Here is a 72089-nt window from a genome sequence, read left to right on the forward strand (position 1 = left end):
TAGGGACGGTGGGGTGGTAGCACGTCGGCTACCTTTTTCTCAAACACATCTGCAAAGTCCGTATACACTGAGGGAAGGTTTGAAGGAGTCTGTATACTAGCTACTGGGATACGGAGTAGAGTAGTGACTTTAGCAAGGCAGGAATGGAAACAGGAGGTACCCCAGGAGGCCAGTTGTCCTTCAGCCCAGTCGAACTGTGCATTGTGTATACAAAGCCAAGGATGACAGGCTGTGCTGGGGAATGAATGACCTCGAACTGCAGCTGTTCAGTATGAAGGACTCCCACAGTCAGTGTCAGGGGTGCTGACTCAAAATGTATCAACCCTGGACCAAGAGGGGGGGTGTCATCCAGAGTATTTATTTTGAGACAATGTCTTTTCTGCAGAAGAGGCAATCCAACTTGAATCATAAATTGGTAATCCAGAAAGTTTCCAGCTGCCTGAAGGCTTGAGTGTGGACAGTATTCTGAAGGAAGTTAAGGGTTACAGGTACCAGAATCCGAGTGGATTGAGGGGATTTAGTAGTGATCACGCTTAGAGGTACCCCAGTGTTATCCCCTAAGCATTGGCTTTTCCCAGCCGAATGTCACAATTCTTTAGTTGGTGGGTTTTAGAACCACAATAAAAGCATAGTCTCAATCTCCTTCTTGTCTGTTTTTCAGACTCTGAGGGTTTGAAGGAGGAGAGATACATGGGTTCCTCCACTTGGGGTAACTGGAGCTGTTGAAGGGGTAGAGGATACTGCCGAACCCGGACGAATAGGAGGACAGGAAGGAAGGACCCTCCTAGTTCTGTCTCTTTCGGATTGTCTCTCCTGTAAGCGAGAGTCCAGACTGATACAAAGCGTTATAAAGTCATCCAAAGAAGAAGGAACATCACGATAAGTAAGCCAAGGTGCGAAACTCGATGGCGAATTGTGCCACAGTTTTATTGCCCTTGCGGAGGTCCAGGAGAGAAAATTCTGCAGCAGAGGTACGGACAGAAGTCCCAAAGACAGAAGATAATGTAGAAATAAAAGCATCAGCATCATGCAGGAGTGGAGCGTTCTGTTCCAAAAGGGGAGAGACCCAGGCTAGGGCCTTGTATTTCAGTAAGGAAATGATAAAGGTGACCCTTGATTGGTGAGACTGAAAGGTGTGAGGATCATTGCGGAAGAGTAGCCTGCATTGGTTAAGAAAACCCCTGCAATCAGTAGTACCTTCATACTTGTCAGGCAATGGTATCCGGGGTATACTTCCAGAAGCAGAGGAAGAAGCCACACTACTAGGAGCAGAGACGGGCAGTACAACAACAGGGGTGGTATTCCTTGCTGTAACTAGTAAAGAGAGTTGAGCGGTTATAGCCTCTAGCTTGGAATCCATATTCTGCAACTGTGTGGTATGGGTACCCAACATCTGTCACTGAAGATAAACTGCTTGTGCCACCTCATCTGGCTCCATGGCCCAAGTATAATATAATGCTCGTGGGATACTCCACTATCAGACAGAACTCGGCCAATAGTCTTGTTTTCCGGCGTTGAGCCGGAATGATAAGGAACATCCCAGAGCAGAGTAGGTTTGATGATGAGATAAATGGCACTCACCACAGGCAGGACAGTCCTTGGTGGCAACAGGCAGGAAACCAGAGACAAACCACTAGGGTGGTCAGGCAGGCAGGGTTCGGCAACAGTAAGGCAGTTCAGGGGTAAACCACTAGGTTGGCCAGGCAGGCAAGGTTTGGCAACAGCAAGGTAATCCAGGGCAGATAGGGGTTAACAGGTAGAGTGCTCAGACTGGCAGAGTTCAGCAACAATATCAATCCAGTAGTTAAGGGTTAAAGAGGCAGAGTGGTCAGACAAGCAGAGTTCAGCAGCAGTATCAATCCAGCAGTTAAGGGTTAAAGAAGCAGAGTGGTCAGACAAGCAGAGTTCAGCAGCAGTATATCAGTCCAGCAGTTAAGGGTTCAGGAGGCAGAGTGCTTAGATAAGCAGGGGTCAGCAACAAAATAACAATCCAGCATGCAAATCAATAATACCCAGGGGAACAGTAATTAACACCTATACTTGGGCATTGATAGGTAGGACTGAAGTTACTTACATAGGCATAGGATTCGCGCCACAGGAGATCCAGACCGGCTTCTGAAGGAGGAAGTGTGCGGCGATGACGTCACCCCCGCATGCAGAGAGGAGCCTACTCCCCCCCTAGGCAACGAGCAGACAGCAGGTTCCGCGTCCCTAGCAACAGCTAGAGTGTAGCGGCGCAACATCGCATTTCCGAATTACCCTAGCAACGAAACGAAACTAATCCGAATGCAATTGTTACGAATAAATCCAAATTAGTTTGGATTTATTTGTTACATTCGAATGGCCATGGACTAATCATAATTCAGTATAAAAATTAAATTTAGTGAGATTTAGTGAGATAGAACAGTGAAATAATGCCGTTTGTGTAACTTGGAACCATCTGAATCAACATAACACATACCGAACTTCCAGAATTACGAATCGAATCCAAAATCAATACATCCAAATTTATTTGAATCCGAATGAATCCGAAACGAATACATTCAAATGTATCCGAATTCGAATCGATCCGAAACAAATTTGAAAAAATCAGAATCGGTCCGAAACTAAACACATTTTTCCACTGTGCACGTCTAGTATTGTCAACTATCAGGGTCTAGACTACTCTAGCTAGTAACTACGTATAAAAACAGGCATGGCATTCATAAAATTGACCTGTCTTCTACCTCGTCTGAAGGCAGAGACTCTCAGCAAGAGCCAGGTACTCTGGTAAAACAGTTTCCAGCCAAAATTGCTCAAATATCTCTAAATAAATATCCAGGTAATCTCTACAATTTTAGAATAATTAATCTTTAATGCTTTAAAAATTAATGTTATCAGCATTTTCAACATAAAACACTGGTATAGCTATAATAAGAATTGTATTTTTTTTTTTATTTATTTATTTATTTATAATTTTTTTATTAGAGGATTGTTAAAAGGCATACATGCAATTCATAACAAAAAAAATTGAATATACATGAGACAGATACATCATAGTACCACATATTTTTGAACATAAAATTACAAAATCCAGGTAAGAGGTACAAGGACGCTTTACACTTTTAGTATGCCTAATTATCATTATGCCTCCTTAGTAACATACAGGAGGTCACTTTTGGGCCTCAGTAAGAAAAGTCCACATTGCTGGAGGCCTACTGTATTGGAGGAGACCATTTCTGATCTCAAATGACAAACCTCATTTTTCAAGTAATAGGATAGCTTATATACTTTTTGTCACAAAACCCCCTCAGGATATTCAGGAACATGGAGGAAGCATACCTCAAATGACGAGTTTTGGCCCTTGAAGGTCCTTTTAAATATAGAGATATACTCTCTTGTATTATATGTAAGACATTCAGGAACTATAATCTTGAAGACATGCTTTGTCATAAGAAGTCTTATGGGGTATGAGATAATATTTTGTGACAGATATCCTGGGCAACCCCTACAACCATTAAATAACACATATTATATATTTAACTCCTATTATAAACATTATGTTAACAAGATACTCTGCATAGTATTAAACAACATGTTTAGTACAGTAGAAATGCTGAACAGTGTTCACGACACATGTATACATGCACTTGCGCACACACACATATATCGTCACAATTATATAACCTAGCATACAAAGCAACAAGCAGAGGCATTTATATAACTAACATCATTTGCAAAACTAAACACATGTGCAGGGTAAATAAATAATAATTAAAACTGGAGCGGATATAGGTTCCATTCAAATCATTATATATAACTGAGGCCAGCATTCTGGGTACTGTGTCTGATAGGAACAGGATCCCCATATCTCTGAAGATATATGTGCATGCAATAGGGAATACACTGGACTATGGCCCACTGGGCGCAATATTGTCTATATAATAAACATGAAAATAAATCTTGAACCTATATATGTCCATAATGAACAATGTGCAGAGAACTAGACGTTATGTATCTAGGAGACATGAAATAATACTGTCCCCACTCTAAGGGTACCATGTTAATAAAGACTGCTGTCACTGCAGGCAATGGATTATATAATCAGTTCTGGAACAAAATACCGTATAGCAATACATTCAAAATTCTAAAACGTCTAATTTTTGTCACCTATCAGGGCTAGTAATCCCAACACAGCAAGTACTAGTTGTGGAGCCATGTATAAGCTAACATAACATTATAAGACACATTGTGGAAAAATAATATACATAGAAGTAAGTAAAGCACTAATATATATCTGTACCTTACACCATTATTCTGCTCTAAGTAGGTAACATCAAGATCATACAGCTTACTGTACTCAAATCAAATCGTTATCCTGGTCTGTGCACACATTTTTAAATTTACCATACGCAAGGAGCATATATAGAAGAAACCAATATATATGTAAGTGCGTCTCTTATGTTCGTACAGTATATAAACTGACCAGGCAAGCAATTAAATATAAGTACTACGTGTCGGCAATGTTCACAGTAATGTGCTTATTCTTGAGTTCAGCAGCAGAGGAAATAGATCATCTCCGCTAACCGATACCGGTTCTCAAGAGACTGGTAAGTCCCAGGCCATATGGGAAAGAAATTCCAGCCGAGTCTAGCCTCCCTCTCAAGACTTTAAGCTGAGTTTGTCTATGTTGAGCCGAGCCGGTCTGAAAACCAATCTTTCTGAAGAGGAACTGCAGAGTAAGTCCAACTTGAGTAGCCATGGTAACTCCCCACCTTTGTAAGCCTGTAGATCTTTCAGTGGGTATATCTAGTGTCCCAAACTCCCAGAGTGTGTCCAGTAAACTCACGGCACTGTGCTCTGTGGCATTCTGTATCTCAAATCCCTCGCAGGTAATCACCTCCTGTGGACTATTAGGCCCCATATGCTGCACAGAAGGACCGGCCACTGCCTCCCGTGCCAGGGGTATAAGAATGTGATGTTCTTGGAGATCAATCCGTGCTCTTCTGAGATTGCGGGTAACACGACACACAGATGCCCTGACACTGGGCTGTAGATCTCACTGTCGCCACTACTTCAGGTTCAACTGGGTTCTTTTTTTTTTTATTTTTTTTTTTTTTTTATTTTATAAACAAATACAATACAAAAAAAGGCAAATCAACATTCAAAAAATTCGCTTAATATTAATACAAAAAGAAAATCTTGAAAAAGCTGAGATTGAACCTGTGTATGGACCCATGCATAAACCACTTGGTCCACTAGTATCTAATGGCAAATCTTCCTATCAGAATAACACTTGCTTACAACAGCCAATAACCATTCACCCAACGTTGACAGTAAAAAAAAGGAAGAGAAAGAAGAGAGGAGAGGGAAGGAAAAAAAAAGAGGGAAGGAGAAAAAAAAAAAAAAAAAAAAAAAGGGGGAGGAGGGATTACCTAGAAAATTTTCCTGTCCCCTCCGCTCCGGCCCCCCCCCCCACCCCTCCAAGAAGTCCCCCTCCATCCTAGCACATTAAATTTGATTTATTTGTTTAAATTCCTCCCATTGGAAACGCATCAGCTGGAAAACCTCTTCTCTGCTCGCTCTTAAATATGTATATTCTTCCAACAACAATAACTCATTAATTCTATCAATTAGCATTCCCTCCCCTGGGACATTTGGTTTTTTCCAATTTCTGGCCAATAAGGATTTAAATGCATTTAATACATACATTATTAATTTGGCTCTTATTTTACCTATGCCTTTAATAGGTTTATTTAATAGTGCTATGTATATATCCAACTCTAAATCCTCCTTCCCACTCAGCTGTTGAATATATCCTGTAATTAGTTCCCACATACTTTTAACCCTGGGGCAATCCCACCATATATGTTGCATGTTACCTACTCCACCACAACCTCTCCAGCAAAACTTGGAGGCATTAGGATATATGCTATGCAGCCTAGCTGGCGTCAGATACCATCTAGTAAGTATCTTATAATTTAATTCCTGGATGTTAGAGGAAGAGGATGATCTAGCTACATTAATGCATATAGACCGCCAGTCTGAGTCTTCTATTTGTCGTCCGGTCTCTATCTCCCATTTTTGCATATAATTCAGTTTTAAAAACTCTGATGAATTGTTAAGAAGTTTATAACTGAATGAAACAGTTCTCCTAATTGGAGTTTCAGTATGACAAATTTTTTCAAAATTGGTCAGTTGTCTGACCAACTTTTCTTTCTCTAAATGGCATGCTACAAAATTTTGTAATTGCAGATACTTTAACCAAATGCCAAAAGTGCCATTGGTTAAATTTGACAGCTCCTGTTGGGGTTTGAGTTTCCCATTATCTAAAAATTGGCATAACGGTGTAGATTGCGTTAGATTTAGAGGGCTAGAATAACAAGCTATATGCCCGCCCTGAAACTCCACATTATTCGTAATCGGGAGGAGAGGTGAAGGTGTAGTTGAAATATGGGGATGCTCTGATGTAATTTTCCCCCAGGTTACAAAGATGTGCTTGATCATCGGGAATTGCATAATTTTTAGTGGTCTACTTTTGCTTGATGACCATATTAGTTTATTCATTGGTTGAGACGTTATGATATTATTTTCTAACTGTACCCACGCTTTATTCCTATAATTTATATGCCAATCTAGAATCCTTTGTAGAGTAATTGCTCTATGGTAATTTCTAATATTTGGCACACCTAGCCCTCCTTCTGATCTTGTCTTATACAGTATACTAGCTTTGATTCTTGGTTTAGTTTGGTTCCAAATAAAAGAGTTTATAATTTTCTGAAGTTTAGTACAATAGGTATAGGGAATATTAATAGGGATGGTCTGGAAAAGATATAGGATGCGTGGGAGGATATTCATTTTAACAGTATGTATGCGCCCTAGCCACGATATCATTTTAGATCTCCATAAATTCAGATCTAACTGAATTTTAGCGGCTAGCACAGAATAGTTTTCTGAAAAAAGGCGTGTATCATCAGCTGATAATTGAACCCCTAGATATTTCAGGGAAGAGTCTTTCCAGACATATGTATTGCTCGCCTTACATTCACGATAATCCCTAGATGACATTACAAGTTTAAGTGCTTCCGATTTAGTTTTATTAATAAGGAAATTCGAATAACTTCCGAATTCCTGCAATATCTGATCTAATTTTTTAATAGATCTGACCGGGTCTGATATTGTGAGTAACACGTCATCCGCGTATAAAGATATCTTAAATTCTTGGGACCCTATTTTTATGCCAGAAATATTTTCATCCGAGCGAATTTTTGCAGCTAGTATCTCCATGGAAAGGACAAATAATATCGGGGATAGGGTCAACTGGGTTCTTATTTTCCACCACATGTTCCATTAGGGACTGCAAGTGATCAAAACGGCCCAGCACATTTCTTTTCAACTCCCTAAAAAGGGCTTGTATGAAAATATAAGAATCTTCCATAGTTGCAGATTGTGAATATAGCTATATTGCAGAGATACTCAATTTACTCTGCTTACCCGGTTTCCTGGGGAGGGTGCTGAGATCTCTCTCCACAAGAGCCGCCCAAAGACCTCAACGGTCCGGTCTGAGAAGTCCTGATCCGTTTAAAAATGAGAAAATCCAGTTTGGCACAATATTCTAAATATCATAAAGTATAATTAGGCACTGGATGGCTATTGGATGTCCAAATTAAAAGACGGATTGCAAATTGGCTTTACAGAGCTTTCAGTTTAGCGACCATCTTGGGTCCTTGCCCGGACACGCCCCCCAGAATTGTATTTTTTATTAGCGCTGCGGAATCTGTTGGCACTTTACAAATAACCTATAATAATAATAATATATTGTTAAAGTTATTTTTATTGTTTATCTTTTATTCTTTTGAATACACTTTTTCAATTGTACTTTAAATTATTTTACCTTTTTATAAATCTGTATATAGGCTTTGTTATTTTATTAGTCTTTTCAGGTTTTGTACCTTGTCTTGGTGTGCAAGAAAAAGAAAATTTTCTGTTTTCATTTCAGACAAACTACAATATTGCTCTTGCTCTTTCACTACCTCGCAACCTACAAATTAGCGAGATTAAAAACAGTGAAGATTACATGAGCCACTTTTCATGAATATATGAGAACTTTGAATATACAGTATATGGGCGTTTTAAAATGCTTATGGAGATTAATACCAGTATATGGCATTACCAGATAACTTATTTGCATATATTAAAGACTTGCAAATGATCATGAGTCAATTTGTTCGCACATATGAAAAGTTGCGACTTTATTGGCGCATAACCCTTTATAAATATGGTGATATCATTTATGAACTTTTCTGATGACAAATGTGAGAATTTTCTTATTTTCACTTTGATAAATTTTGTCCTAAGTATATGCAGACTAGAGACATGAAAAGGACTTAATATGGTAAGAAAACACAGTTTATAAACACATAAGGACAGCCCATGAACCTTGTTTAGTTCCCTGAAATTTATATAGTAGATAAAATTGAATTTAATTAAACTTATTGCATTAGGAAAAAGATGTTTACCAATTATACCATTTGTAGAATCTATACTACTTAGTTTCCTTTTAGGTTTTTTTTTTTAATTTCTGGAATTTTATTGAATTTTAATAAGTAGTAACAGCAGAACAACACTCATCCACGAGTGAAAGCTAAGCCAAATAGTAATACAATATCAATACAGAAAGAAAAAAACACTATGGCCTAGATTTGGAGTTTGGCGTTAGCCGTGAAAACCAGCGTTAGAGGCTCCTAACGCTGGTTTTAGGCTAACTCTGGTATTTGGAGTCAGTCAAAAAAGGGTCTAACGCTCACTTTTCAGCCGCGACTTTTCCATACCGCAGATCCCCTTACGTAAATTGCGTATCCTATCTTTTCAATGGGATTTTTCTAACTCCGGTATTTAGAGTCGTGGCTGAAGTGAGCGTTAGAACTCTAACGACAAAACTCCAGCCGCAGGAAAAAAGTCAGTAGTTAAGAGCTTTCTGGGCTAACGCCGGTTCATAAAGCTCTTAACTACTGTACTCTAAAGTACACTAACACCCATAAACTATCTATGTACCCCTAAACCGAGGTCCCCCCACATCGCCGCCACTCGATTAAATTTTTTTAACCCCTAATCTGCCGACCGCCAACTACGTTATCCTTATGTACCCCTAATCTGCTGCCCCTAACACCGCCGACCCCTATATTATATTTAGTAACCCCTAACCTGCCCCCCACAACGTCGCCGCCAGCTACCTACACTTATTAACCCCTAATCTGCCGACCGCAAAGCGCCGCCACCTACGTTATCCTTATGTACCCCTAATCTGCTGCCCCTAACACCGCCGACCCCTATATTATATTTATTAACCCCTAATCTGCCCCCCACAACGTCGACTCCACCTGCCTACACTTATTAACCCCTAATCTGCCGAGCGGACCTGAGCGCTACTATAATAAAGTTATTAACCCCTAATCCGCCTCACTAACCCTATAATATATAGTATTAACCCCTAATCTGCCCTCCCTAACATCGCCGACACCTAACTTCAATTATTAACCCCTAATCTGCTGACCGGAGCTCACCGCTATTCTAATAAATGTATTAACCCCTAAAGCTAAGTCTAACCCTAACACTAACACCCCCCTAAGTTAAATATAATTTACATCTAACGAAATTAATTAACTCTTATTAAATAAATGATTCCTATTTAAAGCTAAATACTTACCTGTAAAATAAATCCTAATATAGCTACAATATAAATTATAATTACATTGTAGCTATTTTAGGATTAATATTTATTTTACAGGCAACTTTGTAATTATTTTAACCAGGTACAATAGCTATTAAATAGTTAAGAACTATTTAATAGTTACCTAGTTAAAATAATTACAAAATTACCTGTCAAATAAATCCTAACCTAAGTTACAATTAAACCTAACACTATACTATCATTAAATGAATTAAATAAAATACCTACAATTACCTACAATTAAACCTAACACTACACTATCAATACATTAATTAAATACAATACCTACAAATAACTACAATGAAATAAACTAACTAAAGTACAAAAAATAAAAAAGAACTAAGTTACAAAAAATAAAAAAATATCTACAAACATAAGAAAAATATTACAACAATTTTAAACTAATTACACCTACTCTAAGCCCCCTAATAAAACAACAAAGCCCCCCAAAATAAAAAATGCCATACCCTATTCTAAATTACTAAAGTTAAAAGCTCTTTTACCTTACCAGCCCTGAACAGGGCCCTTTGCGGGGCATGCCCCAAGAAGTTCAACTCTTTTGCCTGTAAAAAAAACATACAATACCCCCCCCAACATTACAACCCACCACCCACATACCCCTAATCTAACCCAAACCCCCCTTAAATAAACCTAACACTAAGCCCCTGAAGATCTTCCTACCTTGTCTTCACCATACCAGGTTCACCGATCGGTCCTGAAGAGCTCCTCCAATGTCCTGATCCAAGCCCAAGCGGGGGGCTGAAGATGTCCATGATCCGGTAGAAGTCTACATCCAAGCGGGGCAGAAGAGGTCTTCCATCCGATTGAAGTCTTCATCCAAGCGGGGCAGAAGAGGTCTTCCATCCGATTGAAGTCTTCATCCAGGCGGCATCTTCTATCGACATCCATCTGGAACGGAGCGGCAGCATCCTGAAGACCTCCGACGCGGAACATCCATCCTGGCCGACGACTGAACGACGAATGACGGTTCCTTTAAATGACGTCATCCAAGATGGCGTCCCTCGAATTCCAATTGGCTGATAGGATTCTATCAGCCAATCGGAATTAAGGTAGGAATATTCTGATTGGCTGATGGAATCAGCCAATCAGATTTAGCTCGCATTCTATTGGCTGATCGGAACAGCCGATAGAATGCGAGCTCAATCTGATTGGCTGATTGGATCAGCCAATCGGATTGAACTTGATTCTGATTGGCTGATGGAATCAGCCAATCAGAATATTCCTACCTTAATTCCGATTGGCTGATAGAATCCTATCAGCCAATCGGAATTCGAGGGACGCCATCTTGGATGACGTCATTTAAAGGAACTGTCATTCGTCGTTCAGTCGTCGGCCAGGATGGATGTTCCGCGTCGGAGGTCTTCAGGATGTTGCCGCTCCGTTCCAGATGGATGTCGATAGAAGATGCCGCCTGGATGAAGACTTCAATCGGATGGAAGACCTCTTCTGCCCCGCTTGGATGAAGACTTCTACCGGATCATGGACATCTTCAGCCCCCCGCTTGGGCTTGGATCAGGACATCGGAGGAGCTCTTCAGGACCAATCGGTGAACCTGGTATGGTGAAGACAAGGTAGGAAGATCTTCAGGGGCTTAGTGTTAGGTTTATTTAAGGGGGGTTTGGGTTAGATTAGGGGTATGTGGGTGGTGGGTTGTAATGTGGGGGGGTATTGTATGTTTTTTTTACAGGCAAAAGAGCTGAACTTCTTGGGGCATGCCCCGCAAAGGGCCCTGTTCAGGGCTGGTAAGGTAAAAGAGCTTTTAACTTTAGTAATTTAGAATAGGGTAGGACAGTTTTTATTTTGGGGGGCTTTGTTGTTTTATTAGGGGGCTTAGAGTAGGTGTAATTAGTTTAAAATTGTTGTAATATTTTTCTTATGTTTGTAGATATTTTTTTATTTTTTGTAACTTAGTTCTTTTTTATTTTTTGTACTTTAGTTAGTTTATTTCATTGTAGTTATTTGTAGGTATTGTATTTAATTAATGTATTGATAGTGTAGTGTTAGGTTTAATTGTAGGTAATTGTAGGTATTTTATTTAATTCATTTAATGATAGTATAGTGTTAGGTTTAATTGTAACTTAGGTTAGGATTTATTTGACAGGTAATTTTGTAATTATTTTAACTAGGTAACTATTAAATAGTTCTTAACTATTTAATAGCTATTGTACCTGGTTAAAATAATTACAAAGTTGCCTGTAAAATAAATATTAATCCTAAAATAGCTACAATGTAATTATAATTTATATTGTAGCTATATTAGGATTTATTTTACAGGTAAGTATTTAGCTTTAAATAGGAATCATTTATTTAATAAGAGTTAATTAATTTCGTTAGATGTAAATTATATTTAACTTAGGGGGGTGTTAGTGTTAGGGTTAGACTTAGCTTTAGGGGTTAATACATTTATTAGAATAGCAGTGAGCTCTGGTCGGCAGATTAGAGGTTAATAATTGAAGTTAGGTGTCGGCGATGTTAGGGAGGGCAGATTAGGGGTTAATACTATTTATTATAGGGTTAGTGAGGCGGATTAGGGGTTAATAACTTTATTATAGTAGCGCTCAGGTCCGCTTGGCAGATTAGGGGTTAATAAGTGTAGGCAGGTGGAGGCGACGTTGTGGGGGGCAGATTAGGGGTTAATAAATATAATATAGGGGTCGGCGATGTTAGGGCAGCAGATTAGGGGTACATAGGGATAATGTAAGTAGCGACGGGGTCCGGAGCGGTAGATTAGGGGTTAATAATAATATGCAGGGGTCAGCGATAGCGGGGGCGGCAGAATAGGGGTTAATAAGTGTAAGCTTAGGGGTGTTTAGACTCGGGGTACATGTTAGAGTGTTAGGTGCAGACGTAGGAAGTGTTTACACATAGCAAACAATGGGGCTGCGTTAGGAGCTGAACGCGGCTTTTTTGCAGGTGTTAGGTTTTTTTTCAGCTCAAACAGCCCCATTGTTTCCTATGGGGGAATCTTGCACGAGCACGTTTTTAAGGCTGGCTGCTTGCATAAGCAACTCTGGTATCGAGAGTTGAAGCTGCGTTAAATATGCTCTACGCACCTTTTTTGGAGCCTAACGCAGCCTTTATGTGGACTCTCGGCGTTAGCTACGCGGGTTCTTACCGACAAAACTCTAAATCTAGGCCTAAGAAAATAAACATATATAAAAAGAGCAATTTATTATATACAAAGTCCAAAAACCACATGAGTTAACAGAGGATAAAGTGTATTTTGATAAAGTTCCAGAATGATTCTATAATTACAATAAAATAAAACGAAACAAAGGAACCTGGATATTTAAAAAGTGTGGGGGCTTAGATACATAAAAGGAAAAGAAAACCTGTGGATACCGATATATGTCAGAGGAGGTCACTCACCCTCCAACTCTCCTCAACACCGGAGGGTGACATTCCCAAAACAACACATTTAAGAAAAAAAAAAATCAAAACATCATTTTTTATTTAATGGCATACTATTTAGTTTTAAAACAAACTTGCCTGCAAACACTTGATAAAGGCAGATCATGGTATTACATTTTATCTTCCCACGCAGTCTATATCAAGGAACATATTTTTAGGCACAATTCTAAACACAAGGCTTCAAGACAGAAAAGACAGGAATACAGAAATATTTATGAGAAAAGAAAAAACACAAGGGGGCTGTTCCAATTCTTTAGAAAACGTATTAACTATCTACAAAAATTCCCATATACTTTAATGGTGAGAAATACCTTTTCTGATGGAATTCTGTAGGCTACACATCCTGAACAACCTAACAGAAGATCTGAGGACTCCATCTGTGGTACAGGGAAAAGACTTCAGCCATAGTCACTCAGGCAGGACTGGATACAAACACCTTTAGTCATGGATGACTTACAGATTTTCACTAGACTTTAACTAGTTTTAACAGTTTTTGTTATCTCTCACTTTCTGCTGCAGGCACCGGAGTCCTCCTGATGTCACTGCAGAAATATATGCAAGCTCTTTCAGGATCCTTACTATCAATTCTTATTCAGGGAAAATTGCTGCAAAGAGAGGATTCTCCTCAGTAATCACTAGGGATGCCTCTGAACCAGCCTCAGTCCGATCAAGTATACAGAATGTCTCCCAAGCACCAGATGAGCCCAACATCTGGAATATAAAACTGCAAAACCAAAGGTGGGAAGTTCCAGTCTCTACTGGTATGCAGTGCAAAAAAGGAAAATTAGCTTTGATGATTGTCCCTTCATGCCTAGCTTTCAAAATGAACCATGCCTTCATGTCCTGGATTTCAAACAGTAACACGCCTTCATTACAGGACCTTCAAAAGGAAAGGCACTTCCTTTATGACCAGGATTTTAAACGGGATGGCGTCTTTATAACTACAAATACAAAACCCATTTACAACTGTGGTTTCCAGTTTTTACAGCTACATAATTAAAATCCTGTAACAAAAGCACAATCCTATTTGAAATCCTGGTCATGAAGATGCTGTTCCTTTTGAAATCCTAGTCACGAAAGCACAATCCCGTTTGAAAGCCTGGCCATGAAGGCACAGGGGTAGATTTATCATAGTGCGAGCAGACATGATACGTTGTAGCGTATCATGTCCGTTGCACATCGATAAATGTCGACAGCATACACTGTCGGCATTTATCATTGCACAAGCAGTTCTTGTGAACTGCTGGTGCAATGCCGCCCCCTGCAGATTCACAGCCAATCGGCCGCTAGCAGGGGGTGTCAATCAACCAGATCGTATTCGATCGGGTTGATTTCTGTCCGCAGACTCAGAGCAGGCGGACAAGTTATGGAGCAGTGGTCTTAAGACAATAAGGGACATCAAGCTCCATAAGGTGCTTGATAAATTGGCCCCACAATCTCATTTAAAAACACAAAAATTTTGCAGCTTCATTATTGCAATAAAATGATTTCCCAGTTTACAGTGTGACAACTTTTTAAGAAGATGAGATAAGTTTAAGCCACTTTCTTCTAATAGAAACCTGTAGAGTTCTTTTTGATTTCAGATGTATATCTTGACATACCTTAACTTAAAGGAATAGTTTAGTCAAAATTAAACTTTCACGATTCAGATAGAGCATGCAATTTTAAGCAACTTAATAATTTACTCCTATTATCAATTTTACTTCATTTTCTTGGTATCTTTATTTGAAAAAGCAAGAATGTAAGCATAGGAGCCAGCCCATTTTAAGATCAGAACCTGGGTAGCACTTTCTAAATGTAGCCACCAATCAGTAAGCGCTACCCATGTTCTGAACCAAAAATGCGCCAACTTCTAAGCTTACATTCAAACAAAGTACTAATACTAAGAGAACAAATACAAATTTATAATAGGAGTAAATTAGAAAGTTGCTTAAAATTGCATGGTCTATCTGAGTAAAAGTTTAATTTTGACTAGACTATTCCTTTAAAACAGTGCTTTCCCAGTCAATAATTGGAACCACTGTAAAAAAAAACAACAACAATATTTTTAAAATATTAAGGGCTAGATTATAAATTGAGCGCAAAATATCATTTTTGCGAAAGCAATATTTGCACTTAACTTAGTAATACTAGTGCATGTGAATTTCATGGAAGCATTGTGCTCACAAGAGTGCGCTTCCATAGGCTCCAATGGGAGTCTCGTTCTAATGCTTTGAGGCACAGCATGAGAACTAGTACAGCGAAGGGGTTAAGTCGTTCAGCAATGGGCAGCAAATATAAATATATATGTATATGAATATATACATGTATATTTATGTGTTAATATGTGTATATGCACATATTAAAACATAAATATAGATGTATATAAGCATATACATATATATTTACTGGGAACACACAGTCCCCATAGACTGCAATGTAAAGGCACTTTTCAGTTCTGTTTTTTTTCTAACACCCCACACCCGCCAAATTTAACCCCCAAAAAACTGCTTAGTGCAATGCTTTAAATTATTTTCATTTTTCACTTTTAGAAAATTAGTCAGAGATCTGATCTTGTAATGGCTGGTTATTTTTTGTGTGCACATAAATGGGCGTATTTGCCCATTTACGGTCATGCAATAAATTAGCGCTTCACTTGTAGCCCTAAATGTGTCACTGAGCAAACATGAGCAAACATGCCCAGTATACCTATCATTATTATTTACAAATGGTATTCATATTTTCTGCTAGTGATCAGGATGAATTTAGAATACAATAGGTTAATCTCACACATGTAAATGAGTATTTCCCTTACAGACTGTACGATTCCCAGTTTTGATCTCAATTACAAGTACTTAACAACCAAAAACATATTTTTGGGAAATTTTCTATTAAAAAATAATTTGTGGCTGTGGGCTTTCAGCAGCCAAAACATTTTGGGTTGTAATCATTTTAAAAACATGCTTCCCATATCAGCCAGTATCGAAACTGAGTTATCAGGAGCCAATATTGGAAAGATTGGAATCTACCCTATTTTCTTTCTAATGAAAGTGGCACAATATATCTGCCTATCCATATATCTATCTGTGTATGCATCCATCTATCTATCTATCTATCTGTCTGTCTGTCTGTCTGTCTGTCTAAATAGTAAAATCTCTTGTAAGACATCACAAGAGATTTAAATTAATTATATAATCAAATGAAAATGGTTTTGAGACCTTGTTTTTGAACTTTGCAAATGGAAATGAGATAGACGGGAACTGAATCAATTGCCTCTTTAAAGCAAAGTACATGCTGTTCTTCCAGCTGCCTGTTTCCCTCTGTAATCATATGTGTGTTTGCTGCATCTTTACACTGCTAGTAATTTTATTGGCCTCTGTTAAATTGAGAATGACTGCCATGACCTTCTCTGTAGCAACCTCTTTTACCATCTGCACAGAGATATATATAGCCTAGGGCGGTGGATACACACATTTAAAAGGTAACGTAAATGTCCCTGGCATAAAATAAGTATATTCTCTAAACAAGTTGGCTGGCCCAATATGAAGGCAATTTCCCAGTAAGCATAGTTTTTTTTATCAAGGTATAATAAATACAAGACACATTTATATTGTTTTAAAGGCATATTCTAATGCACAAACTGCATTCTCATATTTATTAGAGCATGTAATGTTTGCAATACTGGTCCTAGAGCTCACAACTGCATATTGCTGGATTGTCATAGTTCTAGAACTCTGCCTGCTTCCACCTGTAACTATCCCTTACTTAGAAATGCCCAATTTCCAAACTGAAAACACACCTAAAAATATGTTTAGCACAGAGGTAAAAAAAATAATATAATAAACTAAATGGAAGGGGGTTACTATTTTATCTGGTCACAACTACAGAACATTATACATGTTGTTAGTAGTCTGCCTCTCAGGAGAGCAGATTTGTGAGAGAAAAAGAGCAGTGACCCAGCTCAAAAGGAAGATGAGATGGTTGATTAACCTGACTGCTTGATTAGCTGAGCAGCCAGTGCCTCAGGATACAATTAAGGGCAATGGCAATTAGCAGAAAAAAGGATCCTAAACATGCTTTAAAATGGCAAATGCTTTTTTTTTATTCTTAATGTTTTGCTAATGCCCATAAATATGAGCTCTAAATCCATATTTGTACTCCTAAATCTTTAGACATTCTGGTATGTTCAATGAAAAGTGAGATAACTCAAGCTTTAAAAGTTACAGCTTAATATGTGTTTGCAAGCTTTAATTAATTATTCGTATCTATGTCAATGGTATCTTTAAATGATTACAGAGCACGCAGAGAAACAAAGAAAGCGCATCCTAAACTTGCAATGTATGGAAAGCGTGTAAATGTTGATTCTAACTATAAATGCAAAATTATATGGTATTCTATTATAGGAGGTCAGAACCAAACCTATGAAATGACAGTTATGTAGTGAAACGTTAAGCACAAAAATAAAATCAGCCATAAAAATGTTTAATAATGCATAAGAAACACAGCATTACATTGTTCTTCAGTTATTTATATTGCCTGCTTTTCCTGTAACTTTATGTTAGCAAATTAAATTAATTAACAGGCAAGGAAGTCTATAGGTCTGTTTCCTAATTAAAAGGACACGAAACCTTAATTTTCTTTCATGATTTAGAACATACAATTTTAAACACGTTTCCGATTTACTTCTATTATCTAATTTGCTTCATTATTATTATTATTATTATTATTATTATTATTATTATTATCGGTTATTTGTAGAGCGCCAACAGATTCCGCAGTGCTATAAACAAAGGGGGAGTACAACAAAATAATTATAGGGATCAAATGGGTAGAGGGCCCTGCCAAGAGTTGCACTGTTGTAGTCAGCTCTTAAGAAGGTGATCTATGGTTGTATGCAACCCTGAACTGTAGAGTCTTTAGGGAGCGCTTGAAGCTTTCAAAACTAGAGGAGAGTCTTGTGGGGTGAGGCAGAGAGTTCCACAAGATGGGAGCCAGTCTGCAGAAGTCCTGTAAACGGGAGTGCGATGAGGTAACCAGAGAGGAGGAGAGTAGGAGGTCATGAGCAGAGTGAAGGAGATTGGAAGGAGAGTATCTGGAGACAAGGTCTGAGATATAGGGGGGAGCAGTGCAGTTGAGGGCTTTGTATGTCAGAGTAAGAATTTTGTGTTTGATCCTAGAGGCAAGAGGAAGCCAGTGAAGGGATTGGCAGAGAGGAGCATCATATGAAGAGCGACGTGTAAGGAAGATGAGTCTGGCAGAGGCATTCATTATGGATTGTAAAGGAGCTAGGTGGCAGGTGGGGAGACCAGAAACTACAGAGTTGCAGTAATCGAGGCGGGGAAGAATGAGAGAGTGGATTAAAATCTTAGTTGTGTCTTGTGTAAGGAAGTGTCTAATTTTAGAGATGTTTTTAAGGTAGAAGCGGCAGGCTTTAGCCAAGGACTGAATGTGAGGAGTGAAAGAAAGATCTGAGTCAAATGTGACCCCGAGACATCGGGCATGCGGGGTAGGGGTAATGATGGAGTGGTCGACAGTTATAGAGAGATTGGGGGTGGAGATTTTTGAAGAAGGGGGGAAAATGAGGATCTCAGTTTTGGAGAGATTTAGCTTGAGGTAGTTAGAGGACATCCAGGAAGAGATGTGAGAAAGACAGTTAGTGACACGGGTTAGCAAGGAAGGAGATAGCTCTGGTGTAGAGAAGTAGATTTGGGTGTCGTCTGCATTCTCTTGGTATCCTTTGTTAAAGGAGCAATAATGCACTACCGGGAGCTAGTTGAAAGCCAATGACAAGAGAATATGCGTGCAGCCACCAATCCACCAATCAGCAGCTTCTGAGCCTACCTAGGTATACTTTTTTTAACAAAGGATACAAAGAGAAAGAAACAAATTAGATAATAGAAATAAATTGGAAAGATGTTTAAAATGGAATGCTCTATCTGAATCATGAAAGAAAAAATGTGAGTTTCATGTCCCTTTAAAGAGACATAAAATGCAAAGATCAGCACTGCATGTGTTCACATAGTGTCATGTGTTAAAAAAAAATACTAAAATGGCCTAGTATTTAATTTTTTAAAAGCTACTTCACAACATACTAGCCTGCATTTTTTGTTCCTTTAAACCAAGAAACAATGGTGCTAATAAATATGTTATATTAGCATGCACAAAACCACAGACAAACAAAATCACAATGAGATATGATGTTGGGTGTGGGCCAAAATGTAATGTTATATCAAAAAATCAGATGAATAATTACAATAACATTAGTGGGGGAACTCAATGCATCATCACAGTTTTTTTATGGTGTAACAAGAAACCATGTGGAATTTTCATATTTACAGGATTGGCCTTAAAGGGACATGCCACCCACATTTTTTCTTTTATGATTTAGAAAGAGAATGTAATTTTAAACATCTTTCTAATTTACTTATATTATCTAATTTGTTTTATTCTTTTGATATTCTTTGATGAAAAGCATATCTAGATATGCTCACTAGCTGCTGATTGGTTGCTGCACATAGAAGCATCATGTGATTGGCTCACCATGTGCATTGCTTTTTCTTCAAATAAGGATATTTAAAAAATGAAGCAAAATAAATTATGGAAGTAAATTGTAATGTTGTTTAAATTTCTATTCTCTATCTGAATCATGAAAGAAAGATTTTGGGTTTAGTGACCCTTTAACTCTAAAAATATCTTCCTGGCAGATGAATCTAAGATTTCTACAGTTTACATTACACATGTATTCACTTCCCTTCTTCCATGTATGTCAAGCCAGTAATAATGGTGTGGGCATTTGTAAGGTACTGGAAACTCTTCATAATTCTATGAACAAATAGATAATCAAAAGGTTAAATATTTGAAGATATTAAAGCTCTTCTTTTTTATTTCTTTCAGAAAAAAACATACACTTGTTTCCAGGCTAGACTAAAACTAAGTTAAGCCAGGTTATCTTATTCCCTGTGCTTGGCTGCTCAGCATACGACATAGCAGTATAGGCTCACAGTATTCATTAGTGCTAAGAGAAAATAACTTGTATTATCACTAATTAACATACTGTATGTTTATCAAAACACTGTGCAGGAAAAATGGCTACATCACTGTGATTGTTGAAAATATTTTCCCAGTCTTTTAAAACTGGTGCTGAGAGATTTTGGTTTGCTGTTGAGTTCATGTTGAGTTCTGTGTGAAATTGTAGCTGCAGTCTAGAACTCTCTGACACAGACAGAACTAAAGCAATCTCAAAAATACAGGTAATCCAGCATGCAGGATATATGCACGTCAACCCAGGGCTACTGCCAATAAAGCCCAAAGACAGCAAATCAAAAAAGGAGAAATGGGTGACAGCATCAAATGATTTATTATATCTTAAAAAGACAACAAAATAGCAACGTTTCTGGAGCCAATCCCTTAAAGGGACACTGAACCCAAATGTTTTCTTTTGTGATTCATATAGAGCATGACATTTTAAGCAACTTTCTAATTTGCTCCTATTATCAATTTTTCTTCGTTCTCTTGCTATCTTTATTTGAAAAAGAAGGCATCTAAGCTTTTTTCTTGGTTCAGAACTCTGGACAGCATTTTTTTATTGGTGGATGAAATTATCCACCAATCAGCAAGGACAACCCAGGCTGTTCACCAAAAATGGGCCGGCATCTAAACATACATTCTTGCATTTCAAATAAATATACCAAGAGAATAAAGAAAATTTGATAATAGGAGTAAATTAGAAAGTTGCTTAAAATGTCATGCTCTATCTGAATCACGAAAGAAAAAATTTGGGTTCAGTGTCACCATTTGGGACTTATATACACTTATACCACTAGGTGGCGCCAAAGACACATTAACCATTTCATTACTAGTTAGTTTATATACAATTTTGTTTAAACATACATTAACCGTAACATTGCTAATTAATCTATATATATACATTTATTTAGACATAATTGTGTGGTTTATCATTAAATCAAATTACATTCTAATTCAGACCTTATCTATTGAAGAAAATAGAAAACATCTAATTTATTAACAAAATTCAAACACAATGTTTTATAAAAATATTGATAAATCCCAATCCTTATTAATACCTCCTGGTTCAAGGGTCCCTAATTCATATATATCCAGAATGATTCCCTCTGTTTCCTATCCCCACCTCTCCATGGTTTCTCTACATGATCTATTATTTGAAAGCATATTTGACTTATGGTGTGACCAGCATTTAAAAAATTATTAGATACAGGGGCTTTTATAGTTTTTGTTCTTATATTGCTTTTATGTTCGATCACCCGTTCTCTAGCTGCACTAGTGGACTCTCCGATATAAACTTTCCCATACGGACACTTCACCATATAAATAATAATCTGTGCAAAGGAGGGCTACCAAAATGGTACATGGTCTAAAAAATAAAACTTACCAGGATAGGCTCAATGACCTAAATATGTATAGCTTAGAGGAGAGAAGGGAAAGAGGTGATATGATAGCAACTTTCAAGTACATTAAAGGGTTTAGTAAAACTGAGGCTGTGGGTATTTTACATAAAATGGAAAATTCAAGAACAAGGGGTCATGAGCTCAAGCTAAAGGGTAGTAGATTCAGAAGTAATTTGAGGAAGCACTTCTTTACAGAAAGAGTGATTGATTTATGGAATAAACTTCCTCAAGAGGTAGTAGCAACAAACACTGTGGGGGACTTTAAAAATGCATGGGACAAGCATAGGGCTATCCTACGAACTAGATAAGTTTATACTGTTAGGTAAGGTCGGGCAGACTTGCTGGGCCTATGGCTCTTATCTGCCGTCAATATCTATGTTTCTATGTTTCTATATCCTTACTCTGTGGATTAAATTCTGACACAAACGTCAGACGCTGGTCCTTTTCCTTATCTTTTTTAAATTTATTTTTATTATTAGGCCCAATTAAATCTGATCTAGGAATAGTTTTGACCTGTTCAATTTCTCAATCAATCATATTTTTTGGATACCCATGTGCTAAAAATCTTTCACCCATTTCTTTTAATCTTTGATCAGCAAGTTTCTCGTCTGATACAATCTTGCGAACTCACAAGAATTGACTATGGGGTAGAGATTTAAGCAAAGAAGGTGGATGGGCAATAAATAATTTGATACTGTCACCCATTTCTTTTTTTTAACAGAACTAAAGCAAAGCAAGATTACAGAGAGTTGGTTTATAAACTGAAGTGAGAAGAAGTTGATTAGTTCAGAACTGAGAGAGTAAACTAACTGGCACCTCAGCTTCTTGGTATTTTTCTTTTTCTGTGTGCCATCTATGCAGACTGTTTCTTTGTTTAGTTGGTTTTTTTTTGTGGCTTTTTTTCCTTCACTTTGGCTCCTCCTGCCGGCAGCTGCGGGCAATTGGCAATTACTCTCAGGCTATATAAGTCCAGCCCTTTCAGCGGTCACTCTCTGTTTATTGAATTGCCACACTGGGTGTGCTGTGTATTGCTATTTTGATTGCTCTCTGTTACAGACTTGGATTTGGATACTGGACTTTGCTTTTTCTCTGCCCCTTGGCACTTTGTTGGATTTGCTGTTCAATTTGATCTCAGAACTGCACTTTGACTATGCTTTGCTTTAACTCCTTGTACCTTGCTGGATTGTTTGCCTTGCTGTTGCTGACCTGGATTGTGATGTTGACTATGCTTTAACTTGACCCTTGTGCCTGTTACCTGTACTACATCGGATTGTATCCTTTACTAGTACTATTTTTCTTTGCTCAGAATCTCCAGATATATTTAGTACTGTATAATCCAGACTCTATCCAGAGCTTCAGGCTGTTATTATTATTATCATTTATTTGTATAGCGCCGCCAAATTTCGTAGCGCTGGGTACAATGATAGGGGTATACAATGACAAGGATTTGTGATAAAATACAAAACATAACAAAACTAAACAAATCTAGTACAGGAGGAAGAGGGCTTTGTTCCGGAGAGCTCACAGTCTACAGGTTTAGGGTGCAGAGACATAAGGTTGGGGTAGCTTGTCACATTGGTTGTAGTTGCAGCAGTGAGTCAGGCAGTTCATGTATTAGTTTGGCTTGGATGAGGGATAGAGGAGAGATGGTAAGCCTCTCTGAATAGGTGGGTTTTCAAGGAGCGTCTGAAGCTATACAAGGTTGGAGACAGTCTTATGGAGCGGGGTAGAGAGCTCCAGAGGACAGGAGCAGCACGTGTGAAGTCTTGGAGGCGGAAGTGGGACGTAGAGATAACAGGAGTGGAGAGACGTAGGTCAGAGGTTGATCAAAGAGGACGGGATGGGGAATATTTCACGATGAGAGAGGAAATATAGTTAGGAGTTAGACTGTTAAGTGCTTTGTAAGTTAGGCTTAATACTTTAAATTGTATTCTGTAGTGTATGGGGAGCCAGTGTAGAGACTGGCAGAGCGGAGCAGCTGATGTAGGTCGGCGACTTAGGTGGATGAGTCTACCCGAAGCATTCATAATAGATTGGAGGGAGGAGAGGCGGTGTTTTGGAAGGCCATTTAGGAGTAGATTGCAATAATCAATGCGTGACAAAATGAGGGAATGAATAAGTATTTGTGTAGTTTTTTGAGTAAGGAAGAACCGAATTCTGGAAATGTTGCGTAGGTGTGAACTGCAGGATTCGGTAAGTGCTTGTATATGTGGGTTGACATTCCAATTGTAAACTACACAGGGTTTTGGATCACCACCTTTGATACACCACTGCACCATTAAGCAGATACTCTATTTGGGAGTATACACACTAAAATTCTACAAACATTTTGGACTGAGACATATTGGTTTGAGAGCTAACTTAACTTAATTTTTTACATAAGATAAGATAAGCCGCATTTAGCCAATACCTTCATTTGTGTTTTAACATCTTTTGAAATTTGTATTTTTTAACGTATTTAAAATACATCACATGGATCCATGAATGTTTATATATATATATATATAGTGACTAATAGTTTTTAGCACTGAGACCGGTCAATTGTTATTGTTTTAATTGAATTGCACAATAAATGTTTTAATATAATCTTACATCGTAGTCCTAACACATTCATATATTTTAATTGAAAATTTTTATTTAGACACTTTGCCCACTTTGAGGTGCTTCTTAGATTACACACTTTCTGAATGTGAGCTCTGAGTCAGGTGTTGGATGTCTCAAAGAGGGGGGAATAAGAAGCAGCTCAGTTTTGGACAAATTGAGTTGGAGGTAGTGTGAAGACATCCAAGAGGAAATTGCAGAGAGGCAGTTGGAAATCTGGTTGAGTAAAGAGGGAGAGATATCAGGAGAGGAAAGATAGATTTGGGTATCAGAATATAAGTGGTACTGGAATCCAAAGGAGGCTATAAGTTTTCCAAGGGAGGATGTATAGAGAGAGAAAAGCAAGGGACTCAAGACAGAGCCTTGCGGTACTCCAACTGAGAGAGGCATAGGATTGCAAGATATGTTGTTAAAGGAAACTGAAAACGAGTGGTTTGAGAGATATGTGGCAAACCAGGAGAGGGCTGTGTATCGGATGCCAAATGAATGTAGTATTTTTAGGAGGAGAGGATGGTCGACTGTGTCAAAAGCAGTGGATAGGTCAAGAAGAATTAGTAAGGAGTAGTGGCCTTTTGCTTTAGCTGATAACAGGTAATTTGTTACTTTAGCAAGAGCAGTTTCTGTTGAGTGTTTAGGGCAGAAACCAGATTGTAGTGGATCAAGTAAGGAGTTAGTTGTGAGAAATTGAGTTAGCCAATTATAGATCAGTCGTTCCAATAATTTTGAAGCAAAAGGAAGTAAGGAGACCAGTCGATAGAGGGCGTGGAGGGGTCAAGCGAGGGCTTTTTTAGGATTTGTATAATTGGCGCATGCTTGAATGTGCCAGCGGTGAGAGATTGGTTAAAAAGATGAGTTAGGGTAGGGGTTAGTGAAGCAGAGAGAGAGGGAAAAAGTTGTGAAGGAATAGGTTCAAGTGGGCAGGTTGTGAGATGAGCCAAGGATAGGAGTACAGAGACTTCTTCCTCTGTTACAGGAGGGAAGTAGCATAGAGTTTTGTTATTTAGAAGGGGTGGGTAGGATTGCTAGGTTTGAGGGGTGTGAGGTACAGATATCTTTTCTAATAGTGTCAATTTAATTTTTGAAGCGATGAGCAATAATCTGAGCAGTGAGGTTGGTAGTGGGCAGGGGTGCAGGAGGACGTAGAAGGAAGTTAAAGGTTTAGAACAGCTTTCTGTAGTTGGTGCGTCAGATGACACAATGGAGGAAAAATAGACTTGTTTGGCCAGGCTGAGCGCAGAGTTGTAGGACTTAAGGATGAATTTATAATGCCACATGCATGATTTCCTCCACTGCCGTTCAGCAGCCCGTGAACATCGCTGAAGATGTCCGGTTGCCGTGGAGTGATTGATGTATGGCGAACAGTGGAGGGTGCAGTTTGGTCAAGTGTTTATTTTAGTGCCAAATTATACTGTAAAGCCAAGAGGTTTGGGCAAAAGAGGGATAAAATGTCAGAGAGCAAAGGATTCAGTTGAGTGGAAAAGTCTGTGAGATCCAAGTCATTTAAATTCCTGTAATGTAGCAGTTTCTTGGGGGGATTGCAAAGATGTAGCAGGTAGAGTAAGAGAGAAAGTTAGTCGATGATGGTCAGAGAGAGGAAAGGGGAAGTTAAGGAAGTTGGAAACGGCACAGAGATTAGTCAAGACCAGGTCTATGGAGTTGCCTTCACAGTGGAGATGTTGGGAGGTGGTAAGGGATAGATGTTTAGAGGCAGCAGGCATGTTAGGATTATCAATGGATATATTGAAGTCCCCTAAGATGAGGGAAGGGACATTGCAAGAGAGAAAATGTGGAGGCCTGGCTTCAAAGGGGTCCAGAAACTGTGATGCTGCCACACGTAGAGCTAGAGGGGAGAAGAGGTGGATAGCATGAACTTCAAAAGATGAGAAGGAAAGTGAGGGGGTGAAGGAATGCAGTGAAAGGTACTGTGTGGAGACAGGAGAATTCCTACTCCCCCTCCTTGTTTGTCTCCTGGCCTGGCAGTGTGACTGAAGGCAGGTCGCCATAGGACAGTGAGGCTACAGCAGTTGTGTTAGAGGAGGAAAGCCAAGTTTCAGTGAGGGCTAACAGGTTAAGTGAACGTGAAATAAATGGGTCGTGAATAGATGTAAGCTTATTGCATACAGAGCGTGCATTCCAAAGGGCACAAGAGAATTGGGGTGTACTAACAGAGGTGCAGTTAACAAGGTTTAGAGGGTTACGTGGGCAAGGTGTATGAGGTGTCATTTGGGGTAGTGAGCTGAGGGAAGAAGAGGGTGGACCTGGGTTAGGTGAGACATCTAGAGTTTAAAACCAAAGGGTGCACCTAGGTGCACAAACACACAAACTAGTTTCGGCTGCAATGTCAGCCTTTCTCAATGTGAGCAGACAAACCGAGGCCTGGGTGCCACCCCTTTAAATAGCACATCATTATACCTAAAACCCAATCTGATACTGTACAGTGAAGTCACCCTCATAAGTCACCAATCATGGCCGTGATCGCTATGACTCAAGGAGGTGTGCGAAAATTAGGTAATCCTATTGGCTGCGGTGCACCGTTAATCCTATTGGCTGCAGGGCGCCATTAGTATCAGTGACGTAGCCTTTGTTTATAGTAGCACGCAAAGATCGTATCTGCCTCCATTCACTTAAGCGTATATTTGTATAGTATATGTTGGAACTAGATCAGAAACAAAACGTATATTGAGCCCTACTTGTCCTATGTTATTAAAGCACAAACACGATTAGTCACAATGGGTAATGAACCTTTCCTTTACAGAAATAAGTGCAAGATATGCTGTGTGTGCATCTAGTCTGCATTCTATAGAGTTGGTTCTGCTCTTATATAAATTAAAGGAACGTATTAGGCAACATCCATATGCAATGCACCTTATTAGTGTAAACACACATATAAGAGTTGCTTAGCAACAGAATACATATATACCATATATCTAGTCCAATCTTATACATAAAGACCATAAAAGCAGTATGTGTTATTATCGATTGTGCGCAAGGCAAAATTATACGTATAGATCCAGTTCCAGTAAATAGTGAACTTAAGTAAGGCATGATGTAAGAGATCTAACATAATGGTGGCTATATAGTAATAGGAAGGCATGTATAGGTAAAAATAGTGCAATGGGCGGCAGTAGACACCACTACAATATTATCAGTCTGAGACCTTACAAAAGGGATAAGCCTTTATATACTGACTGAATTCTGTCAGAGGCCATCATTAAATGTATAATATCAGTTAATTAATTATAATGTATTTATATCCCAATATTCCCAAAGTAAAAATAATTTATATATTCCATCAGGTAAGGGATCATAAGAGTGAGCTCTGATACATTCAGACTGATAAAGATACCTATAACAAGGTATCAAAATTCATATGACCCACATCAATATAAATAAATAAAGTGACATAAAGCAGAAAACAGAATTATTTACAATTCAGAAAGAGATGATTCTTAAAGAAATACCCAAAAATTATTGGCCTCATTCATCCCATGTGGTATAACTGTTAAGTTTAAAAATCCAGCCAGTTTCTTTTTGCAACAGGATTCTCTCACTGTTTCTCCCTCTAATCCCGGGTTTAACCTGTTCCAGGCCCCAGCATTTAAATGAGGTAGTTTTGCCAGAATGGCACTGAAGGAAATGTTTGGCTACACTTGTTAATTGTTTACTTTTTTCTGCGTCTTTCAGTGCGTTACGAATATTGCTTAAATGTTCAGTAACTTCTAGTGCTCAGTTTGCGTGTTGTCATTCCTGTATAGATTATATTACATGAACAAGATAAGCAGTACATGACATTTTCACTTTGGCAATTAATATGGCTTCTGATTTTCCAGTTCTTGGAAAATCTATCAGTGATGGTATCCTTTTTGACCATGTAATGGCATGTTTTACAGTGCCCACAGGGAGTAGAGCCTTGGTAAATAGTTTTTTTATTTCTATTCCTGTTAAAGTGACTGTTGGTTAGACTATCCATCAAATTATTTGCACGTCTAAAAGTGAATGAGGGTTTATCAGGTAATAGTGTCTTAAGTTTTTCATCACTTGTTAGAATATGCCAATATCTGTTGATGATAGTTGTCACTTTGACAATTATATGTGGATATGAAACAGATTGTATTAGAATCTGATGGTATGGGCTTTTTGGGTCTGAGAAGTTCAGACCTATCTTTGGCTAATGCTTTCTGATAGGCTCTGGCTAACAGTTTTTTTAGTGTAGCCACATTTCAGTAACCTTTCTTTGAGTTCACAAGCTGATTTTTTAAAAGAATTAATATCTGTGCAATTCCTTCTTATTCTTAAATACTCTCCATATGGAAGGCTATGAATAGTGGATGGATGATGATGACTACTAGCGTGCAATATGTTATTGGTGGCAGTTGGTTTTCTATAGGTTTCTGTCACTAATTTGTCAACATGTTTGACAATAGTTAGATCTAGAAATTCGACTTTTTCCTTGCTAGTATTATATGTCAAAAATAAACCAAATGGATTAGTTTTCAATAATTTGACAAAATCGTCCAATGTTTCTATTGGACCCTCCCATATGAGTAGAATATCGTCTATGTACCTGGACCAGTGAGAGATGTGTTGAGTGTATTGGTTCATTGTTTCATTGAACACTATCATCTCTTCCCACCAGCCCAGGTACATATTCGCATAAGTCGGAGTACACGATGTACCCATAGTGGTACCACATATTTGTAAAAAGACAAAGTAGTTGTACATAAGGACAAACTTCAATAGTCTAATGATGAAATCTTTAGTAGTTACATCCATATCAGTGTCTTTGTTCAAAAAGTGGGCAACCGCTTTAATCCCCCATTCAGTCTTGATGCTTGTATAAAGTGATTCAACATCACATGTTACAAGTATTTAATGTTGTGTGACTTGTATGTTTTGCATTTTGTTTAAAATATGCATGGTGTCCCTAGTGTGAGAGGGCAAAGCATCTACAAAACTTCTAAGTCTTGCATCCACATATTTACTGGCTTTTTCGGTTAGAGATCCCATTCCCGAAACAATTGGTCTCCCCGGTGGACAAGAGATATCTTTGTGAATTTTGGGTAAAAGGTACATCGTGGCAACTTTAGGATTAGTCACAGTTAGATACTTATGTTCTTTAAGGTCAATGATCTTCTCAGAAAAAGCTCCATCAATCAGTTTGTTATATTTGTCTAGGAAATTTTCAGTGGGGTTCCCCAACAATTTTTTGCAATTTTTAGTGTTAAGAAGTTGTCTCATAGCTTCTTCAACGTACATAGATGTAGGCCATACAACAATATTACCCCCTTTGTCACTATTCTTGAATTGGACGTCTGTCCAACTAGCCATCTCTCTCATAGCTTCAAATTCTGACTTGGTCATATTCACTTCAGAAAATTTGTTATCTTGGATTGATATAATATCGTTACAGACTAGATTCAAGAAAGTGACTGCTTGAGGGGAGATGTTACTGGGAGGAATAAATTGTGACTTGGGTTTAAGTATTTTACGCCAATTATCAGTATTAGATTTATAAATGGCTTCATTAGTCAAATCATCATTCTCTTCCAGTAAAGTTATGAGGTCATTTAGTGCTGTACTGTCTGTTTGTGATAAATTGTTGGGGTCCTCATTATTAGAAAAGTATTTCCTAAGTAAAACCTTTCTAACAAATAGATGGGTGTCTTTTATTGCCTCAAATTTATCAATATGATTGGAAGATACAAAGGATAAACCTTTTTGAGGACAGAATAATGTACAGAAGTTAGAACTTTGTTGGAAAGATTAATAATATTGAGGTTAGCATCCTCATTAGTCACATCTACTTCTTTTCGTGGGGTTGATTCTTGTGGGATTGTTGTCTCTGATTGAATCGAAATCAATATAGTTAATAACTATTCAAACTAGCTAAAATAAATACAAAGTTACCTGTAAAATAAATATAAATCCTAAGATAGCTACAATATAATTATTATTTATATTGTAGCTATATTAGGGTTTATTTTACAGGTAAGTATTTAGTTTTAAATAGGAATAATTTATTAAAGTATAGTGTGGGGGGCGGAGCCAGCTAGCTTGGAAGCAAGACGCACATTTCAGTAGCTCCCAACATGAATCACAGTTTTACAGGTTTTCATAATTATTTTATCTTTTTTTTCATCTTAACCTGGACACCCTAAGGTTTAGCATTCATTTTGTTGTTGGGGAAGCAATTCAGCTGTGCTGGATAATATCGGAGGACCCTACTTTCTAGTTTTGCCTGATACGCCACATATACCAAACTATGGACGCTCTCCTGTTTAGGCAGCTGAAGGTACTGCTTGATCACCATCACGAAGCCCTCCTAAATGCAATGTCTGAGGCTTTCAAACCTCTAACAACTTATGCTGCTATTTCAACTATCGTGACTGATCTCAATGAGAAGCGCTTTGAGTCTGCAAATGACCCGGGAAAGCCGCCATCTTGCTTTGCAACTGCGGATTATACCTCACTACCTTTTAACTCAGAGGATAAAGAAGAGCAGGGATCTGCTGATGAAAGGGATCCCCTTGTGAGGCAGTACGGCTTACAATGGAAGGCGCTTAACTTGGGAGGTTTGCCGCTTATAACCCTCACTTCAAAAATAATTCCATGTGAGCCTTGGAACAGTCACAGCGGCAGAGAGGGCTCTCTCCTTCATACATACTCGGATCTGCTCGATCGACTAACACCGCATGCAGAGGGGAAACGCTCAAGTTCATGGAATCCTACCTTCCTCTCCGGTTGTGGCCGACAGTGGTGCTGCCCCACGCTTGGATGTTCCTGGCCTCCAACCAGGAGCGCACTTCAACCCGTCCAGTGTTTTCAATGCCGCTATTGTCGCCAATATGTACACGCATGGGTCCTGCAATGGGACCCTGGAGGACATGTTCCCTTGATAATTTGAGGCTTCCACCTCCTTATTTTGCATCGCTTTCCCCAGGAGAGGTTTGTATTTATGTGGTAACTAGCTGCATTTGCGATAGTCATGGTGGACTGCCTATGCTTGATGTCAGAAGACAATACTTTCATGGTGACTGTGTATGCTTATGTCTATTATCGGTCTTACAGCCGATATTATCTATGGTCCTATAGTGTATTTGTTCTCCCAGCACGGCGAGGTCATACTCTCATTGCTGGCTTTTTCAACATAGGGTCCTATTGTTCCTAGTTATTAACTTTAATAATGTGCTTACCTATATGTCTCCATATTACCCTGACTGTATCCACACTTTATTGTTGCCTGTTCACAAGGTTTATTTAAAATTATGCTGTGCAATGTTTTTTTTCTATCTATGTCTAGCTCTTCATAATGACTGTAATACCAGGTCCTTGCTGTTGAGTTTTCAGTGTTTTCTGCTCAATCACCATGGGCTATATCTATATTTAGACAATGAGAGCAAATTTCTTTACTATACGTATTTCAGTGCACCCTTCTCAGCTCTAGGCTCTGATTGTTCGTAGTACTATCCTAATCATTTGGTTGATGTTTACTTTTAGTCTTAACTAAGGTTGTATGCAGGTTTCTTAATCTACACCCTCAGATTCCACGCATTTTAGGCACACATTCCATGGGATAAATATTATTATTACATAGCGATATCTTTACTTCACCCCCATGTATGCTTGGGTAAGGCCGGACCTTTGCCCTTTCATGTACCCTCCAATTTTAAGGGGACCTATACCGTAGTAGATACACCTCTAGTGCTATAGTGCAGTCTCTAACTTGGACACTCTTCTGCTAGCGGCCGGAGCAGTGGGTGCCTATGTCTTGCAGATGTGTGGCTTTATAGAAGAATCTCAGTTTTTACCATATGTTGCCATTAATACTAGCTTAACCAATAAACAACCAGAACCACAACATTCGACTGGCACATTTACCCATTCCATACTTGATAACCTGGCAGATATTGCAGTCTCCCATTCATATAATTAAGTTTGGCCTGTCCCGCTAAGGGCTTGTTATATCCCTTTATTATGGATAGTCCCCCCCACCTTATTTTGACACATATTCCTGAAGCACAGTTCATCCTAGCCCATATTAAATGTCCCTAGGTTCTTATTATAAATGGAGCCATATATCTTTCTTATTTGCCCTTAACGATCAGTTTAATTCCACAGAGTCTATTTTATCATATCTCCCATATTCAAATGCCCACCTCCCCCCCCACCCCATAATAATATATCTCCTAATGTGGGAAATTTAGCTTCAGTTTATTTTAAATCCTACCTCCTCCCCCCCCCCCCCACTTTTCCACTTAAGATACCTCCTACAGGAGGGTTAATTGCGCGTTTTTTCTAACCTGTACCGCACCTTAATTATTATCTTTTTATGATTTCATGTGTCCAGGAATATAACTGTTCCATTATGTTTACTGGATCCACCCCTTCCCTGTTATGATGTTTTCCCATTGTTGACATCTCCGCCTATAGCAGATCTTTTACTCATTTAAATGTGGGTGACAGTTTAAATAAGGTGTGTGCCTGTTGCTGGGTATAGGGCCCGTGCCTAGGCAGCAGAAGCACACTAATGTTTTATTCAGCCGCTTTAGCGCTTGTTCTCCCTATAGGAATCATCCCCTTATAGCATCTGCATTTTATATTTTTCTGTGAATCTAAATATCTCTTCAGTCCCAGTGTGTAGTTTTTTGGGGTGAGGAGACGCTTCCCTGTTCACTTATTTTTCAGGGCAAGATCCCCTTAGATAACTAGCTACCAATAATAATACCTAATAGGTTTGAGCCTGCCTACAGTGAGTTGTGTTCCCCTCCTCGTCCTAGATAGATACCAATCTCAGCGTGGAATAATGTTATCCCCTATATTTTGTTTGTTGGCTCATTGATATATTGACTAGTATACATATCAAAATCACGCCCAACCACAATTTGAAGTACAACATCAACTCAATACTCCAAGTATGTTCCTGTTGCAGGCTGGTCCTGCATTAACATTCCCATCATTTGGGATTTATATACTTACAACTCTCATAATGCAGCGTTACTATCATGAGTAACTAATCTATATTTACTTTTCCCCTAGTTTTCCACATGCTCTTGAGACCTTAATTAGAGTCATGTTAAGTTTTACCCACCTAGTTTAAATAACCACCTATAGTAGTTAGCCCAATTACAACCTATCTCCTGTACATCTGTTTGGCAAATTTAGAAGACAAGCTGACACCTTTTATTTGCTTCTCGTAGGTAACTCATCACCTCCACCCCCCCACTCCACTTAATATGCCTCCCTTAAGTGGGAGGACTGACTACGCGGTTTTTCTCATATATACCGCACCCTATATACCTTCCTTTCCAGCTAAATCTTGCAGGTTATCATTATACTCAGCTTTATTTTTTTCTTAATCTATGCAAGATTGTCCAAATATATATATGCACGTAATAAAATTACCCCTTTAGCACCTTACTTAATTTACACACTATTCATATTAGTATGAGATAAAATTATAAAAAACTGAGGTTTATCAACGAGACCCACAAGTGGTCTCTTTTGTTTGCACATGCCTTCTTATATCTTAAATACTTGTGATGGTCCAAGAGCGGCCTAGGATTTTATTTAAAAGGCATTTCAATATTTGGCATTCTATGTATCTCATGGTTGCATGATATGTAAATTGTTACACTTGCGTTTATTTTTTGTGTTTGTTTCCTCATTCTTGTAACACTAAATCTTACTGTATGTGACATGCAATGCAAGAACCTGTTTTTATGACTATTGTATGCCTTTGAATATTCCTCAATAAAAATTATTATAAAAAAAAAAAAAAAAAAAAAAAAAAAGTATAGTGTAGTGTTAGGTGTAATTGTAACTTAGGTTAGGATTTATTTTACAGGTAAATTTCAGTTTATTTTAGCTAGGTAAGCTATTAAATAGTTAATAACTATTTAATAGCTATTGTACCTAGTTAAAATAAATTGAAAGGTACCTGTAAAATAAAAATAAATCCTAAAATAGCTAGAATATAATTATTATTTATATTGTAGCTATATTAGGGTTTATTTTATAGGTAAGTATTTAGTTTTAAATAGGAATAATTTAGTTAATAATAAAAATATTATTTAGATTTATTTAATTAATATTTAAGTTAGGGGGGCGTTAGGGTTAGGGTTAGACTTAGGTTTAGGGGTTAATAATTTTATTACAGTGGCGGCAGCGGCGTAGTGGGGGGCAGATTAGGGGTTAATAAATTTATTATAGGTGGCGACGGTGTAGGGGGGGCAGGATAGGGGTTAATACATTTAATATAGGTTGCGGCGGGTTCAGGGAGCGGCGGTTTAGGGGTTAATACATTTATTATAGTTGCGGTGGGCTCCGGGAGCGGCGTTTTAGGGGTTAATATGTATAGAGTAGCTTGCGGTGGGCTCCGGGAGCGGCGGTTTAGGGGGTAATAATTTTATTTAGTTGCGGCGGTGTAGGGGGGGACAGATTAGTGGTGTTTAGACTCGGGGTACATGTTAGGGTGTTAGGTGCAGACAGCTCCCATAGAAATCAATGGGATGTCTGTCAGCAGCGAACTTGTACTTTCGCTATGGTCAGACTCCCATTGATTCCTATGGGATCCGCCGCCTCCAGGGGTGGCGGTTTGAAAACCAGGTACGCTGGGCCGTAAAAGTGCCGAGCGTACCTGCTAGTCATTTGATAACTAGCAAAAGTAGTGAGAATGTGCCGCACTTGTGTGCGGAACATCTGGAGTGACGTAAGAATCGATCTGTGTCGGACTGAGTCTGGCGGATCGAAGCTTACGTCACAAAATTCTACTTTTGCCGGTCTCGAGCCTTTGATAACTAAGGCAAATCAGCCTCGCCACAAATACGCTGCGGAATTCCAGCGTATTTGAGGTTGACGGCTTGATAACTACCCCCCATTGTCAGTGCATTCAGAGTCAGAGTGTTGGTTCGTGTTTCTTTTCCAAGTATATACTTTTCCTTGGGCATAGTCATTAAGATATCTGTCTATCTTTTTTTCTTTTTTATCTGAAACAAACTTGGCAAATCTTTCCACCTCATTTTTAATTTTATTATAAGATTTTTGAAAATCTTCCTTGGTTTCATAGTGTTTCAAGTCCTCACTCAATCTATTAATCTCTTGTGGGCTGGTGGGAAGAGATGATAGTGTTCAATGAAACAATGAACCAATACACTCAACACATCTCTCACTGGTCCAGGTACATAGACAATATTCTACTCATATGGGAGGGTCCAATAGAAACATTGGACGATTTTGTCAAATTATTGAACACTTATCCATTTGGTTTATTTTTGACATATAATACTAGCAAGGAAAAAGTTGAATTTCTAGATCTGACTATTGTCAAACATGAAACAGAAACCTATAGAAAACCAACTGCCACCAATAACATATTGCATGCTAGTAGTCATCATCATCCATCCACTATTCATAGCCTTCCATATGGAGAGTATTTAAGAATAAGAAGGAATTGCACAGATATTGATTCTTTTAAAAAAATCAGCTTGTGACCTCAAAGAAAGGTTACTGAAACGTGGCTACACTAAAAAACTATTAGCCAGAGCCTATCAGAAAGCATTAGCCAAAGATAGGTCTGAACTTCTCAGACCCAAAAAGCCCATACCATCAGATTCTAACACAATCAGATTTATATCCACATATAATTGTCAAAGTGACAACTATCATCAACAGATATTGGCATATTCTAACAAGTGATGAAAAACTTAAGACACTATTACCTGATAAACCCTCATTCACTTTTAGACGTGCAAATAATTTGATGGAGTAGAACCAAAATTCACTTTAACAGGTAAATAAATAAAAAACCTATTTACTAAGGCTCTACTCCCTGTGGGCACTGTAAAACATGCCAGTACATGGTCAAAAAGGATACCATCACTGATAGATTTTCCAAGAACTGGAAAATCAGAAGCCATATTCATTGCCAAAGTGAAAATGTCATGTACTGCTTATCTTGTTCATGTAATATAATCTATACAGGAATGACAACACGCAAACTGAGCACTAGAAGTTACTGAACATTTAAGCAATATTCGTAACGCACTGAAAGACGCAGAAAAAAGTAAACAATTAACAAGTGTAGCCAAACATTTCCTTCAGTGCCATTCTGGCAAAACTACCTCATTTAAATGCTGGGGCCTGGAACAGGTTAAACCCGGGATTAGAGGGAGAAACAGTGAGAGAATCCTGTTGCAAAAAGAAACTGGCTGGATTTTTAAACTTAACAGTTATACCACATGGGATGAATGAGGCCAATAATTTTTGGGTATTTCTTTAAGAATCATCTCTTTCTGAATTGTAAATAATTCTGTTTTCTGCTTTATGTCACTTTATTTATTTATATTGATGTGGGTCATATGAATTTTGATACCTTGTTATAGGTATCTTTATCAGTCTGAATGTATCAGAGCTCACTCTTATGATCCCTTAACTGATGGAATATATAAATTATTTTTACTTTGGGAATATTGGGATATAAATACATTATAATTAATTAACTATTTTTATACATTTAATGATGGCCTCTGACAGAATTCAGTCAGTATATAAAGGCTTATCCCTTTTGTAAGGTCTCAGATTGATAATATTGTAGTGGTGTCTACTGCCGCCCATTGCACTATTTTTACCTATACATGCCTTCCTATTACTATATAGCCACCATTATGTTAGATCTCTTACATCATGCCTTACTTAAGTTCACTATTTACTGGAACTGGATCTATACGTATAATTTTGCCTTGCGCACAATCGATAATAACACATACTGCTTTTATGGTCTTTATGTATAAGATTGGACTAGATATATGGTATATATGTATTCTGTTGCTAAGCAACTCTTATATGTGTGTTTACACTAGTAAGGTGCATTGCATATGCATGTTGCCTAATACGTTACTTTAATTTATATAAGAGCAGAACCAACTCTATAGAATGCAGACTAGAAGCACACACAGCATATCTTGCACGTATTTCTATAAAGGAAAGGTTCATTACCCATTGTGACTAATTGTGTTTGTGCTTTAATAACATAGGACAAGTAGGGCTCAATATACGTTTTGTTTCTGATCTAGTTCCAATATATACTATACAAATATACGCTTAAGTGAATGGAGGCAGATACGATCTTTGCGTGCTACTATAAACAAAGGCTACGTCACTGATACTAATGGCGCCCTGCAGCCAATAGGATTAACGGCGCACCGCAGCCAATAGGATTACCTAATTTTCGCACACCTCCTTGAGTCATAGCGATCACGGCCATGATTGGTGACTTATGAGGGTGGCTTCACTGTACAGTATCAGATTGGCTTTTAGGTATAATGATGTGCTATTTAAAGGGGTGGCACCCGGGCCTCGATTTGTCTGCTCACATTGAGAAAGGCTGACATTGCAGCCGAAACTAGTTTGTGTGTTTGTGCACCAAGGTGCACCCTTTGGTTTTAAACTCTAGCAGTCCATTATCCCTGTCACCTGAAGCCGAGGGAGCTGTTATTGGCCAGGAAACAGGGTGATGAGGAGACTTAGTTTAATATAGGTACTGTTTGATATTAGAGGTCTTTATTTTAAATTAATACGATTAAAAATCATTTTTTAACAATGTCATTAGGAATGAGTGCTTAGAAACCGCCTCTTCGAGGTTCTCTTACCTCTCTTTTCTCTTCTTGCATATATTATGGTGGGTTAGCACTGGAAATTTATTTCCATTTATTCCTTTAATTACTTAACTAGTGCCAGTTCTCCCCATTTGCATTATTAGGTAAGACATCCCCAGCTGCAAGAAGAAGAAATATGGTGAGCGAAAGGAGATGAGAATGTGTCATATGTGAGTGTTTAAGTTTAAGATCAGTGAAGCATGGCTGGCTGAGGGATGTGAGATAGGAATAGAGTTCATGTGTGTTATAGAGGGGAGAAGGTAGAAGAGAAGGAGGAATTTTAATTGTCTGAGTGCTGTTTGTGAACGGAAGAGCTGTGACTTTAAGGAGAAGGGAGGAAAAGGTTAATGCAGACATTAGAAAGTGTAGCATGTTTGCAGTTAATTTTGGAGATTTGAAAGTACTTTTTTCTGTCGTCCACTCCTTTGAATAACTTCCTTGTTATAACTCTAGCACACTTAGAGAACTGCACATTCTGCACTGATCTAACAAGCTAAGCTTGATGTAACAAGCTAGGGGTATTCAATTTAAAGGGACTCTTTACTCAAAAAATTTCTCCCCTTTAATTTGTTTCCAATGATCCACTTTACCTGCTGGAGTGTATTAAATTGTTTACAAGTAGCTCCTTTACCCTTATATTGGCATTTGAAATAGTTGATTTAGCCTGTGGTATCCCCACCTATTCTGAAAGTTTGTGTCCGTAGGTCCAAGCTATAGTTAAGTTAAACACAGCCAGCAGAAGAAATTACACTCCCAGTGGGATGTAGCAGAGATAACGTAATAAAATGTTGATTTTCCATTGTTCTCTCCAAGTACTGGTGATTGTTTTATGGACAGATATAAGATAAAGAAGCAGGTATATGTACACAATGTGATACAGTAATGAGATCTGATTATACCTACAAGCTCAACCCATTGTATTAGGTTGTGGCTTCAAAACACAAAATCAGTACTTTAATATACACAAATAAACCTTAAAAAGCTAATTTTCATACATTTTTTACTCTGCAGTTGGTAAAAAAAGCAATTGTAAACACATTAAGGGAAAAACTATTTTACAGTATACTGTCCCTTTAAAGGTAATAACAGTCACATGCTTCTAATTAGCAAAGGTCATACATTACAGCAGGATCAAACAAGGCCTGAGCAAACAATGCAGATGACACCTTTCTTATCAAAGTGGAAGACAGAGAAATGAAAGTTTTTAAGGTAATAAAGACATACCATAGATAAAGATTTGTAAGGCAGTTATAGTGTGTGATGCAGGGTTAAAATGAATTCTGTCCTTATACACATACCATAGATAAAGATTTGTAAGGCAGTTATAGTGTGTGATGCAGGGTTAAAATGAATTCTGTCCTTATACACATACCATAGATAAAGATTTGTAAGGCAGTTATAGTGTGTAATGCAGGGTTAAAATGAATTCTGTCCTTATACACACACCATAGATAAAGATTTGTAAGGCAGTTATAGTGTGTGATGCAGGGTTAAAATGGATTCTGTCCTTATACACACACCATAGATAAAGATTTGTAAGGCAGTTATAGTGTGTGATGCAGGGTTAAAATGAATTATGTCCTTATACACATACCATACATAAAGATTTGTAAGGCAGTTATAGTGTGTGATGCAGGGTTAAAATGAATTCTGTCCTTATACACATACCATAGATAAAGATTTGTAAGGCAGTTATAGTGTGTGATGCAGGGTTAAAATGAATTCTGTCCTTATACACATACCATAGATAAAGATTTGTAAGGCAGTTATAGTGTGTGATGCAGGGTTAAAATGAATTCTGTCCTTATACACATACCATAGATAAAGATTTGTAAGGCAGTTATAGTGTGTGATGCAGGGTAAAAATGAATTCTGTCCTTATACACATACCATACATAAAGATTTGTAAGGCAGTTATAGTGTGTGATGCAGGGTTAAAATGAATTCTGTCCTTATACACACACCATAGATAAAGATTTGTAAGGTAGTTATAGTGTGTGATGCAGGGTTAAAATGAATTCTGTCCTTATACACACACCATAGATAAAGATTTGTAAGGCAGTTATAGTGTGTGATGCAGGGTTAAAATGAATTCTGTCCTTATACACATACCATAGATAAAGATTTGTAAGGCAGTTATAGTGTGTGATGCAGGGTTAAAATGAATTCTGTCCTTATACACATACCATAGATAAAGATTTGTAAGGCAGTTATAGTGTGTGATGCAGGGTTAAAATGAATTCTGTCCTTATACACATACCATAGATAAAGATTTGTAAGGCAGTTATAGTGTGTGATGCAGGGTTAAAATGAATTCTGTCCTTATACACATACCATAGATAAAGATTTGTAAGGCAGTTATAGTGTGTGATGCAGGGTTAAAATGAATTCTGTCCTTATACACATACCATAGATAAAGATTTGTAAGGCAGTTATAGTGTGTGATGCAGGGTTAAAATGAATTCTGTCCTTATACACACACCATAGATAAAGATTTGTAAGGCAGTTATAGTGTGTGATGCAGGGTTAAAATGAATTCTGTCCTTATACACATACCATAGATAAAGATTTGTAAGGCAGTTATAGTGTGTGATGCAGGGTTAAAATGGATTCTGTCCTTATACACACACCATAGATAAAGATTTGTAAGGCAGTTATAGTGTGTGATGCAGGGTTAAAATGTATTCTGTCCTTATACACACACCATAGATAAAGATTTGTAAGGCAGTTATAGGGGTCTTTTTAACAAAAGCCGAATGGCCCCTGTTCCCCTTGTTTCTGCGCAAGCCTTCAGGCTCGCCGGAAACAGGAGTTAAGAAGCAGCGGTCTTAAGACCACTGCTCCTAAACTCATACACCGCCACTGAGGCAGCGTGTAGCAATCCGTCCGATCATGTACGATCGGGCTGAATGACACCCCAAATCTGCAGGGGGCAGTATTGCACCAGCAGTTCACGCAAGACTTTGTAAGGGCATATTGATTAAAACTGTATGCGAATGAAACTTGAACAGGGACTTTAACTGAAGACAGAAACCGGACAGATTTGTTTGCAGAGCTGCTTCCAAGCAGAAAAACGAATTGAAGAAGCAGCTGTTGAGAGTAGACTTTGCTGAAACATCTTCCACAATGTGTTTTGTTGCCTCCTGTGTGTAATTACAGTGATCTGTCTTCCTGCCAGTGTATGACATCTTTAACAACTATCGAGCCACTAACTACTCAACGCTATTTATTGCCTAATGTATACTCCTTGCTTTGTTTTAGTGCAAGTTTTCAATAGAAAGTGATCTTATTTCGTAGCATTCTGGTGTTCAATGCTAACAGGTAGACTTGGCACTCTCCCTGATGCAACAGCATACAACACAAGCAAAGCTCCTACTAGGTTTCTTAAAATCTGGTATTGATTAATACAGCCTGGTAGGAAAAAGCTTATCAGGCTCAGGCATTTGATCTAAGGTTTAATGTACAAGGCCAGGGTTCTGATTTGAGTTCTTATATGTGCATTGAGATTACATGCAGACCAAGGGTCTGATATGAGATCTTATGAGGACCTGGAGCCTAGAGAATCTGAATGACCAGAGGTGTTTACCAAGGTCTTATATGGACATGTGGCTGAGTTGGACTGCAAGACCATTGGGTCTGACCTTTTAAGGGACACTCAAGTTAAAATAAACTGTTATGATTCAGAAAGAGCATGCATTTTTAAGACACTTTCCAATATACTTCCATTATCAAATTTTGCACAGTCTTTTTATATTCACACTCTCTGGAGAACATGATCCTACTGAACATGTGAACAAGCTCACAGGGCATACATATTCTAGTCTGTGATTGGCTGATGTCTGTCACATGATACAGGGGGGCCGGCAAATGGGAGACATTCTTTTTTTAAAGAAACAAAAAACTACTACTTATTTGAAATTAGTAAGAGTAAGTTCTATTGGATTGTCTTTTTTTTTTATTATGTACTTGTTAATTATGTAATTCTACTGCATTGAGTGGTTCTTTAAGTTGTTGAATGTTTTGTTGAGAAAAGCTGACAACAGTAGCTGCTGCAAATTATAAAAACTAACCAACACAGTTCAACCATAAATAACTAATTATCTAACTAATTACTATTAACAGTTAATTTACTGAAAATGCCACAAAGGCAAATTAATATTCGGGTCTTTTCATAATTCTGCCTTTATGAACACTCTCCTTTTACTTTACCTTAATAACCATATTAATGCATTAATTTGCATAATAAACCTACCCTTTTTTGAAGAAAGGCAGTAATAATAATAACAATTTTGCATTAATCAACTGTGAAATTGAAATCATTTGCATGATAAATCTGTTAGAAAATCATAGCAATTTAGGTCGTACTGTTTTTGTCCATCCAACATAAATGGTTAGTATTAATTGAAATTCCTCAGCATGATCCAGTCTTTCTTTTATTCACGCTAGCAGCAGGAAACCTGGATTGTACCATGAATTATAAATTGACCACATTCTTCCTACACTGCAGATGTCACTTGTATGACACGTATTTATGTGAAATATCTCCTGATATATTTTAGCATATAATAATAATACTCAGTGCTCAGATCCAAATTAAATTACAGGTAGCCCTCAGTTTACGCCAGGGTTAGGTTCCAGAAGGAATGGTTGTAAATTGAAACCGTTGTAAATTGAAACCCAGTTTATAATGTAAGTCAATGGGAAGTGAGGGAGATAAGTTCCAGGCCCCTCAAAATTGTCATAAGTAACACCTAATACATTATTTTTAAAGCTTTGAAATGAAGACTGTAAATGCTAAACAGCATTATAAACCTAATAAAATAATCACACAACACAGAATATATAATTAAACTAAGTTAAATTAACAAAAACATTTGCTAAACAGCATTATAAACCTAATAAAATAATCACACAACACAGACTTCGCTTGCATTTTTCTGCAAACAGTTCTTTCTATGCATTCCAATCTGGAATGATTTAGAGTTAGGAAGATCTTGTTCTTTTGAAATCTGCTCGATAGCTCAGGTCTGGTTAAACTGATTAATTTCATCTTGCTTGGCTTTGCTGCAACACAAGCGTACAGCTCCACCTACTGGCTATTTTAATAAATGCACTGCTTCTCAATGCTTTTCAATAGCAGTCACATGACTGGAAAAAAAGGTTGTTATTCTGAAACGGTGTAAATTGAACCGTTGTAAAACGAGGGCCACCTGTATATATAAAGAAAAGTCACTCTCAGGACTTGCTTGTGCAACCATATCTTCAAACTTTTATTCATCCATATGATATACAAAAATGTTAGGCGCTGTTTAGGCTTGTAATATAAGCCTTTGTCAAAAACTACAGCTCCATATAACTATTAGCAAATATATAAAAAAATCTATCTACTTAATATTAATATCCAAGTATTTTGGATACGCAGAATGAAAACACAAATTCCACAAGGTTACAATTCAGAGTGAGATATAATGAATTATTGGGAATAATCTATTCTGTATACGTTTCCTCTTGTTTGTATATAGAGGAAATATCTCTAAGTGCTCACTTTGTAAGAGAAATCAATAATATGTACTTGATAGACCAGTGAATATATATGGTTAATTAATGTTTGTTCTATTAACGATACAGGGTTTGATAAACTGATGAATAATTATAGATATAAATGTGAAAAATATTATATAATATCTATCCCTGGTGTTATAGACCAAACATATGTTGTTAGGATTATGGCTAAAATGTATAGAAAGAGAAAGTGATATTTTGTATAAAAAGAAGAACAATGTGATATGTTAAGAAACTTTCTCTTTTTTACACTGAACATAGCCTAAAAAACATGGGTACTTAAAGGGACAGTATACACTCATTTTCATATAACTGCATGTAATAGACACTACTATAAAGAATAAGATGCACAGGTACTGATATAAAAATCCAGTATAAAATGGTTTAAAAATGTACTTAGAAGCTTTCAGTTTAGCTCTGTTGAAAAGGTAGCTGGAAAGCCCACTGCAAGTGGGAAATAAGACACTCCCCCCTCCCCCTTCTTTTGCATATGAAAAGACCCTTTACACAAACAGGAGCAAGTTGGAGTAGGTAGCTGATGGTATTCTCATAAAACTTTGGGGCTTGGTTAGGAGTCTGAAAATCAGAGCAATGTTATTTAAAAATAAGCAAAACTATACATTTAAAAAAAAAAAAAAAAAACTTTATGGGCTATATAAATAGATCATCTACAAAACATTTATGCAAATAAAAAATTAGTGTATAATGCCCCTTTAAGTAGTTAACAAGAAGGCGTTTTTGTTTTAACCAATCAGATCACTGTGTGTATACATTAAAAGTATGGATGACCACAAGTGCTTTAAGGTCTATGATTAAGGCTCACGCTGAAATGTGTAAAACCGAGCTTGCTCGCTTTTTTGTCTATGTAGTGGAGATTGTTTTACTTGAGAATCAATAAAGTTGATGCTTTTATTTTATATGAAGAAAAACGCAGATGCCTTTTTTCCCCTTCTTTTTCGACTATCTAATTAATACTCTTACCACAAAATGTATTGTGTATTAAACAGTGGTGTTAACATGTATGTCACTGGGTCACATTCCAAAATAACCAAGCACTTTTCATTAAAAAATTTTTTTTTTTTTTTAGAAAACTGCTTTCCATATGAGTCTATGAGAATCAACATTTTAATGTTACAGTTTCATGCTTTAAATGGACATAAAACATCTTGAAACTACAAGATTTTTCTGCAGTATTGCACGCAAGTATAAACATTTTCTGAATATATTAACTCTTTGTTTCCTGCAATTGTTTTCAATGGCGAAACCCTACTATTACTTGTCTTATTTTTAAGAACCAATCCGACTTGTTACTGTAGTAGACCAGGCTTTTTACTGTCACTTTGGGCCTGTTGATCTAAACTTCGCCACTTCAGATGTGTTTGCACCTAGCATACTATTTGTTACCTACGACTTAAAGTGAAGGTCAATTTTGATGAATTATTACCCGGTTTATAATAAACCCATTAAAAACAAGGGCACTTTAATTAATCAAAATTGACATTTCACTCCTTTTCTTCAAAAACTTACCTTTTAATCCTGATTGCCGCTCCAGCGATTACCCCGGCCATCGGAAGCCTCTTCTTACATCAGAAATGACTAATCCGGCTTCCTCCAATCACGGCTTTCCCCCCGGGGGGATCATGGCCTGATGCAACGTCGTGATTGGAGGAAGCCGGATTCGTCATTTTGGACCTGCAAAGAGGACCTGCGATGGGCGGAGAAAGCGCTGCAGCGGCTGACATGATTAAAAGGTAAGTTTTTTAAGAAAAGGAGTGAAATGTCAATTTTGATGAATTAAAGTGCCCTTGTTTTTACTCTAAAATAAAATAAATCATTATTTTAAAAAAAATTGTTTAAAAGTTCCAATATGTATCTTTAATTGGCAACTAGGGCTGCTCTCCTCTTCAAGCTTAAAGGGGCAGTAAATGTAAACCATAAAGTTACATAATTCTGCACATAGTGCAGAATTATGTAACATTATCTTAGCGACAGATTTAAAAAACTAATGATTTGATAGATTTTAGCTGTCAAAGTTGTACTTACCTGGTCACCTCTCCAGGATCTTCTGATCATGTCTTCTGTTTTAAAATCGCTTCACAGGCACGCAGGTGCTCCCGCTACCAGACCAGAGTGGAAGCATGCTACAGTCAGCTCAATAGCGCGATTGGGTGTGCTGTGATAAGACAGGGCGCCCGAGAAGGGCTTTTGAAGCAGAAGACATGATCAGAAGATCCTGGAGAGGAGACCAGGTAAGTACAACTTTGACAGCTAAAATCTATCAAATCTTTAGATTTTTAAAGCTGTTGCTAAGATAAGTTACATAAGTCTGCACATTTGTTTTTACATTTACTGTTCCTTTAATAAACCATCAAGTTGTAGAAACATAAAATCACAAGATGGTGCCTTATACTGCAATATTATCTGTATCAAAGAAAATAAAGTAAAACTCTTCAATTCCTGCACTACTTGGTGCTAAAAGATATGGCAGTTTCACTCTGAAAACCTTTCACAAAAAAAAAAAAACCTAAGGGACATAAAGTGCAAACAAATAACATAAAAGTCCCCTAATGCATATATGTGTAACCACCAATCACCAGCTAGCTCCCAGTAGGGCATTGCTACTCCTGAGTCTACCTAAGTATGCTTTAAAAAGGAACATTTGACAATAGAGGTGAAAGGGACCTGCAACCCAATTATTTGTTTATGATTCAGATAGAGAATGCAATTTTAAAAATGTTTCCATTTTACTTCTATTATCAAATTTGCTTAATTTTCAGGTTATCCTTTGTTGAAGCGATATCTTGATAGGTAGCGTGCACACGTCTGAAGCACTACATGACAGGAAATAGTGCTGCCATCTAGTGATCATGCTAATGTATAACATTGTTGTAAAACTGCTGCAGGCACGTGCACACTCCTAAACTTACCTTCCTGCTTTTCAACAAAGGAAAACAAGAAAGCGAAGAAAATCTGATAATAGAAGTACATTGGAAAGTTGTTTAAAATTGTGTGTTCTATCTGAATCATGAAAGAATAATTTACAGAGGAACTACCTGTGCTGCCCATTAGTTTTAGTGAGGCTAAGCATGACCTAAGCCTCAGGAAGTCACCTTTTTGATCTAAGGCTGGAGCCAACGCTGGGGCCCAAATAAGTTGTATAATAATAATATCATCATCAAGTGTTTCATTTTGTAGTAGAATAATTTCCTTTAAATATTGAATTCAAAAGCATTTTACAGCATTTAATTTAAAGGGACATGAAACCCAAGATTTTTCTTTCCCGGTTTAGAAAGAGCATGTCATTTTAAACAACTTTCTAATTTACTTCTATTATCTCATTTGCTTCATTCTCTTGATATCACTTGCTGAAAAGCATATCTAGATATGCTCAGTAGCTGCTGATTGGTTGCTGCACATAGAGGCCTTGTGTGATTGGCTCACACATGTGCATTGCTATTTCTTCAACAAAGGATATCTAAAGAACTGAGCAAATTAGATAATAGAAATAAATTGGAAAGTTGTTTAAAATGACATGCCCTATCTGAATCGTGAAAGTTTAATTTTGACTAGACTGCCCCTTTAAGAAACAAAAACATTTGAACTAAAAACATACAATTCAAATGAACAAACATTTTAACAAATGTGGCAGACATTTAATATTTCAAATAAATTGTGCAATTAATTTGCTCCCCTTGTTCTTAATACATATTCCCATAAACTAAATCTAAACTAAATGGTTGTCACCTTTCGTGCCCCCTCTCAAAGCCATGTTGCTTTCTGTAATGCCTTGTAGGTTTTAGTCCCTTATTATGTATCTTGAGGTTATGAGTAGCTCAAATCTCTCTGGGTCACTGGAAATCCCTCTATGCCCATCACCCATTGTTGATCCTATAGGTTGAACATACCTACTTTGGCTCCTGTTTTGTCAGCCATGTTCATATGAGGGGAAACGGGGGGAGGATACTTTAACAATTGACATAATAGGTAGCTATTTTATTGCTATTATTAACATCACAATACATTTTATATATTTCTCGTTTTTAAAGAGATGTGAAGATTGTACTATGTTTCTGAAAAGAAAAAAAAACAAAGAAAAATGTTTTCCAAAAAATAATATAGAGTCCATTTTGAGAAAAAAAGCTATTTAGCAAATATTTTACCCTCCCCCCCCACACACAATATAAGTGTGCAGTGATTGTTTTACCTCTAAACTTGTCTTATACTGATACATTTTACTTTTATCTTTGTCTCTCAGTGCCGCACTTCACTCGCCTAATTGGCCACTGTATCTGTTCAAGTATTGCAAACTCCTAATGTTCATGACCGCCTAATGAGCGTTTGAATAATTATACATGACCAAGTAAGGCCTATACAAATGCTGCATCTCATGGTTCATATAATCCTTGCATTAGCTAATGCTGTATGAAAAGTTAGTCTAAAATGTTCAACCGGAGATCCAAACCATGATAAATATCTAAATATTATGCGGTAGTTTGAACATTCAGAAATAACATTCACTATTAATATTGTACACAAGTGTAAGCATTTGTTTACACTTTAATCTCATGAAAAGTAAACTTAATTCATATTTTGCTCTAGTTGGTCATACAGAACTAATTATGAACAAACGTTAAAAACTACTACAAAACTGGAATCAATGTTTTTTTTTTGGCTGTGCAATTGTATTCAATATTATTTTTATATTCAAAGAAGATAGTTAATTATTTATAACTAGCTGGTCATAGAGTAATTACATTATTTCTAGAATAAATCTTTCTAACTACAAAATTCAGGTATTACAGAAAATATATATTGGCTTGATATGCTTTAGAAAGCCAATGATGTTCAGATGAAATCATGTTCAAAAAGCATTAAGGCTCAACCTATCTTTACTAGCAGGTCACCAGAGGCAGCTCTTGAGTTAGTGAAACCTTAGGCAAGGCTCAAACATGAGGCCCATCAGAACAGAACAAAATGCTAAAATCAACCAAATAAATCTGAATAGAAATTGTTCTGAATTTCACTGAAATTTCACCCCAAACCCTCCTATAGGTTTGGAAAATATTAAATATTTTGTTTATTACTGTATGTAGCATGTATAATTTAATTTATTTTGGTATAAAATGAATATTAAAAATAACTGCATAATAAGGTGTTCCACAATGGCTAAACATATGCAAACAGGGTGTGCGGTAGTAGGTGTGGTGTGGGCTGTGATGGATGAGATCAGAAGTGGAGAGCAAAATTTTGGCCTGGCTAGTAGCTTATGACTTGAAAATTTGAGCCTGAAATATGTAATATAGCCCTTTGCAGTCAAACACCTTTTCACATACCATATACCTTTTTGAGTACTTAACTTTTTTGAACATAACTGTAATTTTCAATGTATTTATGTTGTGTTCAGTACAACTTTTTTTTAACTACACTTTATGCAAGGTGTTCAGTCATGCTAACCCAACAAGCGTAAAATGCGTGTGGAAGTGTGGGCACCCTTACTGTTAGGTTATGACCCTTGGTCTTCTCCCCAGTGGCAGAGCCATCCCCTGGGGGCGGAGGTAGTCGCCCTCCCTCCCCATAAGCAGAACCCCTTCCTGGGAGAGGAGACACTCGGTCTCTCTCCCCAGCGAGATATATAGGGCTAGATTACAAATGGAGTGCTAATTTATCGTGCGCCTGTAAACGGGCTAATTCGCCCATTTATGGGCAATGATAAACATCGATAGCAATTAGCGCACCAAAAATTAACCAGAGATCAGTGTATTTTTCTGTAGTATAACTGTCTCCCTCACTACCCTACCCTCCTCCTTCCCCCTCCTCCCCCATCCCTCCTTCCCACTTACTGCCAGACCGCTCTAAACTAAAGTTTTCTGTAGCGGTCCCACCCTCTCCCGCCCCTCTGCAGCAATGGGCCGCGCACCTGCCTCCCTCCTAGCCCTTCCACACCACTAACAATCAGCACCACCGCTGCCCGATAGAGAGAGGGCCACAGAGTGTCCCTTTCAGCATCTGTAACTCTGCACGTCTATTTCTGTGGGCAGGGCAGAAATAGACGTGCAGAGTTACAGATGTAACCAAGGCAGCTTCACTACGTTTTATTGGATTGGCCCAGGAGACTTGCTTTCCACTATCTCCTTTGCAGCGATATATAACTAGTATGTTACATGTGATGTGGATCATGTCCGCTGACCTGGGGCAAAATCTTTACTTGTGCTTTAGCAGAGGATGCCTCTCTCGACAGTCAGCGCCACTTCATACCCTCTGTGCTGCTGGAGCGTCTTACAGGTAGTGCTGCTTCACATTCTGCGTCTCGCACAGTGTAGCTCGAGGGGCAGGTCAACTTTATTCCTGCGTCTCAGCATTAGTTTGCTGCTTGTACAGGAGTGCCTGGACGATTGAGTCCGTGCTGCAAATGGTAGATGATCTTCCGGTTTTTTTTTATGCTTCCAGTGGTGACTGTGCATTGTCGTTGAAAGAGGCACTAAGTTCTGCAGCTCAAAAAGCAGGTCGTTGGCCACTGCGCTCCCTCACACTGTGTTGCAGTTCTGCCTGTGCTGTGCTGCTTGCTCTCCACACACTATGTGCTTCTGCCGGCCCACCAGCTTCCGGCCCACCAGGGTTTTTCTCTGTATCCCGGCGGCCCAATCCGGCCCTGATTCTTGCTTTTCAAATAAAGATACCAAGAGAACAAATAAAATTTGATAATAGGAGTAAATTAGAGCATGAAATTTTAAGCAACTTTCTATCTGAATAATGAAAGTTTAAAGGGACAGTCAACACCAGAATTATTGTTGTTTAAAAATATAGATAATCCCTTTATTACCCATTCCCTAGTTTTGCAAAGCCAACACTGTTATATTAATATACTTTTTACTTCTGTGACTAACTGGTAACTAAGCATCTTCTGACCGCCTCTAATCACATGACTTTTAGTTATTATCTATTGACTTGCATTTTAGCCAATTAGTGCAGTGTCTGCCACTAGCCACGGGCGTGATTACAATGTTATCTATATGGCTCACGTGAACTAGCACTCCACTGTTGTGAAAAGCTAATAAAAAAGAGGCGGCCTCCTTTCTCCCCAACACTTGACACATCCACAGGTAAATCCTACCTGCGAAATAACCAGATAAAAGCTAACTGCCAGGCAATTAGTGCCATTCCCCTCATAGATACTTGGAGAATTACACACCCCTCAACCAAAGACTTTACATTTTTCTCTAACCCACAGCGTTCCTACACCCGGTTGGACTATATCCTTTGTGACCAAAACATACTAACCTCCCTTTCTGACTCCAGGCTCTACCACACTGCGTGGTCTGATCACAGTATGGTATGCTCAACATTTAAATGGTCCCCTAAACCTCTATACCACCAACACTGGAAACTCAATGACCATATTTTTTCTGACCTATTGGTTACCACTGATATTATGAAAAAACTGAGAATTTTTTTTCCCTCAATGTTCCTTCCGCAACCTCCCCCACTAATAATTGGGAAGCATATAAATGCTATATACGGGGACTGATCATGGGCCCCACACACAAATTAAGAAAACAAAAAGCGGCACAATACAGATTTCCATAAAAGTGAGAAGGCATTAAAACAAAACCCACAATCTCAACAGCTACTAGCAAGATCACAACACACCAGGGAGGCTCTCAACCATTATTTGGTTAAAAATGCACATCTCAGAGCCCTCACTCAAAAATCTAAATTTTTTATAGAAAGCAATAAGGCAGGCCGCCTCTTAGCCTGTTCCCTTAAAAAGAAGCGTTACAAGACTTTCATAACTAAAATATTAGATGCCTCTGGAAGCTCCTTTACATCCAGTGGAGATATAACCAATCAGGTTGCAAAATATTATTCCTCCCTATATAATCTTCCAACCTCCAATACCAATACAAAACACCAACTAATACAGGATTATCTATCAGGAACTAAATTACCTTCCCTGACAGAGGAAGACAGCTCTTCCCTGGATTCCCAGTTTTCCCTACAGGAGTTACTACTAGCCATCAAAAACCTTCCACAGGGCAAAGCCCTGGGCCCAGATGGCTTCACCCCAAAATTTTATCACCTATTTAAAACTCAGCTAGGTCCCCATCTATTATTGTTATACAACTAACTCCATAGGTAACGGAGGCCACTTTTCGAAATCCCTACTAGAAGCGACGATTTCGGTCATACCGAAACCGGGTAAAAATACAGAGCAAGTGTCTAACTACCGCCAAATCTCGTTGATAAATATCGACATTAAATTATATGCGAAATTATTAGCGTCTAGAATTAATAATGTCCTCCCCTTATCCACACTGATCAAGTTGTCTTTATCCCTGAGAGAGAGGCTAAGGACAACACTATTAGAGTCTTGCAAACTATACATACTGCCAATACTCATAAGACCCCCCTGATTCTACTATCTACTGATGCTGGGAAGGCCTTTGACAGGGTGGACTGGGAATTTTTGTGGTCCACTCTGTTGAAGTTTGGGTTCTCCAACACTCTAATCACTCGTGTACAAGCCCTATATAATAATCCATCCGCTAACATTAATGCCAACTGTACTCTGTCCCACCAAATCCCTATAAAAAATGGCACTCTATCTCCACTGCTTTTTGCTTTGGCGGTGGAGGTCTTTGCATCGAGAGTTAGAAACAATAATAGTATCCAGGGCATCTCCTTTGGACCAGTCCAACAGAAATGCCTGCTATATGCGGACGATATTATATTCTCTGTCCGTTCCCCAGACACATCCCTACCGGCCCTCCTCTCCGAGTTCGAGGCCTACAGAAAAGTCTCGAATTTTTCCATCAACATGAAAAAGTCCACATTAATGCCCTTAAACTTGGCCGAGGATGACCTCCACTATATAAAAACCCACACTACCTTTCAGATATCCAACAAAATACGCTACTTAGGGATAGATATTTCCTCTAAACTTATAGAACTATTTGACCTTAACTATATTCCCCTCCAGGAACAAGTCAGAGCTACTCTTGACTCATGGCAGAAACAGGGACATCTCTCTTGGTTAGGGCGTATTAACGCAATAAAAATGTCACTTCTCCCTAAGTACCTGTACTTGTTCCAGGTTCTCCCACTAGATCTTCCCACTTTGTATTTAACGAAGCAACAAAAACTCTTTGAATCCTTCACCTGGGCGCAGAAAAGAACGAGGGTCTCCAAACATACTTTATACCTTAGTAAAGAGGATGGTGGCTTGGTTGCCCCAGACCTAACCTCATACTATCATGCAGCGCATGCTGCGCTCATTATAGCATGGAAACATGCAGAGCCAAACAAACCTTGGGTACAAATTGAAAACCACCTAACTGGAGATCTTAACCTAGGCGACATGTGCTGGATTCCACCTAAGTATAGACCGGCCACGATATACAATAATTACTTTGTGTTGGCCACGCTTCGAACATGGGATAAAATATTGTCAACAGACAAAAAGATATTGAGCTTGCCATCTCCCCTCACTCCCCTTTTGAATAACCCCTTACTATTGCAGTCAGGCAGTATACCCACACCAATAATAGAGGGATCTCCCACAAACATCCCAGTACACCTGATTATTAATAAGGGAATGATTCGCCCTCAAACAGAGCTCTCACAACTACTAGGTCCCCCATTCCATCTGTGGTTTCCCTATATACAAGCTAGGCACGCTGTAGCTTCCAACCCTCACAAGGCCGCCCTTACTAGAACCCTCACCCCCTTTGAGAATCTGTGCGCTACACCTTCTATGAATAGAGCCCACATTTCTATTATTTATAAGCTACTGCGGGGCTCCTTTCCATCTCAAAAAGCCTCTTATATCCCTAAATGGGAAAAAGAATTAGATGTCAATATATCGGACGCCAATTGGAGACATATCTTTTCAGAAATTAAAAAGTCATCATTGTCATTGACAATCGTTGAGATGAATTACAAACTGTTATCTCGGTGGTATATGACCCCACACCGTTTACATAGCATATTCCCTAGCTCTTCCCCCTTATGCTGGAGACATTGTGGAGGACGAGGCACTTTATCCCACATCTGGTGGTCCTGCCCACTATTACAAAATTATTGGCAGGCTATAACTGAATGCATTAACTTAACCTTAGGAACATCGATAACACTAACCCCTGCTATGGTCCTTTTAAACAACATCCCTAAACTCCCATGTATGTATCGGAAGAAATTATTGCAATGCATGTTAAATAGCGCCAAACGTTTAATCCCAAGGTTCTGGAAAAAACTCCAAGTCCCTGATTGCCGTGAGGCTTGAAGTTCGAGCTGCTGAGGCTTTGTTTTAAAACCACTAGATATTACATTTGTAATGTACTTCCCTTGTGGAGAAATACCATAGCTTTTGTTTTTGTTAGTCTGTACTTGATGTTTAAAAACGGTCCATGTTGGACTGTCAATGTTTTTCTTTTCATGTACTTCTATTTTAAACCAAAATAAAACTGTTTAACCCCTTAACGACCAAGGACGTACGCCACACGTCCTCAAAAAAAATACAGTTAATGACCGAGGACGTGTGGCGTACGTCCTTGGTCTGGAAAGCAGCTGGAAGCGATCCTGCTCGCTTCCAGCTGCTTTCCAGTTATTGCAGTGATGCCTCGATATGGAGGCATCCTGCAATAACCCCCCTTGGCCATCCGATGCAGAGAGAGCCACTCTGTGGCCCTCTCTGCACCGGACATCGATGGCCGGTATCGTTGGTGGGTGGGAGCTTACGTGGGAGGCGGGTGGGCGGCCATCGATGCTCTGTATGGAGTGGAGGGGGGCGGGATCGGGGGCGGGACCCACGGGGGCACGCACCGGAGCGCGCGCGTGCACGGGGGTTGGTGGGCGGGCGCGTTCACGGGGCGGGAGCGGGTGGGAACCGCTACACTACAGAAAAACAAAGTTAAAAGTAAAAAAAAATAAGAAAGTTTAAACATTAAAAATCTAATCTAAGGGATCTGGAAGGGGTTGGGGAAGATGGCGCCCATTAAGGCAGAGGGGAAGGGTTTGAGAGCTGTTAGGTGGCGGATCAGTGAGGTTGGGGTCTAAGGGGGGATCATACACATCAGCATATGTAAATATGCTTTTTTTTTTTTTTTTTAAAAAAGGGCCAAATACCTTTTATTTTAGTACTGGCAGAGTTTCTGCCAGTACTTAAGATGGCGGGGACAATTGTGGGGTGGGGGAGGGAAGAGAGCTCTTTGGGAGGGATCAGGGGGTCTGATGTTTCAGGTGGGAGGCTGAGCTCTACACTAAAGATAAAATTAACCCTGCAAGCTCCCTACAAGCTACATAATTAACCCCTTCACTGCTAGCCATAATACACGTGTGATGCGCAGCGGCATTTAGAGGCCTTCTAATTACCAAAAAGCAATGCCAAAGCCATATATGTCTGCTATTTCTGAACAAAGGGGATCCCAGAGAAGCATTTACAACCATTTGTGCCATAATTGCACAAGCTGTTTGTAAATAATTTCAGTGAGAAACCTAAAATTGAGAAAAATTTAACTTTTTTTTTAATTTGATCGCATTTGGCGGTGAAATGGTGGCATAAAATATACCAAAATTGGCCTAGATCAATACTTGGGGTTGTCTACTACACTACACTAAAGCTAAAACTATCCCAAAAAGGTCCCTACATGCTCCCTAATTAACCCCTTCACTGCTGGGCATAATACACGTGTGGTGCGCAGTGGCATTTAGCGGCCTTCTAATTACCAAAAAGCAACGCCAAAGTCATATATGTCTGCTATTTCTGAACAAAGGGGATCCCAGATAAGAATTTACAACAATTTATGCCATAATTGCACAAGCTGTTTGTAAATAATTTAAGTTAGAAACCAAAAGTTTGTGAAAAAATTTGTGAAAAGTGAACGATTTTTTGTATTTGATTGCATTTGGCGGTGAAATGGTGGCATGAAATATACCAAAATGGGCCTAGATCAATACTTTGGGTTGTCTACTAAAAAAAAATATATACATGTCAATGGATATTCAGAGATTCCTGAAAGATATCAGTGTTCTAATGTAACTAGCGCTAATTTTGAAAAGAAATGGTTTGGAAATAGCAAAGTGCTACTTGTATTTATGGCCCTATAGTTTACAAAAAAAGCAAAGAACATGTAAACATTGGGTATTTCTAAATTCAAGAAAAAATTTAGAAACTATTTAGCATGGGTGTTTTTTTGTAGTTGTAGATGTGTAACAGATTTTGGGGGTCAAAGTTAGAAAAAGTGTGTTTTTTTCCATTTTTTCCTCATATTTTATATTTTTTTTTATAGTAAATTATAAGATATGATGAAAATAATGGTATCTTTAGAAAGTCCATTTTATGGCGAGAAAAACGGTATATAATATGTGTGGGTACAGTAAATGAGTAAGAGGAAAATTACAGCTAAACACAAACACCTCAAAAATGTAAAAATAGCCTTGGTCCCAAACGGACAGAAAATGGAAAAGTGCTGTGGTCATTAAGGGGTTAATGAAAGAAAAAGAAAAAAAAAGAGGCAGCCTTCAAGGGCTTAAAAATTATCATATGAGCCTTCCTAGGTTTGCTTTCAACTAGAATACCAAGAGAACAAAGCAAAATTGTTGATAAAAGTAAATTGTAAAGTTGTTACTGTTTGTTTAAAATGACATGCCCTATTTAAAAAAAGTAAAGTTTTTTTTGGACTTGACTGTCCCTTTAATTTTGACAAGACTATCCCTTTTTAAGAGTGGATCACTAGTTATCGCTCCCGTTCTTACGTTACCTCCTCCAAAATAAGTTTTTGGTTGTGTGCTAACCTAACGTGCTCAAAAAGCTGAAGTTAGAACGTATTCCCCACAGACTTTAATGGAGCAAGAAAAATACCTAAGTCATGCAAACCCGATCGCATTTAAACAAGTGCACTAACTCACATTCCAATGTTCTTCACGTAGAAGAATATGTTCTATTTATTCATAAATAAATATTTCTACATATATCTGATGTTTTTTGGTAAAATAAATATAAATATAAATAAAACATCCATTTGAAGGTGCACCTCATCACTTGCATTCCAACAGCCAGGGTGCTATAATCTGTGTCTAATAATAATGTCAAAATAAGCACTCACTGGATTGAGTTGACAAAACTCACATTCATTTTCAGGACAGAGGAAGGGGCATGAGCTGTCCTGAAATGTCACAAAAATAAATGTGAGTTTTGTTGACTCAAGTACAGTGAGTGCTTATTTTGACATTGTTAGTAGAGATAGTGATAGAGAGGTATAGAGATAGGTATAGATATATTTAGTAATATCCTATTTATAAATACTTACAACATATTTCCTTATATGAAGAACATTGGAATGTGTAATATTTACAGTACATACACCTGTTAAACACTTTATTAAATATGAATATTGCATAAATATAATTTTCATGTTTTCAGCTACCTGACTGCAAAGGGCTGCAATGCGCACAAAGAGCTGCATTAAACCCCTTATTGCTAGTGCGCAACCGTTATCTAGCCCTAGGTTGGTAAATTACCGTGGCACATTAATCTCTTAAAATTTGATTAAGCCCTTAGAATTTACCTACACACATTTTTCAACCCATGCTGCATTTATACAGAATGAAAATCATAGCTTCATGCAGGTTGTGATACTAGATTTGAATTATTGTGTTTTGATTTGCTATTGCATTTAAGCTATAAAGATGGCACAGATCTTTTATTGAGATGTTGGACTGTATTCATGTTTTGCACAGATCACTAAGAATATCAGACTGTGTCATGTTTGAAGGTGATGAGTCATTTCTTCTAAGGAACTGCTCTGATATATAACACAAAAAACAATGTTGTTTGATGGAAGCCAGTATAATCTTCTGTGCTTCTTTTTATGGATTTTTTGTATAACATTGTATTATATCTCAGGCAAGTAGAAAGTAAGTACACTAATTAAAAGTGCTACTGCTGAAATAAATTAGTGTGAGGCACTAATTGCTCTTCTACTACAACTCTTAATCACTAAGGAATTTTGTCATAGGAACAAAAGCAAGCAGCAAATCCTTGGAGAACAACAACCAAAAAAAAAGATGTATAAATGAATATGACAGAGGATAAAGGTTTGCATTTTACACTGTGAATCATAATTGTTTGGTAAATGCTAGCTATTATGGGTCAGGTGTTTATAATGAACATATTAATCTAAGCAATTATATTTGGAGAAATTATAAACTACACTGTATAAATGATATAGCTATCTACAAGAAGCAGCTACTTCTCCCGTTTTGCTTTGCTCTTGATTGATTTGTCTTGAATGTTTTTGTATAATTATTCATTTATTTGTATAAAAAACATTTATTTATTTGTATAAAAACATTGTATAAAAACATTGTATAGGGGTTAATAAGTATAAGATTAGGGGTGTTTAGACTCGGGGTTCATGTTAGGGTGTTAGGTGCAGACATAAATTTCATTTCCCCATAGGAAACAATGGGGCTGCGTTAGAAGCTGGGGGCTGCGTTAGAAGCTGGATGCTGCTTTTTTGCAGGTGTTAGGTTTTTTTACAGCCAGCTCAGCCCCATTGTTTCCTATGGGGAAATCGTGCACGAGCACGTTTTAGCCAGCTTACCGCTGACTTAAGCAACGTTGGTATTGAGGTGAGATGTGGAGCTAAATTTGCTCAACGCTCACTTTTCTGAGGCTAACGCAGCCATTCAGAAAACTTGTAATACCAGCGTTGTCTTAAGTGAGCGCTGGAAAAAAAAGGCTCGTTAGCACCGCATGGCTTTACCGACAAAACTCGTAATCTAGCCGTTTGTTAGCAACTTCTAGGTAACGCTCCATTAGATTACATACAGAGCTGCTTTACTGCCAAATGTACAGTAACTACAACTGCTGAGGGAGTGATGGAAATAAATTTACCTCACACAGACCTCTGGCAGGGGATCCCTCAGCACTAGGGGGTTAACTCTGTGACACGACACAAGCCACTACACGGAGGGATGTTGTCAGAGACTCCACGTAGCCTTCCTGCAGCAGCTTTAGATGTAAGGTACTCACTGAAAACAATGACAATCTCTAAGGAACCCTCTGGCACTCATAGAGACTTTCTACAGTCTGGAGGATACTCACCATTATGCATGGCCGACTGGGAGTTAGTGGGGGGCTCCCAGGACACCATGGCTAAAAAACAGACATACTTCTTACTCAGCATTATTGCTCCAGATGATACCTTCAGTGAAACTGATTCCCAATCCAAGGTTTTCCACAAATGGCATGGCTATATATGGCCCTCAAGCTTCCTTGAAGGTAAATCAGAAGAATTTAACTTTAAGCTTCCGATCGAATCATCACAACAACCTCTTCCAAAGAGAATTTCACATTCAGAGTAAGACTCAGCCTTTTTACCAATAAAGTAAAAGCAATTTGCCTTTGTCGCCATCTGCTCCACAACAGTGGCGAAAATATTGTTGGGACATTCAACTGTGTTCTGCTGTGTTGGTTCCGTTATCTTTAGACTAGTTTACATAACTTAATCTACTAATGTTATAAGTTTTTTTTCTTTTCTTGACTATATTATAGTTATATTTATTCTAGTGAGGCATTTGACTTGATAATGTTCCCAGGTTAAATTGTATTGCATATGTGGCTTCCATTCTTATGCTGCCCATAATATAGGTGAGATATAATCCTTAACATATTGCTATTCCTTTCTTATATTTGTCCAGTGCCATATTGACCCTCTCCTCGTAGCTAGCGACCAGAGCCACGGGAGAGATAAAAAGGAGACAGCTCAAATACAGCATGAAGCTATGATTTTTTATTTTTTATTTTTTTTTGTTAAAAGCTACCCACACACTTACAAATCTCATGAGGAACTAGAAACTTGCTTTACTTACAACTATTTAGCCTCATCGTTAATACTGTTATAATACAGTTACCTGATCCTGTACTCAATATGAGGAATTTTTCTAAAACCTTAACATAGCTTATATTCCCACTATTCAATATTCAACACGGTATATATTCTCTTTTATACGTTTCTATACCCCTTTCCACATAGTGTGTATGTCCTCTCTTCCCGCACAAAATATGTCTGAGCAAGGTGCTACATATTTAAGCTTTACGTTAACATCAAAAGGTTTGGTTTTGGCCCATAACTTGAATATATAATATCCCTATATATCTTCTTATATTAAAATCAAGGACCCAAGAGTGGCACAAACTACTGTTAACAGGGACAAAAGGTTTACAAAAATGTTTTCCAAGAAATGCTTGTATTTTTCTTTTACTTTCCTTTATGACAGTATAATAATTGTATTGTGCAATTCCTCAATAAAAAAAATAATAATTAAACTTCATGATTTAGAGCATGCATTTGTAAAAAAAACTTTCCAATGTAGTTCTATTATCTTATTTGCTTTATTCTCTTAATATCCTTTGTTGTAAAGCATACAGAGATAGGCTTAAGAACAGCAATGCACAACTGTGAGCAAGCTGCTGATTGGTGGCTACACATATATGCCTCTTGTCATTGGCTCACTCAATGTATTCCAATAGCTTTTGTATGATTTGTCTGTATCATAAAATCTAAAAAATTGTGTTTCATATCCCTTTAATAAAATGTCACTTCATGCTCACCTTTCACACCCTTTGTATTAGGTGTCTATTTAATAAGTAATATTATAATTATTATAACATTTAATAAACATGGTAGGATTTTGGGTGAATGCTGTCATGGAACATGTACAGGAAAATAAAATTATTGTAGGTGAGTTTTTTGTCGTTATTAGCAATGGTATATTTAGTCGCAGAGGTGTAACTAGCACTAACTACGCACCAGGGAAAAGTCCGTGACTGGACCTCCCTCGTTTGAACAGCACCCCTTCAAAAGAATAGCGCACTTTCTCTCTCTAAATATACAAAAAGACAAAAAGGGCACCTCCTAGTGTAGCCAATAATATATGGTTTTCACAAACAGCTGATAATGAAATAATACTCAAAGAGTATAGCGGCAAAGATAATGCAGAGGAAAACAAACTGGGAATTCAACAGTGTCCTAGTTCACTGTGCACATACACGGGCAGCTCCTCCTGAGATCAGAAGTAGATACAGCAATCTGAAAAAATGCAGAGAAAAAAGGCGACTCCTAGTGCAGATCAATTAGGTATGTAAACCCTTTAGGCAGAAGTGAATGAAGGAGTGAGCCGCGGTATGGTAAAATCCAAAGAAAATCTTTATTCAAACAAGTTAAAAGTAGGAGGCATCCCAAGACAAAAGTAAGCAACACATAGCTGCTAACATGTTTCGGCCATGGTGGCCATAGTCATAGCATGCTATACTTTACACAACAGGGGTTTAAAACAGGTAACGCAGTACCTGATTGGTAAGGTAATTAAGAGTAGGAGACGCCTACTTCTGCCACAGCACACAGGTAATTAACCCTAAAGTTTCATAGTATTACAGGATGAATAATAAATCTAATGCATACAAATAGCATAAGTACATAGTTAAAGAACGCCAACAATAGTATTAACCAATTGTAATCTTGAACTGCCACAGATAGAAGGATATAAACAGGTTTTGTACATATTTTAGGCATAAATACATAGACAAAGTACCTCTACAATAGTTTGTTCTATATAGTGTGAATAGAATATGTATGTATCCAAATGAATATATAAACTGAGCGGATATAAACTTTTATAGATATCCTGTAAGGACACAAAATGATACAATAACATATGTCATGCACACCACATCCCACAAGAGATCACAAATGGATACTCACAATTAAGAGCGCACACAACAGTGCTAGTTTTGCATATTGGGTATATTTCAGTGTCCCAGTGCACATATGGATCAATCTATAGATATTCCCTCCAATGGTTGATGTAAGCAGCAAATATAATAATCGGAGACTCCAGGTATATAGTTAAAAAAAGCTTTATATACTGGTAAAATCACAACATACAAAATAACAAATGTGATACTAAAATCAGTAGAACTCGCTACGCGTTTCTCAGCGCTCACCACGCGGTTTCCTCAGGCTAGTAAGATTACCTGTAAAATAAAACCTAACCTATGTTACAATTACACCTAACACTACACTATAATTAAATTAATTCCCTAAATGAAATACAATTAAATTAAATTATCTAAAGTACAAAAAAAAACCCCCACTAAATTACAGAAAATAATAAACAAATTACAAGATTTTTAAACTAATTACACCTAGTAAGATTATTTCCCCATAGGAATCAACGGGGAGAGCCGGCTGAAAAAAAGTCTAACACCTGCCAAAAAGCAGCGTAAAGCTCCTTTACACAGCCCCATTGATTCCTATGGGGAAATACATTTTATGTCTACACCCTAACATGAACCCCGAGTCTAAACACCCCTAATCTTACACTTATTAACCCCTAATCTGCCGCCCCCGACATCGCTACCACCTACATTATATTATTAACCCCTAATCTTCCGCTCCGGACACCGCCACAACCTACATTATACTTATGAACCCCTAATCTGTTGCCCCCAACATCGCCAACACCTACATTATATTTATTAACCCCTAATCTGCTGCCCCCAATGTCACTGCCACCCTCCTACATTTATTAACCCCTAATCTGTTGCCCCCAATGTCGCCGCCACTATAATAAACATATTAACCCCTAAACCACCGCACTCCCGCCGCGCAAACATTAGTTAAATATTATTAACCCCTAATCGGCTGGCCCTAACATCGACACCACCTACCTACATTTATTAACCCCTAATCTGCTGCCCCCAACGTCGCTGCCACTATATTAAAGTTATTAACCCCTAAACCTAAGTCTAACCCTAAACCTAACACCCCCTAACTTAAATATAATTAAAAGAAATCTAAATAAAATTACTATAATTAACTAAATTATTCCTATTTAAAACAAAATACTTACCTATAAAATAAACCCTAAGATAGCTACAATATAACTAATAGTTACATTGTAGCTAGCTTAGGGTTTATTTTTATTTTACAGGCAACTTTGTATTTATTTTAACTAGGTAGAATAGTTACTCTATAGTTAATAACTATTTACTAACTACCTAGCTAAAATAAATACAAATTTACCTGTAAAATAAAACCTAACCTACGTTACAATTACGCCTAACACTACACTATAATTAAATTAATTCCCTAAATTAAATACAATTACATTAAATTATCTAAAGTACAAAAAAAACACACTAAATTACAGAAAATAATAAACAAATTACAAGATTTTTAAACTAATTACACCTAATCTAATACCCCTAACAAAATAAAAAAGCCCCCCAAAATAAAAAAAGCCCTACCCTAAATTACAAATAGCCCTTAAAAGGGCCTTTTGCTGGGCATTGCCCCAAAGTAATCAGCTCTCTTACCTGTAAAAAAAAATTACAAATCCCCCCCAACATTAAAACCCACCACCCACACTACCAACCCTACTCTAAAACCCACCCAATACCCCCTTAAAAAAACTAACACTAACCCCTTGAAGATCACCTTACCGGGAGAAGTCTTCATCCAAGCCGGGAGAAGTGGTCCTCCAGACGGGCAGAAGACTTCATCCAGACGGCGCGGAGCGGGTCCATCTTCAAGACATCCGACGCGGAGCATCCTCTTCAATCGACGGCTAACATAGAATTAAGGTACCTTTAAGTGACGTCATCCAAGATGGCGTCCCTTCAATTCCAATTGGCTGATAGAAATCTATCAGCCAATCGTAATTAAGGTAGAAAAAATCCTAGGATTGAACTTGCATTCTATTGGCTGATTGGATCAGCCAATAGGATTGAACTTCAATCCTATTGGCTGATTGCACCAGCCAATAAGATTTTTTCTACCTTAATTCCGATTGGCTGATAGAATTCTATCAGCCAATCAGAATTGAAGGGACGCCATCTTGGATGACGTCACTGAAAGATACCTTCATTCTGTGTTAGCCATCGATTGAAGAAGATGCTCCGCGTCGGATGTCTTGAAGATGGACCCGCTCCGCGCCGGATGGATGAAGATAGAAGATGCCGTCTGGATGAAGACTTCTGCCCGTCTGGAGGACTACTTCGCCCGGCTTGGATGAAGACTTCTCCCGGCTTCATTGAGGACTTCGGCCCGGTTGGGTGAAGACTTCTCCCGGTAAGGTGATCTTCAAGGGGTTAGTTTTAGGTTACTGCCATGCTCTTTAAAGGAGGTGTGTATTGACGGGTAGTTGTTTGTTACCGTTATCCCATTGGTGGCAAAGATGGGAGTGTCAATACACACCTCCTTTAAAGAGCATGGCAGTCTCCGAAGTATTCACTCTTGAGAAAGTCCCTACGTTGCTGGGACGAAACGCGTAGAGCCCCGCCCACTTTTTTCAGCTTGTTGATCCTGTGAGGCCGCCCTAGTTCCGGGTCTGCAGCAAGGAACTGTGTGGTTTGAGTGCCGAGGATTAGTTCTATATTAATGTCCTATTTGCTGTATTTATATATGTCACCCTCATAGTGTGTATATTTGGAAATAAACACTTCATCTTGATAACGGACTGTTCAATCGATCCTGCATCAGCTTGGTTCTGGTGTCTGTGAGGAACTAACAGCAACACTTCTGTTTCTCTTGGAGCCGTCCTGGTGATATACATGCTGCTGAGGGGATAAGTTATTTGGTGTATATGATACACTACAGGAAGTGCAGAATTATTAGGCAAATGAGTATTTTGACCACATCATCCTCTTTATGCATGTTTTCTTACTCCAAGCTGTATAGGCTCGAAAGCCTACTACCAATTAAGCATATTAGGTGATGTGCATCTCTGTAATGAGAAGGGGTGTGGTCTAATGACATCAACACCCTATATCAGGTGTGCATAATTATAAGGCAACTTCCTTTCCTTTGGCAAAATGGGTCAAAAGAAGGACTTTACAGGCTCAGAAAAGTCAAAAATAGTGAGATATCTTGCAGAGGGATGCAGCACTCTTAAAATTGCAAAGCTTCTGAAGCGTGATCATCGAACAATCAAGCGTTTCATTCAAAATAGTCAACAGGGTCGCAAGAAGTGTGTGGAAAAACCAAGGCGCAAAATAACTGCCCATGAACTGAGAAAAGTCAAGCGTGCAGCTGCCAAGATGCCACTTGCCACCAGTTTGGCCATATTTCAGAGCTGCAACATCACTGGAGTGCCCAAAAGCACAAGGTGTGCAATACTCAGAGACATGGCCAAGGTAAGAAAGGCTGAAAGACGACCACCACTGAACAAGACACACAAGCTGAAACGTCAAGACTGGGCCAAGAAATATCTCAAGACTGATTTTTCTAAGGTTTTATGGACTGATAAAATGAGAGTGAGTCTTGATGGGCCAGATGGATGGGCCCGTGGCTGGATTGGTAAAGGGCAGAGAGCTCCAGTCCGACTCAGACGCCAGCAAGGTTGAGGTGGAGTACTGGTTTGGGCTGGTATCATCAAAGATGAGCTTGTGGGGCTTTTTCGGGTTGAGGATGGAGTCAAGCTCAACTCCCAGTCCTACTGCCAGATTCTGGAAGACACCTTCTTCAAGCAGTGGTACAGGAAGAAGTCTGCATCCTTCAAGAAAAACATGATTTTCATGCAGGACAATGCTCCATCACACGCGTCCAAGTACTCCACAGCGTGGCTGGCAAGAAAGGGTATAAAAGAAGAAAATCTAATGACATGGCCTCCTTGTTCACCTGATCTGAACCCCATTGAGAACCTGTGGTCCATCATCAAATGTGAGATTTACAAGGAGGGTAAACAGTACACCTCTCTGAACATTGTCTGGGAGGCTGTGGTTGCTGCTCCACGCAATGTTGATGGTGAACAGATCAAAACACTGACAGAATCCATGGATGGCAGGCTTTTGAGTGTCCTTGCAAAGAAAGGTGGCTATATTGGTCACTGATTTGTTTTTGTTTTGTTTTTGAATGTCAGAAATGTATATTTGTGAATGTTGAGATGTTATATTGGTTTCACTGGTAAAAATAAATAATTGAAATGGGTATATGTTTGTTTTTTGTTAAGTTGCCTAATAATTATGCACAGTAATAGTCACCTGCACACACAGATATCCCCCTAAAATAGCTATAACTAAAAACAAACTAAAAACTACTTCCAAAACTATTCAGCTTTGATATTAATGAGTTTTTTGGGTTCATTGAGAACATGGTTGTTGTTCAATAATAAAATTAATCCTCAAAAATACAACTTGCCTAATAATTCTGCACTCCCTGTATATGCTGTTTTATATTTTACATCCTGTGAATTGCCATTTGTCTGTGTGATTCAAATTAAAACTTTTTATACTCTGCATTTGAGTCTGCGCTCCTCTCCTCTGTCTTTTAGATTCTGTGTACACAATCAAGGTCTGTGGATTCACCTGTTTTAGAGGAGCAGCCGGACTCTGGTGCATTTATTGCAAACATTGGACTTGAAAGTTTATTATATATTTTATTTTATTTCTTGCTATTAAGTTTTTGAGTGCATTTATACTTTTTGTATTTGTGTTTTATATATATATTTCTACATAATATTTTCTTTATTACTTTTAAGGATCAGCGCTACTTTGGTGTGTTCTATCACACTTTTTTTCTTTTGTTTAATATTTAACTAATGTTTGCGAGGCGGGAGTGCCGCGGTTTAGGGGTTAATATATTTATTATAGTGGCGGCAATGTCCGGTTTGGCAGATTAGGGGTTAAAAATTTAATTTTAGTGTTTGCGATGCGGGAGGGCCTCGATTTAGGGGTTAATAGGTAGTTTATGGGTGTTAGTGTACATTTTAGCACTTTAGTTAAGAGTTTTATGCTACGGCGTTGTACCATTAAACTCTTAACTACTGACTTTAAAATGTGGTACCAGTGTTGACAGGAGAGGGTCTACCGCTCACTTTTTGGCAGAATCGTAATACCGGCGCTATGCAAGTCCCATTGAAAAAAAGAAGATACGCAATTGACGCAAGTGGATTTGCGGTATTTCCAAGTCTGGCCAAAAAAGTGAGCGGTACACCTGTACCTTCAAGACTCATAATACCAGCGCACGTTAAAAAGCAGCTTTGGGACCGGCCAACGCTGCTTTTTAAGCCTAACGCAAGACTCGTAATCTAGCCGTTAATTTTTTTGCCCCTTGAGCCAGCGCTGCAATTTCAACAAATAGTTTTCCTGGCTGCTTTTACTTGTTTGTACTTTGCTCCTCCCCTTCCCAATTTCACTATGAATGTTGTGGGCGTGCCGTGGGGCTTGCAAAGTTGCGCTGCTAGCCTAAACCTGCCTGCCTATCTTAAAAGTCTCTTATTACGTGCAAAGTTTTGTAGTTTGGACCAAACATCCATTGTCTTGACAAAGTTTGCGATGGACAAACGAAACGTATAGGCAGGATGGTCTACCTGTAACTACAAGACTTTGCACGTGCAAAGTCTTGTAGTTTGGACCAAACATTCATTGGCCTCTAGTTATCAAGCCGTCAACTTTCTTGCATTCGACGGCACCAATACGCTCACCTAAGATCGCCTAACATCGCTGCCGCAGACCTGAATACGTTCTCCAAAATTATCAAGAAAACTGTCAAAAAGCCGCGCACCAAGTACGCTGTAATGAACAGCGGACTGTTGTTAACTAACAGTCATCGATCTCGCTGCTCTTCGACTTATTTGCAGCTTTCTTGGTACCCTGTCACTAAGCACCCACACTATACTATACTGTTTTACCCCTATACCCCGCCGCACCTAAATAAAGTTATTAACCCCTAAACTGCCACTCCCGGATCCCACCACAACTCTAATAAAGTGTTTAACCCCTAAACCACCGCTCCCAGAGCCCACCGCAACTCTAATAAAGTGTTTAACCCCTAAACCGCCGCTCCCGGAGCCCACTGCTACCTACATTATGTGTATTAACCCCAAAACTGCCGCTCCCAGACCCCGCCGCAACTGAATAAAATGTTTAACCCTTAAACCGCCGCTCACATACCCCGCCGCCACCTACATTATATTTATTAACCCCTAATCTGCCCCCCACACACCGCCACCACTATATTAAATTTATTAACCCCTAATCCTAAATCTAACCCTAACACCCCCTAACTTAAATATAATTTAAATTAATCTAAATAAATTTAAAGGAATATTCATTCGTAGGGTAGTCATCGGCCTGGAAGGATGCTCCGCATCGGATGTCTTGAAGATGGACCCGCTCCGCTCCGGATGGATGAAGATAGAAGATGCCGCCTGGATGAAGACTTCTGCCTGTCTGGAGGACCTCTTCTGCCCGGATAGGATGAAGACTTCTGGCCATCCGGAGGACCACTTCTGCCCGGTTGGGTGAAGATGTCTCAAGGTAGGGTGATCTTCAAGGGGTTAGTGTTAGGTTTTATTAAGGGGGGATTGGGTGGGTTTTAGAGTAGGGTTGGGTGTGTGGGTGGTGGGTTGTAATGTTGGGGGGTATTGCATTTTTTAATGCCCCACAAACGGCCCTTTTAAGGGCTATATGTAATTTAGTGTAGGGTAGGGATTTTTATTATTTTGGGGGGCTTTTTTATTTTATTAGGGGGATTAGATTAGGTGTAATTAGTTTAAAATTCTTGTAATTATTTTATTATTTTCTGTAATTTAGTGTTTGTTTGTTTTTTGTACTTAATTTAATTTTATTTAATTGTAATTAATTATAGTTAATTTCGGTAATTAATTTAATTATAGTGTAGTGTTAGGTGTAATTGTAACTTAGGTTAGGTTTTATTTTACAGGTACTTTTGTATTTATTTTAGCTAGGTAGTTATTAAATAGTTAATAACTATTTAATAACTATTGTACCTAGTTAAAATAAATACAAACTTACCTGTAAAATAAAAATAAACCCTAAGATAGCTACAATGTAACTATTAGTTAGTAAGTATTTAGTTTTAAATAGGAATAATTTATTTAATGATAGGAATATTTATTTAGATTTATTTAAATTATATTTAAGTTAGGGTTAGACTTAGGTTTAGGGGTTAATAAATTTAATGTAGGTGGCGGCAGTGTAGGGGTGTCAGATTAGGGGTTAATAAATTTAATGTAGGTGGCGGCGGTGTAGGGGAGGTCAGATTATTGGTTAATAAATTTAATGTAGGTGGCGGCGGTGTAGGGGGGTCAGATTAGGGGTTAATAAATTTAATGTAGGTGGCGGCGGTGTAGGGGGGTCAGATTAGGGGCTAATAAATATAATGTAGGTGGCGGCGGGGTCCGGGAGCAGCGGTTTAGGGGTTAAATTCTTTATTTAGTTGCGGCGGGCTCCAGGAGCAGCGGTTTAGGGGTTAATAAGTATATTGTAGGTGGAGGTGGTGTAGGGGGCAGATTAGGGTTTAATAAGTATAATGTAGGTGGCAGCGGTGTAGGGGGGGCAGATTAAGGAAATGTGGGACAGAAGCGCTCCAAAAAAATGAAGCCTACCTTGCAAATTTTGTGTAGAAAATTTTTTGCCATGATAGTACTATGTTGTAAAGTAATAGTACTATATTGTAAGATGATCAATATTACTGTTAAATTTATAATGTTTCTAAATGTTCCCAATACAAAACTAGATAAAACAGAGTGACAAGAAGTGATTTGACAAAATGTAACAACAATTTTATTAAAATACTAAAAATTGCTAATGTAGCACACTAAGGCCTAGATTTAGAGTTCGGCGGTAGCCGTCAAAACCAGCGTTAGAGGCTCCTAACGCTGGTTTTGGCCGCCCGCTGGTATTTGGAGTCAGTGATTAAAGGGTCTAACGCTCACTTTACAGCCGCGACTTTTCCATACCGCAGATCCCCCTACGCCATTTGCGTAGCCTATCTTTTCAATGGGATCTTTCTAACGCTGGTATTTAGAGTCGTTTCTGCAGTGAGCGTTAGAGCTCTAACGACAAGATTCCAGCCGCCTGAAAATAGCAGGAGTTAAGAGCTTTCTGGCTAACGCCGGTTTATAAAGCTCTTAACTACTGTACCCTAAAGTACACTAACACCCATAAACTACCTATGTACCCCTAAACCGAGGTCCCCCCACATCGCCGCAACTCGATTAAAAATTTTAACCCCTAATCTTCCGACCGCCACCTACGTTATACTTATGTACCCCTAATCTGCTGCCCCTAACCCCGCCGACCCCTATATTACATTTATTAACCCCTAATCTGCCCCCCACAACATCGCCGCCAGCTACTTAAAATAATTAACCCCTAATCTTCCGACCGCAAAGCGCCGCCACCTACGTTATCCCTATGTACCCCTAATCTGCTACCCCTAACACCGCCGACCCCTATATTATATTTATTATCCCCTAATCTGCCCCCCTCAACGTCGCCGACACCTGCCTACACTTATTAACCCCTAATCTGCCGAGCGGACCGCACCGCTACTATAATAAAGTTATTAACCCCTATTCCGCCTCACTAACCCTATCATAAATAGTATTAACCCCTAATCTGCCCTCCCTAACATCGCCGACACCTAACTTCAATTATTAACCCCTAATCTTCCGATCGGAGCTCACCGCTATTCTAATAAATGTATTAACCCCTAAAGCTAAGTCTAACCCTAACACTAACACCCCCCTAACTTAAATATAATTTTAATCTAACTAAATAAATTAACTCTTATTAAATAAATTAATCCTATTTAAAGCTAAATACTTACCTGTAAAATAAATCCTAATATAGCTACAATATAAATTATAATTATATTATAGCTATTTTAGGATTAATATTTATTTTACAGGCAACTTGGTATTTATTTTAACTAGGTACAATAGCTATTAAATAGTTAAGAACTATTTAATAGTTACCTAGTTAAAATAATAACAAAATTACCTGTAAAATAAATCCTAACCTAAGATATAATTAAACCTAACACTACCCTATCAATAAAATAATTAAATAAACTACCTACAATTACCTAAAATTAACCTAACACTACACTATCAATAAATTAAATAAACACAATTGCTACAAATAAATACAATTAAATAAACTAGCTAAAGTACAAAAAATAAAAAAGAACTAAGTTACAGAAAATAAAAAAATATTTACAAACATAAGAAAAATATTACAACAATTTTAAACTAATTACACCTACTCTAAGCCCCCTAATAAAATAACAAAGCCCCCCAAAATAATAAATTCCCTACCCTATTCTAAATTTAAAAAGTTACAAGCTCTTTTACCTTACCAGCCCTGAACAGGGCCCTTTGCGGGGCATGCCCCAAGAAGTTCAGCTCTTTTGCCTGTAAAAGAAAACATACAATACCCCCCCCCCAACATTACAACCCACCACCCACATACCCCTAATCTAACCCAAACCCCCCTTAAATAAACCTAACACTAAGCCCCTGATGATCTTCCTACCTTGTCTTCACCATGCCAGGTTCACCGATCCGTCCTGGCTCCAAGATCTTCATCCAACCCAAGCGGGGGCTAGACATCCACTGAAGAAGTCCAGAAGAGGGTCCAAAGTCTTCCGCCTATCCGGCAAGAAGAGGACATCCGGACCGGCAAACATCTTCTCCAAGCGGCATCTTCGATCTTCTTCCATCCGGTGCGGAGCGGGTCCATCTTGAAGCAGGCGACGCGGATCCATCCTCTTCTTCCGATGTCTCCCGACGAATGACGGTTCCTTTAAGGGACGTCATCCAAGATGGCGTCCCTCGAATTCCGATTGGCTGATAGGATTCTATCAGCCAATCGGAATTAAGGTAGGAATTTTCTGATTGGCTGATGGAATCAGCCAATCAGAATCTAGTTCAATCCGATTGGCCGATCCAATCAGCCAATCAGATTGAGCTCGCATTCTATTGGCTGATCGGAACAGCCAATAGAATGCGAGCTCAATCTGATTGGCTGATTGGATCAGCCAATCGGATTGAACTTGATTCTGATTGGCTGATTCCATCAGCCAATCAGAAAATTCCTACCTTAATTCCGATTGGCTGATAGAATCCTATCAGCCAATCGGAATTCGAGGGACGCCATCTTGGATGACGTCCCTTAAAGGAACCGTCATTCGTCGGGAGACATCGGAAGAAGAGGATGGATCCGCGTCGCCTGCTTCAAGATGGACCCGCTCCGCACCGGATGGAAGAAGATCGAAGATGCCGCTTGGAGAAGATGTTTGCCGGTCCGGATGTCCTCTTCTTGCCGGATAGGAGGAAGACTTTGGACCCTCTTCTGGACTTCTTCAGTGGATGTCTAGCCCCCGCTTGGGTTGGATGAAGATCTTGGAGCCAGGACGGATCGGTGAACCTGGCATGGTGAAGACAAGGTAGGAAGATCATCAGGGGCTTAGTGTTAGGTTTATTTAAGGGGGGTTTGGGTTAGATTAGGGGTATGTGGGTGGTGGGTTGTAATGTTGGGGGGGGGGTATTGTATGTTTTCTTTTACAGGCAAAAGAGCTGAACTTCTTGGGGCATGCCCCGCAAAGGGCCCTGTTCAGGGCTGGTAAGGTAAAAGAGCTTGTAACTTTTTAATTTTAGAATAGGGTAGGGAATTTATTATTTTGGGGGGCTTTGTTATTTTATTAGGGGGCTTAGAGTAGGTGTAATTAGTTTAAAATTGTTGTAATATTTTTCTTAAGTTTGTAAATATTTTTTTATTTTCTGTAACTTAGTTCTTTTTTATTTTTTGTACTTTAGCTAGTTTATTTAATTGTATTTATTTGTAGCAATTGTGTTTAATTTATTTATTGATAGTGTAGTGTTAGGTTAATTGTAGGTAATTGTAGGTAGTTTATTTAA

The 72089-nt window shown here is 38.4% G+C and overlaps 1 long non-coding RNA gene across 1 annotated transcript; it reads left to right on the plus strand.

The window, feature by feature from the left end:
* Nucleotides 1-16508: 16508 nt before the first annotated feature.
* LOC128648269 (uncharacterized) lies at nt 16509-45604 on the plus strand. Its single transcript, XR_008400556.1, has 3 exons — nt 16509-16601; nt 44449-44564; nt 45462-45604. It is a non-coding gene; the product is annotated as an uncharacterized LOC128648269 (long non-coding RNA).
* Nucleotides 45605-72089: the final 26485 nt, after the last annotated feature.

The sequence above is a fragment of the Bombina bombina genome, chromosome 2 (genome assembly GCF_027579735.1).
Source record: "Bombina bombina isolate aBomBom1 chromosome 2, aBomBom1.pri, whole genome shotgun sequence".
Lineage (NCBI taxonomy): Eukaryota > Metazoa > Chordata > Amphibia > Anura > Bombinatoridae > Bombina > Bombina bombina.